Source organism: Urtica dioica, chromosome 8 (assembly GCF_054948205.1).
Source record: "Urtica dioica subsp. dioica isolate 48M chromosome 8, U.dioica_male_clone48M_v1_H2, whole genome shotgun sequence".
Lineage (NCBI taxonomy): Eukaryota > Viridiplantae > Streptophyta > Magnoliopsida > Rosales > Urticaceae > Urtica > Urtica dioica.
The window spans coordinates 35,348,596-35,420,275 of record NC_142763.1 but is presented as its reverse complement, the minus strand read 5'-3'; the positions used below and the strand labels follow the sequence as shown (position 1 = coordinate 35,420,275).

Sequence of the window (71,680 nt, the reverse complement as noted above, 5' to 3'; positions counted from 1 at the left end):
TGAAACCAAACATAAAACATATGAGAAAACCAAAACAGAAAAGCCTGGTCCAGTTTATCTAACAAAAATTACGAACCTGAGTCACACCCAGTTCCGAGAACGAAGCTCTTATAGGGCACCTATCGTAAAAAGCGTCCCCTTCAACCCAAAAGAAGTAGTCCTTCCAATTTTTCTGGCTGGTCGGAAGGCGAGTGATCACCTTAGACTGGTCATCATTGGCCCGAGCATAATAGTAACCATGTTGCCCTGGAGCCGACTTAAACGAGTAATATTGCGAGAAGTCTTGCAAAGTGACGGGGCGATCATAAACTTTCGCCCATAGCACGGCCATCCCAACGAAAATCTTATACACGTTGGGGACAAGCTGGGTAGGAGAACAACCCAGGTCAGATACTAACTGGGAAATAAGAGGGTGCATCGGTAACCCTCCGATCACGTTCAAAATAGCCTTATTGAACGCTATCTTCCCGGCAGGAGGCTGATCGGCCCTCTCATGTTCCAAAGGTGCCGAGATGATAATCCCCTCTGCGATCTCAAATTTCTCCCTCAGGTCTCGAATATATTTCTCGGTAACCCGAGAAGTCCAAACCTTGGCCGAAAACTGGCCCTCTTTTCGTTCAAAGACCAATACCTCGTCCTCTTCCTCCGGGAGATCAACCCCAAAAGTCCTCCCACTCGGACCCGGAATTTCTTGAGAACAGCCCTCCTCTCAGTCTTGCGAAAGGGAAAGGTTAGTCGTGTTGCGGGATTCCGACTCGCTCCCCGTCGAAGAAGCGGACGAAGACGATATCTCCAAAACCATGGTATCCCTACACGACAGGGAAGACGAATCAAAAACCTTTTTCTCGTTATCAACCCCCTCGGACTCCGGACTGGGATACACGCATGATTCATCAAAAGCCATTACGGGGCGGTCCCATCCGATCTCTGGGACATGATACCAAACACGACTCCTGAGGAAAGGAAACGTAGACCCATCCGACAAGGTAACACTATCAGGATCAAGCTCCGATCGTCGAACGACGCGAGACTCAAAACTCAGGTCAGGACGCGCGAGTCCTCCCATGTCCCTAAGGAAGTCGAAAACTATGATCCCTAAAGTCCGAAGGGTCCGAATACGAGAAGTAAAGGAAAATACTGATCACCGAATAAAGATTTCAAAACAAAAGAATGTATCGGATTAATGAAAAAGCTTTACCCGCGAGTTTGACGATCGAAAGATCCGAGCAAAAAACGAGAGAGCTGAGAGCACAGTCTGAACAGGCAGATCAAGCCGAGAACGCTCCGAGAGTAAAATTTAGAAGAAAAAGCATAATGAAGTCAAAAGTTGAGAAAAGGCTTTATATAAAGACCACACGAACGGCAAGGATTAAGCTTGTCCAAGAAGCCAAGCACATCTGACCGTCGAAGCAAAAAGACGCGATGATTCAGCAATGCCAAAGACAAACGACGTCGTACGATGTCCTGCAAAAAAGAAAAGAATATAGAATTCTACTCGGATCGTCCCGAGGCGAATAAGCAAAGATGAACACGGTCATCAATTAAAACGAAATAGTGTTGTCAATGGTGCCCACAAGAAGAGTAGTAGTGTCTATTTATGTACATTTGATGTCATATAGTCTTACGAAGACTCTTGCTTGTAATTGCCTATCTATTCATTAATAAAGTTGAAACGTTCATTCATTCTTTCTTTGTTTGAAGCTTTATGATAAAACCTTAGTCTTTTAGTCCATAAACAAACTTAACAACTTACGAAGAGACAAATGTAGATTTGCATGAACAAACTCTTCGTAGTTTGCTTAAAACGATATATTCGCAATCTTAGGGTCAAAGGACTATTGACCTCAGTATGATTGTTAGAAGAATCTATGATGTCTGGTTATGAGGCATTGAGAGTTGGGGACTCTATAGTTCTTCTAGGTATCTTCCGAATGTACTGAATTGACCAGTGCACTTCTAGAGACAATATAAGAACAAACCATTTAACCTCTTATGTCTCGAAGTCACTATGTATGAATTGCATCATGCTTACCTTAATCCTGAAATGAGACATGCCATTTCACACCTTAGTATTCTCATTTGAGAAAGTCAAAGTTCGGACTCACTATGTGATTCCGAACAAGGCCTATTGGTGAAGTACTAAGTTGTGAGTCTGTCATGAGTAACTTTGTGAAGTTCTCATAGATATGGAATTCATGTACAAGATTGTTGAAATGCAATGTATGTCACCTCATGCTTTGTTCCTTGGAGTGTGAATAAATGAACTGGCCAGTGTCCAAATTGAGTCCTGACTCTTTTGGATGAAACAATGTGACTTGTTAGCTCCTCGTCAATACATTGTTTCTAACTTATTCACAAGCGACAAAGGAGTTGAGGAAATAACAGCTAGAAGGGTAAAATGGTAATTTAGTAAATCCCGACTAGCTGATGACATTCATGAAGGGTAAACATAGATAATATTCAGTGGATCCGCTCAACATAATTAGGTCGAATTCTTGAGTAGAAAACAAATTCATTTGAACCGAGAGATTTTCAGTGTCAGCTCTTTAGTGGAGTCAGTTGGCATTAAGCTAAACTTGGAAAAGGTTTGTGAACTTTTGAGTCCAAGTGTTTAGCTCAAGCTTTGTTCATTTGGATCCATGAGGTCACTGTCACGAATCACATCGATAGGAATAGTTAAACTGGAAGCTAAGTCAAAACAAGAACGAGACAGTTTTACGAAAATTGTCAAAAGCGTATTTTTGTCTTTTTGGACATAGGACGAAAAGAATGTCAATAAATTTTTTTTTGACATTGTCATATGATGACAAATGAAATAAATATTACTCAGCCATATTAGTGTAATTGGGCCTTGAGGATTAATTTCATTTCATAGAATTTTACTTGAAAATTCTTAATGGGCTTTTCTTATGTTGTCATGAACAAATGAAGAAACATCTAGAAGCTCCTTCTAGAAGCTCAAATTTCGTCCAACCCAAGGAAAATAAGACTGAATTTCGTTCATGCCATAGTGGGAAAGAGAGTTTATTTTGTGCATTGATGTATGAAGATACTTGCCAAAAGAAAAAGGGGAAACAAATTTCCTTAAGAAGGAAAGTGCATTTTCGGCCAACTAAGAGGAAATCAAATGAGGAAACAAATCCTAAGCCTTCATGAGGCATGTTGGACGTGCAAGGCAATAGGAAAAGAGGAAACTACCTTTTGAAGGTAATCCTCCTCCTATAAATAGGAGCCTCATTCCTCACATTTCATTCATCCAAGTTTAAGAGATTTGAGAGACTCTCTCTCTAGAACTTGGCCGAAAATCCTCTCTCTCTCTCTCTAGTTTATTTTCGATTTTGTTTTGGCACCTAGGTCCTCATTTGATCTAGAGTTTAGCTCTGCGACTTCAAGACTCGTTCTTAAGTCGTAGCGTTTAAAAGTGCCCACTCACTGATTCCTTCTTTTCGAGTGATTTAGTGATAGAAACTTTCGTGGTTGCTCGAGGTGCCGAGGAAAGAAAGAGAGACGTGCTGCAAGGGGAGACGAGCGTTGCAAACTTTCCACAAGCTTCTTCAAAGTTCAAGCTTCAAGAAAGGTTAGTAAACTTCTAGCTCATATTAGTTTTTAATTACATGTACTTGCACTTGTCTAGGTTAGTAAAAACCGTTTTTACTTGTAAAAGAAAATTTTTAAAATTCCGCCGCTTACCGAAGCGTTAATTATTTTCTCAAACCCTAGATCGATTCCAACAAATGGTATCAGAGCTATGGTCAAAGATATGCATGTACATGTTTTTAAAATTATGAGCTTGAAAATCGTTTTCGAAAGTTTACTAATTTTGTGACAAGTTAGAATTGTAATCTTAGATTTTTTTTAATTTATTGCTCTTGCATTTAAATTAAAAAGCATGTTGATTTTCTATGAGTTTGGGATGTTTTTAAAACACATTAGAATCAGTTCTAAAATTTTTTAATTTTTTATATTGAAAAACGTGTTTTAAAGGTTTGAGAAATTTCGAGTAAAATTTTGTGACTAGTTTTGATATCTTGATAGTTTCTTATTTTTACTTGAATCGTTTTATGCATGTTGTTATTTCTTTTATTCTATGTTATTACCCTGCTAATAAAACACAAATAAAAGCTTTAAACAACATCTTAAAACGTTCCGTTACACTCGATTCTTTTTCGAACCTAAAAAGGACCAAGCTTTAATTTATTTCTTTTTCTTCGAGCTGGAGTAGACCCGCATTAAAAGTGGCATAACTCTCTGCTCCGAAATCAAAATTTAATGATTCTTGAATCAAATTAAATCTTTGTCTGTCCTCTGTCCAATGCCACCGGTTTCGGCTCAAAAGGACATCGGAGCCGCCAGATATGGTGATTTTACTCCGAGGTGCGCGGCTGTCTGAAACTCCAGTTTTTTAGAAATCCGGATTTTCAAACCCCACTACCATGAGTTATAGAACTCCAATGAGAAAATTTTCTTGAAAAAAAATGTTTTTCATATGATTATAAACATGATGTGTAAGATTAAAATGTTTTGATTTTTGAAAGTTTAATTGAAATTGATTTTTTACAAAACTAGTTTGAATTTTGAAAAACCGTTTTCACTTTCAAACTTGAAAAATATTTTGTCATCCAAATCAAATAATTTTTCAAAATGTTTTCAAAACTATATCTATATCACATATGTTCAAAATCTATATCCTCTTGAAAATTTGAGTGGGAGGTCTCCTTGTAGACAAGCCGAAAAATAAAAAGATGTGTAATCTCAAACTTTCAAGTGTTCGAGTGAGTTGAAGTTCACACTTCCCTCACGCACTTTCCCGAACTAGAAAATAGGAAAAGATCGAGTATGTACCTTGTGCCTTTATGCACTAATACTGCTCTGAATATGTCGATCTAGGATTCTCTTCTAGTTGTCCGCTCTGTCGCTCTCTAACTAGGAAATTTGTTTCCGAACTTATAAGAGTCGATGAACCAACTCCAAAAACTAAGTGGGAGGGTTATATTCGTTGTTTGTAACCCACGATCCCCAACACTAATGAAAAGTGCAAGTGTCGCCGGACTAAGAGTCACCCTCGTGGCCCTCTCTTAAATGAGAGTACTCAAGGGCGCTTTGCTCTGATCATTGCTCAATGAGCTACGTCCGAGAGTGAGACGATGATGACAAGGCCTCCCCTCGGCGGATTATTTTTCAAAGTCAATCTTTTGGACTAAGTGGTTGGTTACACACTTAGACTCAATCCCTAGTAATCCTCCCTCGAGGCCCTGCGAAAGGATGTGAGTGATCAAACCAATTTACAAGGTGGCTAGTCAAAATTGATGTATTGACATCTTGGCTATGCATTAATGATGAGTCATTTACTTATGAAAGGAGACTCGTTGCGGCCTTCCCTCGAAGGAGTAAAGTGTCATTTCGTTCATAACACCTTTGGATTTTATAAAGTCTTAAACAAACTTAAATCCTAAACCAAAGACTAATCATAAACTTGTTTCAACTTTTATAGGCAATATGTCTCCCAACTCTCTCTCTTTCATTCTTTCCTCGAACAAACTCGAAAACGAAAACTACATAGACTCGAAACGTAACCTCGACATAATACCTACCGTTAACAAGCACAAATGGGTACTCACCACCCCGTGTCCTCCTCTGACGAATGATGATTCAACTCAAGAGGACAATGACGCCTTAGCGGCCTGGCTTCGATCCGATGAGATTGTGAGGTGCTATATCTTGGCATCTATGAACAATATGCTGAAAGAGCAACATCATGACTTCGAGACTGCCGCTGACATGCTCTACAATCTCCTTGAGATGTTTGGAGGGCAAAGGCGTCAAACAAGGCAACAAGCAGTCCGACAGTTTATGAACTGTCATATGCAGGCTAGGACTCCTATTGGAGACTTTATGATATTGATCATTAGTCATCTGAGTAAAATGGAAATCCTAGGATCTGAGATTGATGGGAAGAATGTCATATATATGATCTTAGAAACTCTCCCCGCATCTCTTGATACCTTCAAGATGAACTACTCCATTAACAAGCTAGAGTACACTGTTACCAAGCTTATGGAGGAACTTTACACTGCTGTAGGTTTCACTAAGAAAAGGAGGAATCAAGGAGAGGCACATGCTGCTGAGCAAAAGCCTCCGCCTCTGGAACTGTGAAGAGACCTTACAAGGCCGATAAAAAGAACTGTCCCGCCTATCTCAAAGCAAAGGAACATAGTATTGTACTATTTACCGAAGCATGCTTAGTAGCTGATAATGTATCAACGTGGATTCTTGACTCCGCTGCTACTAACCATATTCGCTGTTCCTTGAATGGTTTCAAGAAAACCAAAAGCTTAGAGGAAGGCGAGTTCTGTTTCAAATGGGGTGATGGGAGCCTGGTGTCTGCAAAGGCTGTGGGATCCATGACGCTGTCTTTTGAAGACCGCACTTTAAACTTGAATAATGTTTATTTTGTTCCTACCTTTGGGAAGAACTTAATATCCGTTGCTCGTCTTCGTGAGCAAGATTATTGTTTAAAGTTCATTAAGAATGGAATTCGTATTTCGTTTCCTGATAATTCTTTTGTCACTGATGCATGTATGAAGAATGCTCTTTTCTACATCTATCCCACTCAACCTTCTCTTTTAGACACCGAAATAGACAATGATCTAATTAGGGAGCCAAAGAGGATCAAACTTTCTGAATCCTCCGATCTAACAAAATCAACACACATATGGCACTTAAGACTTGGTCATATCAGTCTAGAAAGGATTAAGAGACTTGTGAGGGATGGTCCACTCCAAGCCTCTGCAATAGGTTCACTACCTACTTGTGAATCCTGCATAGAAGGAAAAATGACTAAGCGACCTTTCTCTGATAAAGGTCGAAGAGCCACTGAGTTGCTGGAACTAATACATTCTGATGTATGTGGTCCGCTCAGCCAACAGGCACGTGGAGGATACGAATACTTCGTTACCTTCACTGATGATTACTCACGATATGGGTTTGTCTATTTGCTCAAACACAAATCCGAGACCTTTAACGTATTTAAGGTCTTTAGGGCTTTAGTGGAAAAGCAAACTGGCAAAGTGATCAAAACCCTTCGATCTGATCGAGGTGGTGAGTATATGTCTGGAGAGTTCGATGACTTTCTTAAAGGAGAAGGTATCGCTTCTCAGCTTACCGCACCTGGCACACCTCAACAAAACGGAGTGTCAGAGAGAAGAAACCGAACTCTTATGGAGATGGTTAGATCAATGATGAGTTACTCATCACTCCCACTTTCCTTTTGGGATATGCCCTCGAAACAGCCGCCTACATTCTGAACCAAGTTCCGTCTAAAACGGTTCCTGGTACTCCTTATGAGAGATGGACTGGCCGTAAAGTGAATCTTGGCCGCATCCGAATTTGGGGTTGCCCTGCACACGTGCTGAGGCAAAAGACTATCAAGTTGGCTAGTAGGTCAGAATTGTGCCTGTTTGTAGGATATCCAAAGGAAACCAAAGGTTTTACTTTCTATAGTCCCGAGGACGATAAGACTTTCGTTAGCACGAATGCTCGTTTCCTTGAGGAGGACTTTATGAAGGATGCGAAACCTAGAAGCAAAATTGTGTTTGAAGAAAAGTTGGGTGAGGAAGCTTCTACCTCATCTGTAAGAACTGTTCTTACCCCAACTGAAACACAACCTAACTCATCAGAATCTCGTCAAGTAGTACTTAGACGTAGTGGGAGGGCTGTTCAACAGCCTGACAGGTACATGTCTTATGGAGACTCTCTTGTAGCCGTCTCCGACATGGATGACCCTGTTTCCTATAGCCAAGCGATGGCTTGTTCTGAATCAAACCTTTGGCTTGACGCCATGAAAGTTGAAATGCACTCGATGTATGTCAACAAAGTCTGGAAACTTGTAGACCTTCCTGAAGGGATTAAACCCGTAGGGTGTAAGTGGATATACAAGAAGAAAAGGGGTCCTGATGGGAACGTTGAGACGTTCAAAGCATGACTTGTGGCGAAGGGTTATACCCAACAAGAAGGGATTGACTATGAAGAAACCTTCTCGCCAGTCGCGATGCTTAAATCCATCCGCATACTCCTATCCATAGCTGCAGCTCTCGACTATGAGATCCGGCAAATGGATGTCAAGACAGCCTTTATGAATGGCAATCTTGACGAGCGCATTTACATGGCTCAACCAGACGGTTTCGTGGATAAAGGTCAAGAGACCAAGGTTTGTGAGTTGCTTAAATCCATTTATGGACTAAAGCAAGCATCTAGGTCATGGAATAATAGATTCGATGAAACTGTAAAGAGCTTTGGCTTTGAACAGTCAATAGATGAGCCTTGTGCAAGTTAATACACGAAGGTAAAGTTGTGTTTCTGGTACTATATGTCGATGATATACTTCTCATTGGTAATAACGTGGGTAAGTTATCTGAGGTTAAGGTCTGGCTAGCAAAGCAATTCGATATGAAGGATCTAGGAGAAGCCGCGTACATTCTGGGGATCCAAATCTTTCGAGATAGGAAAAACCGGACCCTGTCGCTCTCTCAAGCATCTTATATTGATAAGGTGATGGATCGCTTCTCGATGCAAGACTGCAAGAGGGGTCAAACACCCTTTAGGCATGGAGTTTCACTCTCTGAGGACCAGTCTCCCAAGACTGCACAAGAGATTGAAGACATGAGGAAGATTCCTTACGCCTCTGCCGTAGGAAGCCTCATATATGCTATGCTTTGCACTAGACCTGACATCTGTTTCGTCGTTGGCGTAGTTAGTCGTTTCCAATCCAACCCTGGACCCGAGCACTGGATTGCTGTTAAGCATGTTCTTAAGTATCTTCGAAGAACTAGGAACTTGATGCTTACATACTCAGGTACTGACCTGACTATGACGGGATATACCGACTCCGATTTTCAAGCGGATAAGGATTCCAGGAAATCCACTTCAGGATCTGTGTTCATCCTTAATGGTGGAGCTATTATGTGGAGAAGTATTAAGGAATCTTGCATTGCTGACTCCACAATGGAAGCAGAATATGTGGCTGCTTGTGAAGCATCCAAAGAGGCTGTATGGCTTAGAAAATTCCTTAAGTATTTGGAAGTTGTTCCAAACGTCGACGAGCCCATGACCCTTTATTGTGATAATAGTGGGGCTGTCGCTAACTCAAAGGAACCTCGAAGCCATAAGCACTCTAAGCATATTGAGAGGAAATACCATTTGATTCGAGAGATCGCGCAGCGCGGAGACGTGGAGGTGAAGTAGATCTTTGGCAGATCCATTCACCAAGGCCCTAGCGAACATGGTCTTAGACCAACTTCGAGAGGGATTAGGCATGTAGGACTACTCACATCTTCTTTGAGTCAAGTGGGAGTTTGTTGTCAATGGTGCCCACAAGAAGAGTAGTAGTGTCTATTTATGTACATTTGATGTCATATAGTCTTACGAAGACTCTTGCTTGTAATTGCCTATCTATATATTAATAAAGTTGAAACGTTCATTCATTCTTTCTTTGTTTGAAGCTTTATGATAAAACCTTAGTCTTTTAGTCCATAAACAAACTTAACAACTTACGAAGAGACAAATGTAGATTTGCATGAACAAACTCTTCGTAGTTTGCTTAAAACGATATATTCGCAATCTTAGGGTCAAAGGACTATTGACCTCAGTATGATTGTTAGAAGAATCTATGATGTCTGGTTATGAGGCATTGAGAGTTGGGGACTCTATAGTTCTTCTAGGTATCTTCCGAAGGTACTGAATTGACCAGTGCACTTCTAGAGACAATATAAGAACAAACCATTTAACCTCTTATGTCTCGAAGTCACTATGTATGAATTGCATCATGCTTACCTTAATCCTGAAATGAGACATGCCATTTCACACCTTAGTATTCTCATTTGAGAAAGTCAAAGTTCGGACTCACTATGTGATTCCGAACAAGGCCTATTGGTGAAGTACTAAGTTGTGAGTCTGTCATGAGTAACTTTGTGAAGTTCTCATAGATATGGAATTCATGTACAAGATTGCTGAAATGCAATGTATGTCACCTCATGCTTTGTTCCTTGGAGTGTGAATAAATGAACTGGCCAGTGTCCAAATTGAGTCCTGACTCTTTTGGATGAAACAATGTGACTTGTTAGCTCCTCGTCAATACATTGTTTCTAACTTATTCACAAGCGACAAAGGAGTTGAGGAAATAACAGCTAGAAGGGTAAAATGGTAATTTAGTAAATCCCGACTAGCTGATGACATTCATGAAGGGTAAACATAGATAATATTCAGTGGATCCGCTCAACATAATTAGGTCGAATTCTTGAGTAGAAAACAAATTCATTTGAACCGAGAGATTTTCAGTGTCAGCTCTTTAGTGGAGTCAGTTGGCATTAAGCTAAACTTGGAAAAGGTTTGTGAACTTTTGAGTCCAAGTGTTTAGCTCAAGCTTTGTTCATTTGGGTCCATGAGGTCACTGTCACGAATCACATCGATAGGAATAGTTAAACTGGAAGCTAAGTCAAAACAAGAACGAGACAGTTTTACGAAAATTGTCAAAAGCGTATTTTTGTCTTTTTGGACATAGGACGAAAAGAATGTCAATAAATTTTTTTTTGACATTGTCATATGATGACAAATGAAATAAATATTACTCAGCCATATTAGTGTAATTGGGCCTTGAGGATTAATTTCATTTCATAGAATTTTACTTGAAAATTCTTAATGGGCTTTTCTTATGTTGTCATGAACAAATGAAGAAACATCTAGAAGCTCCTTCTAGAAGCTCAAATTTCGTCCAACCCAAGGAAAATAAGGCTGAATTTCGTTCATGCCATAGTGGGAAAGAGAGTTTATTTTGTGCATTGATGTATGAAGATACTTGCCAAAAGAAAAAGGGGAAACAAATTTCCTTAAGAAGGAAAGTGCATTTTCGGCCAACTAAGAGGAAATCAAATGAGGAAACAAATCCTAAGCCTTCATGAGGCATGTTGGACGTGCAAGGCAATAGGAAAAGAGGAAACTACCTTTTGAAGGTAATCCTCCTCCTATAAATAGGAGCCTCATTCCTCACATTTCATTCATCCAAGTTTAAGAGATTTGAGAGACTCTCTCTCTAGAACTTGGCCGAAAATCCTCTCTCTCTCTCTAGTTTATTTTCGATTTTGTTTTGGCACCTAGGTCCTCATTTGACCTAGAGTTTAGCTCTGCGACTTCAAGACTCGTTCTTAAGTCGTAGCGTTTAAAAGTGCCCACTCACTGATTCCTTTTTTTCGAGTGATTTAGTGATAGAAACTTTCGTGGTTGCTCGAGGTGCCGAGGAAAGAAAGAGAGACGTGCTGCGAGGGGAGACGAGCGTTGCAAACTTTCCACAAGCTTCTTCAAAGTTCAAGCTTCAAGAAAGGTTAGTAAACTTCTAGCTCATATTAGTTTTTAATTACATGTACTTGCACTTGTCTAGGTTAGTAAAAACCGTTTTTACTTGTAAAAGAAAATTTTTAAAATTCCGCCGCTTACCGAAGCGTTAATTATTTTCTCAAACCCTAGATCGATTCCAACAAATAGTTCCTTACCATTTTTGCTAATAATACTAAGAAACTGGAGGGCAGCTGTTACGGGATAAATTAGTCAGACACCGAGCAGGGTAGTCGAACTCCCGAGCAGCGAGAAGAATCCAGCACCGAGCTCAGGCTAAGTAAACCCAGGGCCATCCATTGAAAAGGAACGAACCGTTCATAAGTCAAGAACGAAACCCACCGATCAGAACTTCGGAGAGAAGAGAAGAACGTGGGTCAAAGACTAGTCAAAACCAAAAGAAAACATGTTTCAAACCCTAAAACGCACACCTTGACGGTTCAGGAACCAAACGAAGAGTATTAACCGTCCACCTCAGCGAGAGGTAAGAGGCAGTTACCCAAAACCGTCCAGAACGTGGGATTGATCACCCCACGTTCCCCAGAATAACCATCAGAGACACGACCACGAGGCCACACCAGACGAGTATAAATAGAGGCTGCGGCACAGAACTAAGCAGGAACTTTTTACTCACTTTCTTTCGCTTAGAACCTCTAGAAAACACTGCTCTCTTGTATTAGATTCGTCTGTATAAAGAGAAAGTCTTGCCTAAACCATCTCTGTACTCGGAGCCCTCGTACTCGGAGTCTGTGTATTTTCGTGAGATATTGTTGTATTAATTTTACAGGTCAACATGGTGTATTGTATTATCTTTCACTCTCACCCGAAGCTGACACTCATTTGCTATAATTCAATTTTAATTTTGTTCACGGATGAAGTCCGAGCTTTGAGTTATTGTTATTCAAAAATATATATTATACTACTATTACGTACGTTAGTTTCGTGAATCATCTCCCTTTTTTTTATGAGATCCTCAACTCAAATCCCACTGCCCGCCCACCCATATCATGCATTTGGCATTATTAATCACTTAAAATAAATTTGGCGTTGTTAGTGAATTTGAGTCACCAATACAGGTTATGAATTAAAAAAATAATGAGTGGGGTTTCTTATTAATAAATCAAAAATTTATATACAATATAACGTAAGATATACACTTCGTCTAGAGTACTATATATATTTAAATTAGTAAACCCACTCCACTTGAGTTGAGCAGGTTATGGGAAACTCAAACAGAGACCCCCGCCACTCTCTTTTATAAATATAGCAACGTACTTTGATTGTTCCGTTATAACTCGAAAGATAGGCATAACAAAGAGATAAAGAAAAAAGGGGAAAACAAATAAATTTTAAAAATTTAATCTTACACTTGACAAAAAAAAAAAAAAAAAAAAAAAAAAAAAAAAAAAAATTCAACCATCAACAATAATGCGAGTATATTTGATTACGTAGAAAGTTAAGTGTAACTCATAATTCACGTGTTGAAAACAAAAAAAAAAAACAAAAAATCGAGAGGTATATGTATAATATAAGAGTATATTTTATGAAACGTGTCGTTTAAATAATTTTTATAAAGCTATAAGGCAACCCTCACCTCCGAGGCAATTAATCAATACGCAACTTAATTTAGGTTGCGAATAGGGTTAGCATTATCAATGTCCCATTCCAGTATGGTGATTCAATGTTTGGTTGAAGCAAAATAGCTTTTTTTTAGTTTGGGCTGTTGTAAAATAGCCATAATTTTATAAATTTAAGAAATTTTTTTACAAAATAGCTATTTGAAACTTATTGATTAACAAAATAGCCAAAGTTTCAACTTTTCAGCAAAGTGGCCAAATTTACGTTTTCAAAATTTTTTTGACAGTCAAGATTAAAATTTTTGACGATTATTATAAGCAATTTTAATTATCACTTTATAAAAAAATTAATCTTGAGGTCAATTTTTTTTTGGAAATTGCCACAACTACTACCAAATCACTAACTTTTTCCAATTTCCCACCAAAACCATAATTTGGCAAAAAATGCCACTAACTCAAATGTACAACTACCCTTTTACCCTCCACTTAAATTTTTCTTACAACCACACCAACTCTCCCTCATATCCCATCTCACTCCTCATTTTCGCTCATTCCCGCTCATATCTCTCCCTCGTTTTCTCCTCAAAATTCTCTCTCTCCTCAAACAGTCACTCCCCTCTTCTCTTCCTAAAACCGTCCACTTCTCCTCATTTCCCGTCGTCATCCCCACTTCTCCTCTGTCGCGTTCTCTCTTCCTCTTTCTCATCCTCGCGCTCTCTCTCATTCTCGCGTTCTCCCTCTGTCGCGATTTCCCTCACTCACCCAACCCCCAAATCCTAACCCTAAACCGTCCCGGAAATGGACGACGATAACGACTTTCAATCACGCAAACAACACGGAAAAAAACAAAATGAAGTTGTTAGACGGAGTCCCCGGACAAAGACGAAAGCGTCGGAGGAGTCGCCGTCTTCACCCAAACCGTCCCGGAAAAGAAAAACAACAGCTTCACCCAAACTGGTGAAGAGTTCAGCGAAGAAACCTCGGCGTGGGAAGGGGAAGCCCATGCATGTCACGTCTGACGCCGAGGAAGAAGAGCAAGCCCCCAAGTCCGCCAATATTCAGGTTAGTTTGGGGGTTTTCGGTTGATTTGTTGTTGATTGATGGGACCTTGATCGATTTTGGGATAGACTTGATTTAATTTCGGTTTAGTTTTGGTTAACTAGTTTTGGGTTATCTCGGTTTTCATTGGGCTATCTCGGTTTTGTTATGGTTTGATTGAATATTGTTGGTGTTGAATGAATATTGTTGTTGTTGAACTAATTGTTGACATTGATGTCAACTGTTGATGGAAATTGTTGACATCTATACGTCAACAAATGGTATGAATATAGATGTCAACAATTACCATCAACAGTTGACATCAATGTTTGTTGACTTTGATGTCAACAGTTGATGGTAATTGTTGATATCTAGATGTCAACAACTGGTATCAGTTGTTGACGTATAGATGTCAACAATTGCCATCAACAGTTTACATCAATTGTTGATTTTGATTTTCTCATTCTTTCCTTCTTTTTTGTAATGGTTTTCAGGGATGGGAGAGGTTTGTCCCCGAAGGAGAAATAGTGGACCATAATTTTAGTTTTTATGGTTCACTAGATAAATTTGAAGAAGCCGCTGACATGACAGCGGAGGAGACGGCTCTTTTTCAAGAGTCTTGCTTCGGCCAGTTTCTGAAGCTTCCAAAGATCAACAGGTCGTCCAAGATAATCAACCACTTGTTGATGAGGGTCGGACAGTATGAAGGGCACGCGAGTGAGGATGCGCTCGTCATTGAGCTCGGGGGTGAACCTCGAGCTTTTACCATCCACCATTTCGCGGAGATCACGGGTCTTCGTATAGTCGACAACTACGAAGCTGTCAACTATACCGAAGTTGTTGAAGACGGATTGTTCACGAGCGTCTTCAACAACGGGACATACAAGACTCGTGGCGTCCTAACCTCCCAGCTCAAAGAGAGCAAGGGTTGGCAAAATCCGACAAAGCGGGTGAAGCTCTTGCTTCTCCATTCTCTCATCAACGTACTTCTCGCTGCCGCACCGCATACCAACATCCCAGACTGGACGTACGTGAGGTTGGTGGAAGACTTAGACCAATTTATTAACTCCCATTCGTGGGGTAACGTGGTATGGAAGTTCTTCTTGGAATGTGCCAGGAAGTACATAAAGAACGTCTCCTTGAAGTCAGGCTCTAAGGGAAATATCAACTTCCCTTCATTTCTGTATCCATTACAGATATGGGCGTTTGAAACAATGCCCGTGCTCACGTCTCTCTCGTATTGCGAGAAAGTTTCAGAGACGGCATCTCCACTGATGCGTCGGTGGAAATCGGTGACACATGTTGTTGACAACAAATTCCAACACATCGATTTCCAATCTGAGGATTTGGAATTCAAACCCCTGGGCGACGAGGAGTACATCGTGAGGAAGAACACGAAGACCAAGCCACTGCCGAAGGTACAAACATCCCATCCGTCGACAACAGCTCATTCAGGGCCGAACCAAGATTCTGAAGTATGTCAATTGAACACTGGCTCGGTTGTTATCTATAGCACTATTTGTTGATTTCCTCAAGTATGAATAACATTTCTAACATCTTTTTAACACATGCTCGGTTGAAAAATGTGGAAGACACAGTCAACCACATGAAGGGTGAATGGAGCTTATTCCGGATAGAGATGAGAGACAACGTTTCCATGAATACACCAAGAGTGTGAAGGATCAATTGTTGGAGCTGTCCAACAAGAATTCTAAAGATAATCAACCAGAGGACAACGAGGAGGAAGAAGAGCAAGAAGAAGAAGAAGAAGAAGAAGAAGAAGAAGAAGAAGAAGAAGAAGAAGAAGAAGAAGAAAAAGAAAAAGAAGGAGGAGGAAAAGAAGAAGAAGAAGAAGGACAAGAAGAAGAAGAAGAAGAAGAAGAAGAAGAAGAAGATGAAGAAAAAGAAGGAGAAAAAGAAGAAGAAGAAGAAGAAGAAGAAGAAAAAAAAGAAGGAGAAAAAGAAGAAGAAGAAAAAGAAGGAGAAGAAAAAGAAGAAGAAGAAAAAGAAAAAGAAAACGAGAAAGAAAAAGAAATAGATGGTACGTACATTATGTCAATAAATGCAATTCAGGACCGATTTGTTGTTAACTGATTCCTATTCCTATTTCTTGTTAATTCAGGACCGATCGAGATCGAAGACAGTCAGTCCCAAAATCTAACTGAATCACAAGCCAGATCGAACCTTCTACGACTGGATTGCGAGCAGTTTGAGAGAGAGATGTACAACGACAGCCAACTGATTTATATTGGCTCAGTTCCTGAGGGCAAAACCTTGGGGGATATGGATGAGGAGATCAACGCTTCAACGGACAAGGAGAATCGAGAATCATGGAAGATCGTTCCGATAAACATAGACGATTCACCGAGAAGACCTGTCCGAATCACGAGATCTCCGGAGAAATACACTCCGACTCCTATCCCAAGGCTGTACTTGAAGTTCACAAAAAACATCGATCGCCCGATGGAGAACCTTCTCACTGGTCAGTTCGATTCAACGTCTCTTGTGGACGTACTAGTAATGGAGACTTGGCTTAAGATCGGCTTGAGGAAGAAGAAGGACGATGAAGGCTTATGGTATGTGAAAATGGAAGATCATTTACCATGGAGATGGGATTTCACAGAGGTAGAAGTCAGGTCAAAGACTTTCTTTTACACCCTTTGGACCGAAGAAGAATGGTTGTGCGATCAGGTATGACTACTACTATCTACCTACTTTTCATGCAAGAAGCTTGATGTCAACTGTTGACATCTAGATGTCAACAATAGACGTCAATTGTTGACATCTAGATGTCAACAATAGACGTCAATTGTTGACATCTAGATGTCAACAGTTGACATCAATGTCAACAATAGACGTCAATTGTTGACATCTAGATGTCAACAGCTGACATCAATGTCAACAATGGACGTCAATTGTTGACATCTAGATGTCAACAACTGACGTGTATTGTCAAAAATGGACGTGTATTTTTGACATGTCAACAATTGACATCTATTGTTGACATCTAGATGTCAACAGTTGACGTGCATTGTTGACATCTAAATGTCAACAATCGACGTGTATTGTTGACATCTAAATGTCAACAATCGACGTGTATTGTTGACATCTAGATGTCAACAATAGACGTCTATTGTTGACATCTAGATGTCAACAGTTGACATCAATGTCAACAATAGACGTCAATTGTTGACATCTAGATGTCAACAATGGATGTCAATTGTTGACATCTAAATGTCAACAATTGACATCTATTGTTGATTTCTATTGTTGTATGTTTTTTTTACAATTGATCTTATATTATATTAATATCCCTCACCTTTTCATTGTTTTTGCAGCATGTAGATGTTGTGTCGTACTACCTGAGGAAGAAGAGAATGACAAGTGAGTTGAAAGAATCGTTCACAATAATGAGCAGTTTCTTTCATAGCTACTGCATCAAAGGGTACGAAGCATGGCTCAACTGTGAAGATAAAGATAGGTTTGATTGGACAAACCAGTCCCGAATCCATGACTACATTACAGCCACCAACAAGTCTTTGAAGCATTCTTCTCCCTGGGTGGACGTCGAGGTAGTTTACCTTCCCGTATGCTTCACAGATAGGTCACATTGGCTTCTTCTAGCTGTGACGATTCGGGAACGTTCTATCATGATCTACGACTCGTTGTCCGGGAACAAGCATCACCGAAAAATGGTAACGGCCCACGTACAAAAAATTGCTGAATTTCTGTCGTTAGTTCTTTGTTCTGTTGGTGCGTTTGATGGGCTGGGGATTGAAGACACAAGTTCGTCGAAGTTCAAAGTCGGAACTTACACGAACATGCCTCAACAGAATAATGGGTACGTCTTGCTATTATAGAATAATATCATATTATTGAACATTCAAGATGTCTAATTTCAAATTTATTTTTAAAAACAGTGGCGATTGTGGAATGTTTGTGATAAAGGCCATCGAGTTTTTGACTCACGGGTATGATCTATCGGAAATCTGACAAGACGACATGGCCATGTATCGACAAAAGATCACAATTGATCTATACAGACACGGGGCGGTTAAAATAGCAACAAAAGTTGGTTCAGACTTTGAAATGGATGATGATTAGGAAACTTTTTATTTTGGTTGGTTAAATTATGACATTCTCTTTAAGTACTAGTTTGTTCATATAATAGATTATGTACTCTTATGTCAAACATCTGTTGTCAATGACTAGTTTGTTCATATATAAAACATAGTGTAAATAGACATATTAAGCAGTTTCAGGCATTCAAGTCATACAACAATCCATACATAAATATCACGAAGTTTAGACCAATGATGTGGGGAATTCATCGGTAGAGTCATTTCTTGTTAATCCTCATCCTCCTATTGTAGAGGAGTTCCTCTCTCTGGATTTTCAGCATAAACACTAGTGTCCCCTTGGACACGACTTCCATAAAATCTCCTTTTTTCTTCAACTGAGTCTCCCACTCGTCTCCGAAGATTTCTTTCATAACACTTTCCAGACACATGATCGGACCCGATTCAGTCTCACTAGAAAAAGTATCCAAGTACCATATGTACTCAGCCTCGCTCATTTGAAACTCTGTGAGTTGTGCATCACCGAGTTCCGATCCGCTTGCCTTATTATTAACATCAATTGACTACAATTTTAGTAATTGTCTACAATTATAGGTATGAATGTCTACAATCATAAAAAATAATAACCAAAAATCAGCTTTGCTTGGCATCAAAATGTACCTCATTTTTAGAACATTTTCTCTTTCGGGGCTCGAAGTCGTCATAGCTTGTCACCGGAGATTCAATGGAGTGTTTTTCTGACATTTCTGCATATTTTTGACAATATTAGAGTCAACAACGTTCATCAGTTGTTGACATTAGATGTCAAAAATGGACGTCAACTGTTGACATCTAATGTCAACAACTGATGAGAGAATTGACATCTAAACTCTACAGAGTTCACCAGTTGTTGACATTAGATGTCAACAATGGACGTCCATTGTTGACATCTGATGTCAACAACTGATGAACTCTGTAGAGTTTAGATGTCAATTTCTCTCATCAGTTGTTGACATTAGATGTCAACAATGGACGTCCATTGTTGACATCTAATGTCAACAACTGATGAACTCTCTAGATTCTTAACATACCCAAACAATATCCTAAAATCTTAACCACAAAGTTCATCCAAACAATATCCTAAACAACTGATGAACTCTGAAGATTCTTAACATACCCAAACAATATCCCAAACAATATCCTAAAAAGAGAAACAAACCTTGTGCGCGACCTGATCTTGGACTAAATCTGGAGTTTTGAGTTTTGAATTTGGATCTCGCCGGCGTTTGGGTCCTCGGGTTTTAGAGAGCTGGTGCGAGAAAGAGACTAAACAGAACATTTGAATCTCTTTAAACTATCAAAATGACATAGAACTTGAACTTTTTGAACCACGAAATTTATGGGAAATGAAGAAATGCGAGACAAACCTTGTGGGCAAGCTAGTCTTGGACTACGAACTCGTGGGCGTTTGGGTCTCGTAGGCGCGGGCTGGTCTTGGACTACGAACTCGTGGGCGTTTGGGTCTCGTGGGCGTTTGGGTCTCGTAGGCGTTTGGCTCTGCGTGACTGTGGGGGTAGAGACGTCGAGGGTTTTAGAGAGAGAGAGAGAGAGAGAGAGAGAGAGAGAGAGTCAGGTAATGTAAGTCTCATGTATTAATGAGATATGAGCGGGATATGAGGGAGAGTTGGTGTGGTTGTAAGAAAAATTTAAGTGGAGGGTAAAAGGGTAGTTGCACATTTGAGTTAGTGGCATTTTTGTCCAAATTATGGTTTTGGTGGGAAATTGGAAAAAGTTAGGATTTAGTAGTAGATGTGGCAATTTCCCATTTTTTTTTAAAACCAGATTGCTGCACATTTTGGCTATTTCAATAAATTAAGACAAACTTTAGCTATTTTGCAAATCCATAACTTTAAATTGGCTATTTAGCTACGTCATCCTAAATTTAAATGAATAACCAGTAGGTCCAATTAATGAGAATGATTTGTCTAATTTACCCTTGACATTTTTCAAAACAAAAATAATTCGGATAAAAAAAAGTAAATTTTAAAAGGGAAAATATCAAGAGTATCTCTCGTTTAATCATAATGCGAGATTTATCTCTTCTATTTCTAGAAATATCAGACATATCCCTTCGATTTCATATAAATGACATATACCTCCCCTAAAAAAATGTTATATTACAAATATGAGGAAATGGCGGCAAAAGTCCCTTAAGTTTTAGGAAACAGCTAACAAAATCCATATTCTTTATTTTGAACGGTAAAAATCCTTGATGTTGAAAATTACAATTTTCGTTGGTCCCTACTGCTATGTTACGTTAAATTTTTAACGGTATCAACATTTTAACATTTCTTTTGTAAAATAAATAAAAAAATGAGTAAAACACTTAAAACAATTCAAAATAAAAACAAAACATATATACACGACGGGAAATCAAAACCCTAAATCCTAAATTCGACAGAGCCAAAAAATCCGAATTTGAAATCCAAAATCGATCAACCCTAGACCAAAATTCCATCTTCTTTTGGTTTAATAGGTGATGAACAATCGTCGTCGTCGTTCTATGGCCACTCACAGCGCATGTCGAGGCGAGCAAGCAGTCCCAGTCAAAACCCGGTAGCTCATGGTCGTATTGTGAATGGATTGTGCATGTGTGGGGTCGCGGTGGTGCAAAGGACGTCGTGGTCTGATTTAAACCCAGGTAGAAGGTTCCTTAGTTGTTTCAAGAAAAGAGTAAGTATATGTGAATTTTTTTAGGTCTGTGAACTTTGTGGTGATAGTTTAAGGTTAAGTTAGGTCTAATTGTTTGTGGTTATGGTTTTAGGATGCAGGTGGATGCTCAAGCTTTCTGTGGATTGACCGAGAAGGCGTGGATAGGTCAACACAAGAAACACTGCTGAGAAGAATTAAGCAGCTTGAGTTCGAGAATCGCCAATTAAGAGATCAAGTTTCAAGTTTGATGGAGTTTAGCAGCTCTGTTCAAGTTGTGGCTACAAAAACAGGAAATAAAATATTGTACATAAAGCTATTAGTGTTTGTGATACTCTGTGTACTGCTCAGTTGTATTTGTGCTTGATGATTTGTGTATCGTTTAGTGTATTTTGCTGAATATACCTCAATTGTAACTGAGAACTGATTCGGCCAAATTGAGGCATCAATTGTATCTGTTTTTGAGATGTGTCTCTGTTTTTGCATTGACTGAGAACTGGTTTGGCCAATTTGTGTATCTGTTTTGAGATGTTTATCTGTTTTTGTATTAACTGAGAACTAATTTGTGTACCTGTTTTGAGGCATCAAAATGACAATTACTTTGCATTAACTATGAACTAATTTGTGTATCTGTTTTTTAGGCATCAAAATGACAATTACTTTGCATTAACTATGAACTGATTTGGCCAACTTGAGGCATCAAAATGACCATTAATTTGCATCAGTACAAAACTGTACACAGAGCCAAAGATTTGGATCGGTACAAAATTGTACATCAAAATGACCATTAATTTGCATCTGTACAAAATGACCATTAATTTGCATCAAAATGACAAACTGTGTCTAACTGTTACATTGCTTCATTACAAAACTCTACACAGAGCCAAAGATTTCCTCTAACCAAAATGAGGTGCAGCTATATCAAACTTAAGACTGAGCTTTTTGCTTCTCTCTTCTTGCTCTTCTCTTGATTGTCTCTGGTAAAGGACTATTAGCAACAGGTCTGCCTTTCTTTTTTGGTATCTTAACCTGCCAAAAGTCATTGTTAATTAAATGGTGCAACAACTAAACAACCTATCAAGATAATTTTATACCTGAGTTGATGCTGGATTAGAACATGTTCTCTTGGAATGCCCTTCGTGACCACAATTGCTGCAGTGATTCTTCTGTCCTTTCCGAGAATGCTTTGTTGCAGTTGAATATTCAGGAAATGGCCCAAACCCAGGAGCTAGCTCGTCATTGCTCTTCTTCCTTTTTTTCTTAGCTAGGTCTTCCAGGCAAGGTAATTTCAGGTGGTGGCAGAATAATGTTCAAACCAGGTTCTGGCCACTTGTCAGGACTTGTCATGGGCTCAATTACCCGATTGTAACACTCATTGTGAGCCTCACGTCTATACCAGGTATCAACATAGTCATATTCCTTGTGTTTGGATGCCCAAATACATGCCAAGGCATGTGGACATGGTATGCCAAACATTTGAAAAACTCTGCAGGTACATACCTTAAGCCTCAAGTCAACTACAAATGACTGTGAGCTTTGGAAAGTTACCTAGAATTTGATTGACAACATGAGTTGATTTAATACAACAAACTGAGTTGAGGTTTGGAAAATTACCTGGAATTTGGAATTGCCAGCATGAGTTGATTGACAGAACCTTGCCACATTCTTGTACTTCCCAATTGTTGTCGCACGAAAATGAACAACTATTAAAAACCTCGGGCGGTTCGATCCAAGGCCGGACCAAGTGATCGCACCCGGGCCAAGAGTGTGAACTCGATAGTCTCGAGCTAGGTTTTCTCCGATCAACCCGCCTCTCGGGAGAGGTAGGGGGTGAGGAGGAGGAGTGACCGTGCCTTGGGTGTCGGCTGCCTACGTACCCGTGTGTGGGATCAGGTCAGAACGTAGTTCAAGCGTGTGAGACGCAGTATGAGGCGCGGAGCCTTAATGGAGAAGCGTACTCGACGAAGGAGACGGTGCGCGGAGGAGTCCTCGGCGACGTCTCAGAACTTCGGCGATCGCGAGCGCGAGAGAGAATGTGTGTTTTCTCTCTTTTGGAGACGTGGAAGACTCTAAGTCAAGAGTTCCTTGTTGTGGAGGAGATTTCGGACGCGTAGGCGATTCCTAGTTGGAAATGCCGGACGCGTAGGCGATTTCTTGTCAGAAATGGTGGACGCGTCTAGGGTGCTAGACGCGTAGGCGATTTTCAGTCGAAAACCGTTAGAGCACTCGTGGGCTCAAGATTAATCGTTCGATCAAGAGAGGCGGCACTCGGGAGTCCCCGGAAAGCGCTTCAGAATCTCTGAGAACGAGAAATCGAGGAGAATCCGCTTCAGGCCAAGGATGGCATCCAGAGAAGCAGAGAGAAGTCTCAAGTTCCTTGAGAATGAATGGGATGGCTTTCCCCTCAATGAGAGGGGGTATTTATAGGTGTTTGAGGGCCTTAGAAGGCTTCTTTTTCGTCCATGTGGGACTAGGGGCGCGCGCACCGTCAATTGGAGGCGCACGGCGCGCGCGGCGCGCGGCGCGCAGATCACCGGGCGCGGCGCGGGATGCGCGGCGCATGGATCGCGCGGCGCGCGGTGAGGGCTGCGCGGCGCGCGGCCGGCGCGCTGCTTGCTGTGCTGGTCGACCGGCGCGACGTGCTGCGCGCGCGGTTTCCCCGAGGGGTGCGCGGTGCATGGGCCGTCTTATCGGACTCTTGTGTGGTCCTTAGGGGTCTTAGATACCATGCTTGCCACGCGAAATATAAAGGTCTCTACTCGACGAGAGTGGCTCGACTCGAGGAGCGAAGCTCGACTCGAGGAGACTGACTCAAGGCTCGACTCGAGGAGCGAAGCTCGACTCGAGGAGACTGACTCAAGGCTCCACTCGAGGAGCGAAGCTCGACTCGAGGAGACTAACTCAAGGCTCGACTCGAGGAGACTGACTCAAGGCTCAACTCGAGGAGCGAAGCTCGACTCGAAGAGACTGAATGAAGTCTCAACTCGAGGAGCGAGGCTCAACTCGGGGAGCCGACTCAAGTCTCGACTCGAGGGGCTAGGCTCAACTCAAGGAGTCAAGAGTTTGGGCGAGGGCTTGAAGACTTGCCGCTCTTCAGGACCTCCGGCCTGACCATCGGCCCTTTGAGCGACGTGCCTTCTTGGCGTCTCGAGTTTTCCGAAAACGACCGACAACACCAATAATGTCCAAAATCCTAGGTCCAACAGGAGTCTTCCATTTCTGAGCTGCATCCCTCTTTGTGGGAAACCTACACATTAGCCAAAATCTGATCTTCTCTAACAAAGTGACAATTGGTTTGTCCCTGGCCATTAGGATTGCACTGTTGAAGCTCTCACATAAATTGTTCAAGAGCATGTCACTCTTAACATTCAATCGGAACTGCGACCTGCTCCACTCCTTGGGATTCACTTGCCTAAGCCATTCATATGCCTCCACCTTCTCAGCTTTGAGCTCATCCATTCTCAGCTTGAACTCCTCTTCTGTACTTGCTCTAGCACAATTCCACAGCATTTGCTTGAGCAGCAAGCCATTGTGTTGCTTCTTGAAGTTGGCATGCAAATGCTTAACACAATGTCTAACCTCTGCACCATGAAACACATCACTGACACCCCTCTCCAAACCCTTTTGCCAATCACTGATAACACAAAATCCAGTACTGTTTTGTATGTCCAAATCCTCTCTGAGAAGCTGCATGAACCATAACCAAGTCTCTGTATTCTCCTTCTCTGTCACAGCATATGCAACCGGGAAGCAAGAGTTATTTGCATCAATACCCATTGCAGCAAGTAACACACCCTTACAATACCCTTTTAGAAAACATCCATCAAATCCCAATAAGGGTCTACATCCTCTATTAAATCCCTCCTTGCAAGCACTTAGACAGATATACACTCTTTGAAATATCCTGTTCTCATTTACCATTTATGTCTTCAAAATAGCTGTTGAACCAGGATTAGTTGCAATTATTTGCTTGCAATAATCTTCCAAAACAGCATACTGATCTCTCACAGACCCTTCTAAAGCCTTTCTTGCATTTAACCTGGCTCTTTTAAACACTGGATAGGAAACATTCGTGAAATGAGCTGCAGCTGCTAGTTCTTTGAAGTTCTGATAGTCCATATTAGGGTTTAACCTAAAGTAATCAATAAACTCAGCAGACAACCACTTACTATTGACTAGTTTATTGTCAAAAACTAGTCCACAATCATGTTCATCTGTTAGAGTATTGATTCTTATGGTCCTGTTATCTGAATTCTGGACCTTAGCATACAATGTCCATTTACATCATTCTCCTCTGCACCTAGCCCTAATTCTGGTTTGATCATTGTGCACGTACTTAAAACTCCTATGCTGCTTAATGAACACTTCTCTTAACGTTGATCTCAGAATCTCAACACTTGGGAAAAGCATACCTAATTTGAACTTGAACTCGGCTAGATTCGCGGGCGGATTAAATGCCCTCCTCGATGGTTGTTCATCATCTTCATCTTAGTTGTAGAGGCTCTCAAGCTCACTCTCCGACCTAATGCCATCAGATTCTCCGTCTTCACCACCTACGCCTTCTTCACATGCTTGGTTTACCGACGCCCACCATTGTTGAGCTTGCTTTAGGTGTGAATCCTCGTCGTTGTCTTCCTGGCCAACACAGGCCTCTTCGGCGAACTCAAACTCTTCATTTCGGCGCTTGACTCCGATTTGGGGTTCCTCCATTTGCTGGGGCTCGATTTCTTCCCTCGTCGGTTCTTCCATTTGCTGCTGGGGCTCGATTTCTTCCCCCGTCGATGCTTCCATTTGCTGAAGTTTTCAAATCCTCTTGTTTGAATTTTTTAAGTGTTTTACTGATTTCTTTTTTATTTCCCATCGTGTATATATGTTTTGTTTTTATTTTGAATTGTTTTAAATGTTTTACTCATTTCTTTTTTATTTATTTTACAAAAGTAATTTTAAATTTTGATACCGAATTTTTAACATAACAGAGCAGTAGGGAACAACGGAAATTGTAATTTTCAACATTAAGGATTTTTACCGTTCAAAATAAAGAATAGGGATTTTGTTAGCTGTTTCCTAAAACTTAAGGGACTTTTGCCGTCATTTCTTCTTCAAATATCACCTTTTTCGTTTATTTTTTTACAAAAAAATAATTTGAACTCCCCAAAATACCCTTAATAGAATAAATATTTATTTAGTATTTTATATAAAAAAAATTAAAATCTCTCTTTATAAAAAAAAAATCCTTAACTTTTTATAAAGAAATTTTTTAATTTAATTTTTTTTGTATATAGAATAGAAAATAAAAATTATTTCATTAAGGGTATTTTGGGGAGTTCACTTTTTTTGTAAAAAAATAAACGAAAATGGTGATACTTGTAATATAACATATTTGTAAGGGAGAAATATGTCAATTATATTAAACTGAAAGAATATATCTGATATTTCTGGAAACTAAAGGTACAAATCGTGCATTTCGATTAAACACAAGGGATACTGATGATATTTTACCATTTTAAAATGTTGGCTATAATATCGAAATCAGTTTTTTTATTTAAAAAATCAAAATATTAATTAAACATTGAATGAGATAGTTTTGTATTAAAAGTAATTATTTGTTTGACTAATTAATGGGATACAGTAAGCAAAGGAAACCCAATAAATATATAAATGGTTAAGAAAAAAAATGGAAATCTCATTTACGCATGTATTAATTACAAAATAGGAAGTAAATGAGTTCTAAATTTGGCACTTAGAGTGTCATTCAATTACTGTTTCTTCCGTTATTTGTTTGTATAAAAACAAAGAATTTTGTGAAATAATTGTTATGATTTTTGTTCAAAATTGGTTTGTTAACTAATAAACACAAGTTTTAAATGTTGATGATTTGTGAAAAAATACTTGTACTGTTTGTTAAATAATGCTGATTTTTTTTTTTTTTTGTTTACAAATTAAAAAAAAAAACTTAATTGGTTAATTATTTGTTATTATTGTGTAAAAAAAAAAACGTAGCTTGATCTCTCTTGTGCTTTATAAAAAAGGAGGCCCGACCCTTTTGATACCATCTTAATTTATAATTTTTATTTGCTTGTGTCTTTCTTAATTTTTCTCTAATTTATTTTATTCGTTGTATATTTTATTTAAATAAGCTTTTAATCTAAAGTATAAACTTTTGAATCACTCGATTTGTAAATTCAAGTTTGATAAACGAGATTCCGTTGTTACAACTAAATTCAAGAGTGAATTATGGTCCAACAAGTTTATCGGATTAATTTAAAATATTTTAAGGTAATGAGAAATCTCAGAACGAGTAAAGGATTATCGAGTTCGTCTCGTATAATAAATTATTTCTGAGGAGACATTCCCGAAATTAATTTAATAAATAAATTCTCAAGAATGAGAATTATTTCCGAGAAACCTTAAACATATTTGAATTAATTGAAAACGAACGAGAAAATTATTCTCAGTTCAAATCGTATCATTATAATCAGTTCGGTTATGCATTTGATTAAACAATTATATGATTGAGGACTTAGTTGTAACAATTTATCATAACCCATTTGAAATAAATTTTGAAGTTGGGGACATTTTGAGGCGGTGAGAAAAAGGATGGATTTAAATGAATACATATGGAAATATGGTTTTATATAAAAACCAAAACCCTCTTTCTCTCTCCACACCTTACCTTCTTCGCTCATCTTCTTCCTCGTCCTTCCTCTGTTTCGACCACCACCTGCAAACAGAAAAAACACGAAAGGAAAAAAAAAGAGAAACGAAGAACACGTCTTCATCTTCTTCTTCATTTCATCTTCTTCATCTCCTTGCTTAGATAAATCTCCACGAGACCAGACCACCGAGCTCCTTCCATCGCGAGTGAGCCAGACCTCGCGCGTACGCTCTGACTGAAGAGAAAGAACCACTGCGTGCAAGCTGAGGACGTCGTATCGAGAAGAATCGCCGGAAAAAGAAAGAGAGAACACCGGAGAAGCTTTATCTCACGAAAACAAGCATGTTTGCAACCGAGTTGTGACGAGAAGAAAGCCGACGTCATCGAGGTATCGAGGCCGGAGATAGAGAAGAAATCAACGTTAAACCGTGAGTTACTCTCGAGATTTTCATAGATATTTTTATTGTTTCGGATGAAGAAGTATGAAATTTGGTTTAATTACGTTCGGGAATTTAGTTTTCGATAAAAGGTTATCTGGAAATCTTGTATTGTAGAATTTCTAGATTTAATTATTTAAGACCTATATTAAAATGGATAATTGGAGTTTACAAATCGTTAAGTGTTCGATTTGAGTCTATTATTAAGTAAAATACGGAAATATTGTGGGTACCATGATTGGTACAGATAACTCAGGTCTTAAATAAGAACTAAATTCCTAAGGTTCGAGGAGTTAGCGAGTTATATTTTCAAACAAAATCCGAAACTCGTTATCACCGGCAGTTAACACTAGTCTCTTTGATTCTTTGACTTGGTGATTAGCGCGATTCCGATTAGGATTCCTAATTCGCTCGATGTTCTACGAGATCTATCAATAATCTTAGGAATCGCGCAAGGTCAAGCGTCGAGATTAAGAGGCTATGAGTGTGGATTCCGGGTAATTGCGGAGACCTAAGTCGACTACCTACCAAGGGAATAACCTTGTTTACGTGAATTTATGTGATAGTAAACAGGAGTAGGTGAAAGCCTTAAAAATGAATAAACTCGATTAAGGCTTCAGTCACTCTTCTTGAAAACTTAGCCTCGGGTTTTCCCGATAGGTTCAAATGTAGATTCGTTGGAACCTAGCCTGTGCTACGTGATATAATTATCCCTTAAGTTCTGCGCTTGACCCATTAGAACGGGAGATACGGAGAGCATAGATTGAATATCGTATTCTAATCGAGGGTAGAAGTACCGAAAGTCACATCTCGAGTCTTCAACTTAAGACACTTAACGAGCATGAAAGGGAAACGATAATTCTTTCGGGGTTTATTCTAAGTTGCTCTTATGTAAGTAGCATAGTTGTGTACTCTGTGTGTTGTAGGGTACCCAAATCATAATGCACACCAAGAGACACTCACACACACACGTTAATTTCTCATAACCCACTTCATCCAAATAAATTTCTAGAAATTAGACAAGCGATTCTCATATTCACGTCCCAAAACCGATTCAAATCGAACAAGGCCACTCCTATAATTTCAACATCACAAACAGTCAAAATGAATCACATAGCCAAAACAAGTGTCACGGTCAATGAATCACAGCAAAATCACAAACTCATTTCAGCCAAGTCAAAAGAATTCCCGACAGCCTGACCCACTAGCGCTTAAGCCATCATAACTCGAGCTACAAAACTTGAAATCGATTGATTCTAGCGGCAAATGAAAGTAGACTCATGTAGCTTTCTAACGAGATATTACAAGCATATATACGACAAGAATAGCTATCTCAAAAACAGCCCGTAATTCGCTGTTACAATTCTGGAAATCTCGTTTTACTGCTGCGAAACACAAACTTTGGAAATTCATAACTCATTCAATACTCAATGGATTTACATGTTCTTGGTCATTTTAGAAAGCTCATACAGTCTACTATCCATGAAAAATATCCAAAAATAAGAACTCAGGCCATACAGGTCTGTCTACGTCGATTTACAAAGGCTGTTCAAACAGTTTTTCTTTTTCAAAAATTCGGCCAAATTCAAACCACAACCAAGAAATTCCGAGTTCAATCCTCAATTTCAAATCATCAACATCAATAATTGATCCCAATCAACACACAAAACCAACCAATTTTACTGATTTCAACCCGGAACCAAAAACCCCCAAATATGGAACCAAGAACCCTAGCTTCGAATTTCAATCCAAAGAGAGGAATTCTTACCTCAATCCACGAATTCAAGCTTCTTTGGAGGGTTCTCACTTCTTTCCCGGTGGTTTCTCTTGCTCCGGCGTCACCGTGGCTCGCGGCGGCGTTGTTCTTCCTCAGCTGGAGCGCGCGGCGATGGAGACTCGGGCGGGACAGCGCGCGACAAGAAGAAAGGAAGAAGAAGAGAGGCTAGGTCAAGTGGTGATGATGAGGCTCCGGCGTCCTCGCGACTCCCGGCGACGTCTCTTTTCCTCGGCTTGAAGCGCGCGGTGGAGGATGGGTCGCGGCGGCCACGGCGAGCTCGCGGCGGTGGCGCTCTGCTCGGCTGGGACGCGCGCGCGGTGGAGCTGCTCGGTGGTCGCTCTTGCTCCGGCGTTCTTTCTCGGCTCCCTCTCTCTCTTTCCCTTTCTCTCTTCTTTCTTCTCTTTCTCTTTCCCGAGCAGTTTCTTTTCTTTTAAATTCTTTCCCATTCTAAAACTGAATGAAAAAATGAGGGGGAGAATTGGCCCGCTTAAAATTTTAAACAATCAGGTGCGACAAAGTCGCACCTGAAAGTTTTTTTAACAATCAGGTGCGACTCAGGTGCGACAAAGTCGCACCTGATACTCAAAAAAAAAAAATTAGCGAAATTTTTTGGACTTCTGGTTGACAATCTGATGCGACTAGTCGCACCAGAAAGTCATTTAGATGCGACTTTTAGGTGCGACTAGTCGCACCTGATAGTCATGCGCATCAGAAAACTATATTTGTAGTAGTGCCTACAAGTCATTGACTTGTATCGAGGACCATGCCGGTCCAAATGGCGCTGAGTACTCAAGCTGGAGCTGCCATGAGCATCCCGTTCCGTAATGGGAGTGCGTCGCAAATCGCGAGCTCATTTTCGGGCTGGAAACTCAAGCGGAGGCTACCTCGAGCACCCCATGCTGCAATAGGTGAAGGTCGCAAATCGCGAGCTCATTGCCACAAAAGATCAGCACGCGCCTATGTCACGATGAAGATGATATCATTAGTGAATCTTGGACGAGCGATAAAACTCCTAGGCCGCTGGACAACTGCTGCTCGAAGTCTAAGGCTAGTCTCTTGTCGTTCCGAAGGTTGTAGCAGGGGATGTGTACAACCTTGCGAGGCGGCAAGTGAGTAAGCAAAGTGTGGCCACGCGTCAATCATGCTCTAGCGCTAGATTCTAACTTCATCTAGTGCTCATTCTGCATACTTATGTGCTAGTTTGCACGTCACACGCCATTTAGTTTATTTTCTTTTTTAGATAGACTTTCACTTACTGAGTCATTTGACTAATAGCTTTATGACCCTTGGTAATGTAGATAAGAGAAAAGCTTGAAAGCGGGAATCAGAGTTGAAGATTGAGACCGAGCGCGTATCGCCTGGACCTATGGACTATGGGGTCGCAAAAACTAGGGATTAGTTTTTTTTTTGCTACAGCGTTCCGGAACGTATATGTATATGAGTCGGTATAAGACTCTAAGCCTTTATTAAAAGCAAAAAATGTCCCCAGATTTCAAAAACTACTTATATTTATATTATGAGTCTTGTATGATCTGAGTTGGTCGGCCGCGGCTCGTGGGCGAGCTGACGCTCGCGGGTTGTGGAATTTAATGTGTTTGTTTTTATCATGTTGCACCACATAAAACATGAGATCTTAGCTTAAATCTCTAGAGCAGCCACATGAACAAGCAGAGGAGAGCGACTCGGGCAACGGAGAGAGTCGCCACCTAGGTGATGAACACTTTTCCTTGGCGCCACCGTAAACAGTGAGATCTTAGTGAGCAAGCTAAATATTTACTCTAGTCACTGCTCTCGAAGCGCTATGCTGAGGAGCTCGACACTCCACACCATGCACGTGATGCCCTCCATGTAAGCATACACATCGTGTACGTATATTTCAAGAGGCACTCCTCCTTGCACCGATTATTTCCCCCGGATTCCGACTACACCTCCACGTTCATCCCCCGGTAGAAAAGTGTCTGTTGGGTTGTTAAAGCTCTCCAACACACTCATCCCACATTCTTTCCTAGAGAGGACCAAATCGATTCACATCCTCGCCAAGCTTGGCACATCAGTAAGCAAACAATAACATGGCATCGCCGGAAGACCTAGAACGAGATGTTGCCAATGTCCAACCCTGCCCGTTGAAAGGATCTAGGTAGTTAGGCCTAGGCTATAGGCCACCGAACCTGACCCGGGCTGGGTTCTCAAAAAGCCCAAGCGAGCCCGGGCCCTATTTAGGCTCGTTTCTGGCCCAACTCTTTTGAAATTAAGAAATAATTTTTTTTGTTCAAAATTTATGTTCTTATGAATAAAAAGCGTTTTTGACACTTAAATCAAAATTTTATCATTAATGATATAGTTTTATTTTCCGTTAGAATTTTGGTGTTTTGATAAGTGGTTGAATTAAACAAAAAAAAAAAGTAATTATTTTAGTTTGACCTTTTAGGTAATTTTCAAGCTAAACTCGACCAAGCCCGACCCTCCAATAAAAGGGTTTAAGTCGATCCACGCTTTTCATGGGCTTGAAAAAGAGTCGAGTGCTTCTTACACCTTTATATCAAGGTATAGGATTTATTGTTGTAATCGTCTATGCAACATGCTGAGAAAGAAAAAAAAAACATTTCTAATCTAGTTACGATATTTTTATATAAACATTCACAATATTTAATTACCGCATTTAATTTACATAAATATATAAACGTATTTTATTGTACTAGTAGTCTTCCGTCTCTGATGTATTGGGTGACTTCTGTTCTCCAGTCCGTCTCTTCGATCGTAATCATATTCACATCCACCAAATGTTGGGCTCGTTAACTGCTTCTACGGTAATTACCCGTTTCAGCTCAGGATCTGAGGTTAAGGCCAAGGTTGCTAAAGCGTCGGCCGAAGAATTTTCGCTATCTAGTACCTGTGACTTGGCTATTTTGTACTCAATGTCGTACTCGCTTAGTTCTATAGCCCATTTTGTACATAAATATTGGCTTTTGTTCTCCTCGGATTTCTCAGATAAGCACATCACTGACCACTGCGTGGGATAGCGCTATGTACAGATACAATGGCTCTTCATGTTTGTGTTTTGCTAGGACCGAGCGGCATCGCGATGTATCTTTTCAGCTCGGTATATGCTTTTTTGCATTCCTTGGTCCACACTGCATCTCTATTTCTTTTGAGCATTTTGAAGAAGGTAAGACACTTGTTGGTCGATCATGAGATAAACCGATTTGATTGTGTCGAACTGATCGGGGGTGGTTTTTATTCCTCTTTGGGTAACGAGCTATCCCAGGAATCTCCTCGATGTTACTCCAAAGCTGCATTTGGTGGGATTTAATTTCATGTTTTAATCGTTTAGCATTTTGAAACATTCCCTAAGATGGGTTATGTGATCTGTGTCCTCGAGGGATTTGACTAGCATATCGTCTACGTATACCTCTACCATTTTTCTCTGTTGTTCAAAGAGCATCTTATTAACCAATCTTTGGTACGTGGCTCCCGTAATCTTCAGGCCGAAAGGCATCACCTTATAACTGAAAATTCCTCTCTATATAATGAAGGAGGACTTTTCATGGTCGTCGAGTGCATGATTATTTGATTGTAACCAAGGAAGGCCTCCATGAACGAGAGTAACTTATGTCCGGCGGTGGGTATTTGTCTTTCAGACACGCATTGTTCAAGTCTGTAAAGTCTATGCAAACTCACCATTTCTCGTTTTTCTTTTTGACGGCTACATTATTTGCTAGCCAATCGGGATACTTGACTTCGCGTATTTATTAGGCCTTTAGCAGCTTCTCGACCTCCTCGTTAATTTCTTGTGCTCTTTCAAGGTTGAGCTTTCTTCTCTTCTATTTGATAGGCTTGTAGCTCGAGTCGACATTAAGTCGGTGGGAGGTTATGTCGATGTCAATTCCTGGCATGTCCTCGATTGACCATGCAAAAGTGTACTTATTCTCCTTCAAAAAGTCAACAAGTTGTTTCCTGAATCTTCTCTGAGTTCGGACCCAATCCCGACACAATTATCTGGATTTGCATTGACTATTCGTACCCTAGTGACGAGTTCGAGGTTTGACTCAATCTCCAGCTTTTTCTTGAGCCTATTTATCTGTAATTGATATTCGCGTTTTTATTTACTTATTTATGTCTCTAGGCGGATTAGCGATTTATGAAGACCAAAGCAGAACTTTCCAGTATTGAAAAACATGGGAGCCATTGAATTTCTGTAGGTCAATTACTCTTACACAAAAATCATGTTCTGTTTCATTTCTTGTTAGTTTAATGCAACTCGGTTTTATTTGTTAGGGTCCTGAGGAACTAAAACATTTTTAGAGAGATACCTTCGTATATCTGGACCTCGAAAAGCCTGACCACAGTGTAAGAAAAGTTTCTGTGATTTATTTATTTATTTACGTCACGGGAGACAAATTTCCAAATTTTAGGTTGATTGATGTTGTGTGTGCACAATTTGCAGTTATAACAATTAGTCAGGGAAATTCCAAAGACGGCGAACTTGGAGCATTTACGACTCCTGAACTTGGAACTTGGAGCGACGACGACAAGCGCTGAAGCCTGGTTTTAACCAAAAACTCAGGTTCTCTGCATGTGGCTTGTTACACACTTTCAATCCGAATACGTTGATTGAGTGTTTGTCCTTTTCTGAGATACGTTCAATGAAGTCCAAAGTCCGTTCAACGAGTCTTCTTTTGTGTTAAATTCATCTTGACTTTTAATATGTTGTCATTTGAGGTTCGCTTGTTCGTGGTTGATATTTTTGGTAGTGTTAATGAAGTTTTGTATTCAATTTGTATCTTTAGTTGAAAGTCATGATGAGATCAGGCATTGGAGAGAGTTTGTCTTTTCACATCACCCCAAAAGGGATAGTATATTACTATTAGTGTAATTTATGTAATTATTGTGAATAATTTTAATAAGATTTTGATGTTGTGACATTGACGCTGCAAGGTGGCGTTGCTTCCAGTTTGATTGTGGTTGTGTCGCCAAGAATGGCGTTGCTTCCAGTTTGATTGTGGTTGTGTCGCCAAGAATATTTTTTTTTTTCTTTCTCCTTATTGTATATTCATGCGATCAAATTTTTACTTTTTTTTCTTGTGTAGAAGTATTTTGTTTTTAGGAGAAGTAACAAATATTTGCGTTATGTACGAATTTTTCTCCTCATTGTCTTCTATGCGGACTGACCTTAAATATTTCATTTGAGTTTGGGTGATTATTGGTTGAATGGGAATTGGATAAGTTTGTTAGAAATATTATGGAAATAATATTTATTTTGCGGGGAAAAATAGACATATTTGGTAGAAGAAATAATATAATAAAATATTAAATAATATGACTGAAAATAAAATAAATAAACAACAACAAGAAGGTAGCAGAAAGATTATGACGAAAAATAAAGACGGAGAGCACCGAGGATCGCTCTACGATTTCCTTAAAGTAATATTGCTTTCACACGGTACTGGAAACGAAGAGCAATTTACTTCCCATGATACAGCGGCAGAGCGAGAAGAGTTTAGCACCAAAAGAACTTCTCCGGCGAACTTTACTTATGGCTGAACACTAACACCGACTACAAAAAATAAAAACACAAGAACATTTTCGGGAGGCGAGGAACAAAGTGAGAGAGAGAGAGAGAGAGAGAGAGAGAGAGAGAGAGAGAGAATTCGTTGGTATGTACTAAATGAGAGCTATAAGCCTCTATATATAGCCACAAGTTCTAAGATGTTACAAAATTCAAACCACACAAAATGCCAGCCATTATGCTCCTTAAACGCATTAAAGCTCAATTAGTACGCTAATAAACACACATGCAAACAGTTCAAACCGTTCAGATATGTTTTATTTCAAGAGGCAAACCGCTGCATCAATTTCACGGTTACAACACACTTGAGATTAATTCTCAACTAACAAAAATATTATTTGCAGAATTAAAACTTTAAGAAGTGAACTTTGCAATAAAAAAAATAAGGATTACCACAAAAAATTCAAAGCCCAAGCCCGACCCGGCCCGGTCCGGCACGACCGGACGGCGGCGCGCGTGTGGTAGATTTGGGCTTCCCTAAGTCCTTACCCCTTTATAAAATTTGGTCAATCTTGGGAACCCAAAACCTTTGGCACAAATTGATAAATAAGCTTACTCATTTTTCCATTATCACTCCATATGAGACTCTTGCATTTAACTTCCTACACACAACTAACGTTTTTGCACAATTAATATGTTTCTTTAAGTATATTTTGGCAAATTTATAATCGATATTATACACATTTCCGCAAGGAAAAATAATACGCTGGAGTTACCCAATTTAATTGAGTGGACCCCAATCAAATCTTTACCTAAAATTATCGGCTCACATAATAATAAATACTATTTATTATCAATATTCTCCACTTTTTTTCAACGTTCACGATAAGAAGTTGGATTTCACAGCTGCTTGAGCGTCCAGTGAATATGCTTGTCTCTGGGCAGAATATACATCAATATGAATCAATAAACAGCTTTTACACGACTGTCTTTTTTATAATTTTATTACAATAATGACATTGGCAATTTCGTGGGCGAAAAGTTTGTGTGTTTTCTCTATTCAAAAGTGATTGTTTGGGAACGTAGAAAGGGTGCTTTGGCATATGAACTTATCATCAAACTTGAACTTAAATCCACCTCGCTAAGGAATTGTGTCGTTATGGGATGTCATCAATTTTTCAAGTGTATCTACAGGTACTCGGTTTAATTTTTAGTGTCATTTATATGGCCATGATTTCTTCGTAAAGTGTAGGACGGTTGATTGAAAGAAACTGAGTGGCAACTTCTTAAAGATATTTTTATAGTTACAAATTAGAAGATGGAAGTGTTGCCCTATAGCTAATTGCCTATCTTTCCACAAGCAATCAACCAAAGTGAAGAATTACCAGGATCAAGGAAATCGCCCATAACAATTCACAACACACAGAGAAGCTCACAAGAAGAGAAATGCAGAAGGTGTTACAAAGCTTAGGAGAGCAAATAATTAGATAAGAGGAAGCGATTCAACGAAGACTGGGTCTTTGCCCGAGAGACAACGGAAATCGCCGCCAATGGGCTCGGTGTTATTTTTAGCTCTCAAGTTGTTAAAATTTCACCCTAAATAATAAATGGGGACAATCGGGTAATCGTTCATTATGTCGACCTTCCTGTTTTGTATACCCAGATGTTCATATTCAGATAAATTGAAATTGTTCATACCCAGATTAAATGTTTGCATACCCAGATGTTCATATTCAGAGTAGTAGATCGGCAAATAAAACAGATCACAAAATGTAAATACGTGTAATTGAAATTGCAAACACAGCAAACCCTAGAAAAGTGAAATTCATTTGCTTGAATGCACGGTCATCTTTCTCCTCCTCCACTCCTCGTCGTCCTCAGCCTCAGACTCAGACTCTGACTCAGCCTCAGCCGCTTCGCCCATGGCCTTGTCCAGGTCCAGAAGCCCCTTGAAATAAGGGACCCCTGGCTGCTCATTCCAACGTCTCTCTCGATCAGTGAGATAATAAAATAAAATAACATGTTAAAATGTATTATTGTGAAATTCACGCATACCCTCTTATAGAACTCCTCAAACATTTCATCCAACTTCTTCATGCTCGCAAGATCTTCCTCCTCCTGCGTCTTCTTCCTCTCCATAACTTCTCGATCAGCCAACTGTGTAACGCATATTTTATCAACACATATAAGGAAACAAATTGACAATCGTTTCAGATCATTCACTTTTAATCCCACAAACCTACCGGTGATTCGGAGACGACAGACGATTCCATTTCGGAGGCTTTTCTTCGACGCTATCAAAATCTGGCTACTTTTCTTTTATCGGCAAATGTTGTTACTTATACCTTATACCTAGCGACCGTAAAACTAAAATTGCTATTTTTTTAGTTAAAAAGTTATTTGCAATGTTTTTGCTTTGGACGGGCATTCTTATTCCACAAATTATTGCAATATTTTCCTAGATACTAATAAATCACGTTTGCGTACATTCTCTTTTTACTTTTTTTATTCTCTTATATTAACTTTTATTTTTATATATTTTTATCAAATAATATTTTGTATTTCATCAAAATTTATAATTTATTTTTTACAATCTACAATCACTCATTTTAATATATTTTTTATACACCTAAAAATATATTATTATTAATAATTATATTTTATATAATAATAATTAATTAAAAATATTAATACATATTTTACGGAACACTAAATTTGTTTTCGCTAACAGCTACAACAATTTTACAACAGTTTACCAAACATCTATCTGCTTTTAAAATCAGCAACTTATTCTATTAGCATAATTTAAAAATAATTTTTTTAAAAGCAAAGCTACGTCAAATGGAGTCAATATAGGGCAAACAAACAGTATGCTCGGCATAACTGAATAATAACAATCCTCCTAATTAATTAAAGCCCAATATACAATGTTCTTTTAAATTTATACTTAAACTATTTAAATATTATTGTTGCAGATTTTCAAAGAGAAATTTCATATTGTAGATCTCATTAGTTAAAAAAATATCAAGAAAATACCTCTTATTTACAAAATATCCAAAAATGTACTCTTGACCCAGAAACAAGAAATTTATGTAATTATTGTGAATAATTTTAATAAGATTCTGATGTTGTGACATTGACGCTGCAAGGTGGCGTTGCTTCCAGTTTGATTGTGGTTGTGTCGCCAAGAATGGCGTTGCTTCCAGTTTGATTGTGGTTGTGTCGCCAAGAATGGCGTTGCTTCCAGTTTGATTGTGGTTGTGTCGCCAAGAATATGATTTTTTTTCCTTCTCCTTATTGTATATTAATGTGATCAAATATTTACTTTTTTTCTTGTGTAGAAGTATTTTGTTTTTAGGAGAAGTAACAAATATTTGCGTTATGTACGAATTTTTCTCCTCATTGTCTTCTATGTGGACTGACCTTAAATATTTCATTTGAGTTTGGGTGATTATTGGTTGAATGGAAATTGGATAAGTTTGTTAGAAATATTATGGAAATAATATTTATTTTGCGGGGAAAAATAGACATATTTGGTAGAAGAAATAATATAATAAAATATTAAATAATATGACTGAAAATAAAATAAATAAACAACAACAAGAAGGTAGCAGAAAGACTATGACGAAAAATAAAGACGGAGAGCACCGAGGATCGCTCTCTACGATTTTCTTAAAGTAATATTGCTTTCACACGGTGCTGGAAACGACGAGCAATGTACTTCCCATGATACAGCGGCAGAGCGAGAAGAGTTTAGCACCAAAAGAACTTCTCCGGCGAACTTTACTTATGGCTGAACACTAACACCGACTACAAAAAAAAAAAACACAAGAACAATTTCGGGAGGCGAGGAACAAAGTGAGAGAGAGAGAGAGAGAGAGAGAGAGAATTCGTTGGTATGTACTGAATGAGAGCTAAAAACCTCTATATATAGCCACAAGTTCTAAGATGTTACAAAATTCAAACCACACAAAATGTCAGCCATTATGCTCCTTAAACGCATTAAAGCTCAATTAATACGCTGATAAACACACATGCAAACAGTTCAAACCATTCAGATATGTTTTACTTCAAGAGGCAAACCGTTGCATCAATTTCACGGTTACAACACACTTGAGATTAACTCTCAACTAACAAAAATATTATTTGCAGAATTAAAACTTTAAGAAGTGAACTTTGCAATAAAAAAAAATAAGGATTACCACAAAAAAAGTCAAAGCCCAAGCCCGGCCCGGCCCGGCACGACCGGACGGCGGCGCACGTGTGGTAGATTTGGGCTTCCCTAAGTCCTTGCCCCTTTATAAAATTTGGTCAATCTTGGGAACCCAAAACCTTTGGCACAAATTGATAAATAAGCTTACTCATTTTTCCATTATCACTCCATATGAGACTCTTGCATGCATTTCACTTCCTACACACAACTAACGTTTTTGCACAATTAATATGTTTCTTTAAGTATATTTTGAACATCAATTTCTCATTCATTATAGCTCTGATTTTGGCAAATTTATAACCGATATTATACCCCTTTCCGCAAGGAAAAATAATACGCTGGAGTTACCCAATTTAATTGAGTGGACCCCAATCAAATCTTTACCTAAAATTATCGGCTCACATAATAATAAATCCTATTTATTATTAATATTCTCCACTTTTTTCAACGTTTACGATAAGAAGTTGGATTTCACAGCTGCTTGAGCGTCCAGTGAATATGCTTATCTCTGGGCAGAATACACATCAATATGAATCAATAAACAGCTTTTACACGACTGTCTTTTTTATAATTTTATTACAATAATGACATTGGCAATTTCGTGGGCGAAAAGTTTGTGTGTTTACTCTATTCAAAAGTGATTGTTTGGGAACGTAGAAAGGGTGCTTTGGCATATGAACTTATCATCAAACTTGAACTTAAATCCACCTCGCTAAAGGAATTGTGTCGTTATGGGATGTCATCAATTTTTCAAGTGTATCTACAGGTACTCGGTTTAATTTTGAGTGTCATTTATATGGCCATTATTTCTTCGTAAAGTGTAGGACGGTTGATTGAAAGAAACTGAGTGGCAACTTCTTAAAGATATTTTTATAGTTACAAATTAGAAGATGGAAGTTTTGCCCTATAGCTAATTGCCTATCTTTCCACAAGCAATCAACCAAAGTGAAGAATTACCAGGATCAAGGAAATCGCCCATAACAATTCACAACACACAGAGAAGCTCACAAGAAGAGAAATGCAGAAGGTGTTACAAAGATTAGGAGAGCAAATAATTAGATAAGAGGAATCGATTCAACGAAGACTGGGTCTTTGCCCGAGAGACAACGGAAATCGCCGCCAATGGGCTCGGTGTTATTTTTAGCTCTCAAGTTGTTAAAATTTCACCCTAAATAATAAATGGGGACAATCGGGTAATCGTTCATTATGTCGACCTTCCTGTTTTGTATACCCAGATGTTCATATTCAGATAAATTGAAATTGTTCATACCCAGATTAAATGTTTGCATACCCAGATGTTCATATTCAGAGTAGTAGATCGGCAAATAAAACACATCACAAAATGTAAATACGTGTAATTGAAATTGCAAACCCTAGAAAAGTGAAATTCATTTGCTTGAATGCGCGGTCATCTTTCTCCTCCTCCACTCCTCGTCGTCCTCAGCCTCAGACTCGGACTCTGACTCAGCCTCAGCCGCTTCGCCCATGGCCTTGTCCAGGTCCAGAAGCCCCTTGAAATAAGGGACCCCTGGCTGCTCATTCCAACGTCTCTCTCGATCAGTGAGATAATAAAATAAAATAACATGTTAAAATGTATTATTGTGAAATTCACGCATACCCTCTTATACAACTCCTCAAACATTTCATCCAACTTCTTCATCCTCGCAAGATCTTCCTCCTCCTGCGTCTTCTTCCTCTCCATAACTTCTCGATCAGCCAACTGTGTAACGCATATTTTATCAACACATATAAGGAAACAAATTGACAATCGTATCAGATATTCAGATCATTCACTTTTAATCCCACAAACCTACCGCTGCCGGTGATTCGGAGACGACAGACGATTCCATTTCACGAAATGCTTGAAGAAGAGAAATTCGAGGCTATCAAAGTCGTTGGCTACTTTTCTTCTATCGGCAAATGTGGTTACTTACTTATACCCGCTTATACCTAGGGTTTGTAAAATTGCTTTTTTTAGTTAAAAAAGTGATTTGCAATTATTTTTGTACCATCTCTACTCACCCTTTTATTATCTTACATTTACTTTTAATTCAAATTATTTTTATCAAATAACTTTTTGATGTCATCAAAATTTATAATTTATTTTTTACAATTTATAGACACTCATTTTAATATATTTTTGATATACTTAAGAATATATTATTATTAATTATATTTTATATAAATAATTATTAATTAAAAATATTAATACATATTTTACCGATACTAAATCTACTTTTACTAACAGCTATAATAATTTACAACAGTGTTCCAAATATCTATCTGCTTTAAAAAACAGCAACTCATTCTAATAGCAAAATTAAAAGGCAATTTTTAAAAGCAGTGCATCTGATCAATCGGCTTCCCTCAGTGGTGTTAAATCTCAAGTCTCCATATCAACGTTGTAAGGGCCATTTTAGGTAATTTTCAAGCTAAGCTCGACCCTCCAATAAAAAGATTTAAGTCGATCCACGCCTGTCATGGGCTTGAAAAATGGTTGGGTACTTCTTACACCTTTATATCAAGGTATAGGATTTATTGTTGTAATTGTCTATGCAACACGCTGAGAAATAAAAATATTTTTGTTCTAGTGACGCTTACAATATTTTTATTTGATATTTTGGTTCTTTATCAACATTCACAATATTTAAATACCGCATATAACTTACATATATATAAACGTTGTTATTGTATTGGTAGTCTTCCTTCTCTTATGTATTGGGTGACTTATGTTCTCTAGCCCGTCTCTTTGATCGTAATCATATTCACATCCACCAAATGTTGGGCTCGTTTATTGCTTCTACGGTAATTACCCTTTTTGGCTCAAGATCTGAGATTGAGGCCAAGGCTGCTAAAGCGTCGGCCGAAGAATTTCCGCTTCTAGGGATGTGCTCGAGCTCGAAGCTTTAGAACTGTTTTGAGAGGTCGCGCACCATCTTTAGGTATACTACCATTTGTTCGTTCTACGTGCTGAACTCTCCAATGTATTGGTTTACGACGAGCTGCGAGTCACAACGTTGCTATCCGGTGTGCTCCTATTTCATTGGCCAATCGAAGGCCAGCGATGAGGTCTTTGTACTCCGATTCATTATTCGATGCATTGATATTTAGACGAAAGGATTGTTCCGTTATTTCCCCGGTGGGTGATTTTAGATGTATTCCTATCCCGGATCCGTGGGAGGAGGATGCTCCATCAACCTTCAGTGTCCATTTACCTTTGGTTTCTTGTTCACTAGAGTTGGCGAAGATTTCGATAATGAAATCAGCTAGGACTTGTGACTTGGCATAGGTCCTTATTTTGTACTCAATGTCGTACTCGCTTTGTTCTATGGCCCATGTCTTCTCGACTGATTAAGGCTATGGAGTATTATTCGCAATGGTTGACTGGTCATTACTACAATTGTGTGGGATTGAAAATAAGGTCTTAGTTCCCGAGCTGATGTTAGGACGGCTAAGGCCAGCTTCTCGGCAACGAGATAATTGGTTTCCCCTGCTTCGAGCATCTTGCTGATGTAAAATATTGGCTTTTGTTCTCCTCTGTCTTCTCGGATAAGCACACCACTGACCGTTGTGTGGGATAGCACTATGTACAGATACAATGGCTCTTTGTGTTCGTGTTTTGCTAGGACGGGGAGCATCACGAGGTATCTTTTCAGCTCGGTAAATGTTTTTTTGCATTCCTTGGTCCACACTGCATCTCTATTTCCTTTGAGCATTTTGAAGAAGGGAAGACACTTGTTGGTCGATCGTCAGATAAACCGATTTAAAGTCATTATTCTTCTAGTAAGCCTCTGCACTTCCCTTTTTGATCCGTGGCGACGGCATTTGTTAGATTGTGTCGGTCTGATTGGGGTTGATTTTTATTCCTCTTTGGGTAACGAGGTATCCCAAGAATTTCCCCGATGTCACTCCAAAGCTGCATTTGGTGGGATTTAATTTCATTTTGTATTCGTTTATAATTTTGAAACATTCCCTAAGATGGGTTACGTGATCTGTGTCCTCGGGTGATTTGACTAGCATATCGTCTATGTATACGTTTACCGTTTTTCTCAGTTGTTCCAAGAGAATCTTGTTAACTAATCTTTGGTATGTGGCTCCCGCATTCTTCACGCCGAAAGGCATCACCTTATAATAGAAAACTCATCTCTCTGTAATGAAGGAGGTCTTTTCATGGTCGTTGGGTGCATGAGTATTTAATTGTAGCCAGAGAAGGAGTCCATGAACGAGAGGCAATAGGTATCTATCTTTCGGACAAGCATTCTTCAAGTCCGTAAAGTCTACGCAAACTCTCCATTTCTTGTTTTTCTTTTTCACGACTTGCTAGCGGGATACTTGACTTCGCGTATTGATTCGGCCTTCAGCAGCTTCTCGACCTCCTTGTTAATTGCTTGTGCTCTTTCAAGGTTGAGCTTTCTTCTCTTCTATTTGACAGGCTTGTAGCTCGAGTCGATGTTAAGTCGGTGAAAGGTTATTGTCGATGTCAATTCATGGCATGTCCTCGATTGACCATGCAAAAGTGTTCTTATTCTCTTTCAAGAAGTCGACAAGTTGTTTCCTGATGCCTTCTCAGGATCGGACCCGATCCCGAAACAACGATCTGGATTTGCGTCGTCTATTCGTACCTGAGTGACGAGTTCGAGGTTCGACTCAATCTCCAAATTTTCCTCGAGCCCATTTATCCGTAATAGTTATTCGCGTTTTATTTACCTATTTATGTCTCTAGGTGGATTAGCGATTTACGAATACCAGAACAAAACTTTCCAGTATTGAAAAACATGGAAGCCATTGAATTTCTATATGTCAATCACTCTTATACAAAAATCATGTTCTCTTTCACACTACTACAAATTCACATTTCTGGTGCGGAAGGGTATTAGGTGCGACATGTCGCACCTAAATGTCGCACCTAAGCCCATATTCGGTGCGACATATCGCACCGGATACTCATCCGGATGACTAAAAATTTCGCTAATGTTTAGTGTTATTCGGTGCGACATTGTCGCACCTAATATGAAATTGTCGCACCTAATACCTTTAGGTGCGACAAATGTCGCACCTAATACCGTTAGGTGCGACAAATGTCGCACCCAATGGGTTTTAAATTTAAAGTTGTCCGCCAAATCCCTCCGAAATTTTTTGGATCTGGGATTTCATATTGGGTGCGACAATGTCGCACCTAATATGATTATTAGGTGCGACAATGTCGCACCCAATAGTCTTAGGGTTTTTAAACCCGAGCCTCTTCTTCTCTTTCACTCATTCACTCTTCTCTCAACTCGAGCTTCTCTGCAACTCGACCTCGACTCGTCTCTCTCAACCCCACGCCTCATCTCTCGCGATCCGACTCTCTCTCTGGTACGTCCCCCTCTCTCTCTCTCTGTCTCACCGTCTCTCAATCTCACTCTGTCGCTCTCTCTATCTCAGCCAGCCCCCCGCCCCGCCGGCCATGACCAGCCTGCCCCGTCCCGCCGCCTGGACCAGCCCCCCGCTCGCTCCGGTACGTCCCCTCTCTCTCTCTGTCTCACCGTCTCTCAATCTCACTCTGTCTCTCTCTCTCTCTCTCTCTCTCTCTCTCTCTCTCTCTCTCTCTCTCTCTCTCTCTCTCTCTCTCTCTCTCTCTCTCTCTCTCTCAGCCAGCCCCGCGCCCCGCCGACCGTGACCAGCCTCCCCCGCCCCGCCGCCTGCACCAGCCCCCCGCCCCAACCGGCGCATACCCGACCCGAGCCGCACGCCTCAGCTGAGCCCGACCCCCGCGACGAGGTATGGGTTCCCCTCGTTGATGTTTTGGTCTCGGAATTTGTTTTGTTGGCCATGTGGTTTAGGAATTGATTTTGGATTTGATTTTTTTTTTTGAAACGTGAGGTTCTTAATGCTTGGGTAAGGATTAAAAATCATGTTTTGATTAGATTGGTTAGAGATTTTGGATTGGTGAGATTTTGGATTGGTGAGGTTAATTCGTTAAGTTTATGTGAAGTTGAATTGGAATGTTTAATTTAGTTTAGTTTTATATTATCGTAATTATTTGAATTGAAATATTTATGTGATTGTTACTTAGTAATTACGTTAGTTAAGTTGAATTGAAATGTTTAATTTAGTTTAGTTTTAGATTATCGTAATTATTTGAATTGAAATTGAAATTGAAATGTTTATGTGATTTAATTAGTTAACTTAATTGAAATTGAAATTTTTTAAATTGCACATCGAACACGCTTTGACATTTTGGAACGATTTGAGAAACGGTCCAAGCACGCGCGACTTTGAGGGGGCGCACCGGTTGACTCGAGCATTCGTTTTGCTATTGGCGCCATTCGTTTCGAAGCTACGGACGTTATCTACATGGAACGCTTTTCGAGTCTGTCGGCAACAATTTTTCGGCTCCTTAAAATGTCATTTACTGCACTTAATTCGCGTTTAATGTTTTGTGTTAATTATGTGTTTAATTTCGGTTGTTGTCTTTTGGTTTTCCCCAACTGTTGGGTTTCTTTTGTTGTGTATTTAAGGCTGCGTTTCAGACTTTGTAAGGCAGACTTGATTAAGAAATATTTCCAGAAATCCAATCTTCGTTATCCCTGTTTGGAATCGGATTTGTATTTTTAATAAAGAATTTTATTTTCATTTCTAATTTACACATGTTGTTAATTAATTTTTATTTAATTATAGATGAATTTTGATTTTATTTTCTAATTTATAATTTTGTGAATTTTTTTTAATTAAAAGAACCTATTCGGTGCGACATGTCGCACCGAATATAATGGCGGGAAGGGTATTAGGTGCGACATTGTCGCACCTGATATGAATATACCCGCCAATTTTAATAAATTTGGCAGGAAAATAGCTTAGGCATTAGGTGCGACATTGTCGCACCTGAAAGTGTTGCACCTAAAGATGTACTTATTAGGTGCGACATGTCGCACTCAATGCCTTTTGCTACGGGTTATCCGGTGCGACGCCGTCGCACCTAATGTCGCACCTAATAAACTTTTAGGTGCGACATATGAAGTATTCGGTGCGACAATCGTCGCACCGGATGACGATTTTTGTCCTAGTGTCATTTCTTGTTAATGTTAATGCAACTCGGTTTTATTTGTTAGGGTCCTAAAGAACTGAAACATTTCTGGAGAGATACCTTCGTATATCTGGACCTCGAAAAGTCCGACCACAGTGTAAGAAAAGTTTCTACTATTTATTTATTTATTTACGTCAAGGGAGACAAATTGCCAAATTTTAAGTTGATTGATGTTGTGTGTGCACAATTTGCAGTTATAACAATTAGTCAAGGAAATTCCAAAGACGGTGAACTTGGAGCGTTTACGACTCCTGAACTTGGAACTTGGAGTGACGACGACGAGCGCTAAAGCTGGTTTTAATCATAAATTCAGATTCTCTGCCTGTTACATACTCACCTTTTTTTTCTTTAATTTCAATCCGAATACCTTGATTGGGTGTTTGTTCTTTTCCGAGGTATGTTCAATGAAGTCCCAAGTCCGTTCAACGAATCTGCTTTTGTGTTAAATTCATCTTGACTTTTAACATGTTTTCATTTGAGGTTGTCTTGTTCGTGGTTGATGTTTTTGGCAATGTTAATGAAGTTTTGTATTCAATTTGTATCTTTATTAGCTGAAAGCTATAATGAGATCAGGCATTGGAGAGAGTTTTCTTTTCACATCACCCCCAAAAGGGTAGTATATTACTATTAGTATAATTTATGTAATTATTGTGAATAATTTTAATAAGATTTTGATGTTGTGACATTGACGCTGCAATGTGGCGTTGCTTCCAGTTTGATTGTGGTTGTGTCGCCAAGAATATGATTTTTTTTCCTTCTCTTTATTGTATATTCATATGATCAAATGTTTGCTTTTTTTTCTTATGTGTAGAAGTATTAAATAATATGGCTGAAAATGAATTAAATAAACAACAACAAGAAGGTAACAAAAAGACTATGAAGAAAATAAAGACTAAGAACACTGAGGACCGTTGACAGTTTCCTTTAAGTAATATTGCTCTCCCATGGTGTTGGAAACGACAAGCAATTTACGTCCCATGATACAACAGCGGAGCAAGAAGAGTTTAGCACCTATAGAACTTCTCCGGCGAACTTTGCTTATGGCAAAACACTAAGACTACAAAAAAAAAAAAAAACCACGAGTAATTTCGGGAGGAGAGGAACAAAGTAAGAGAGAGAGAGAGAGAGAGAGAGAGAGAGAGAGAGATAGAATTCGTTGGTATGTACTGAATGAGAGCTAAAGGCCTCTATGTATAGCCACAAGGTCTGAGAGGTCACGAAATTCAAACCACACAAAACGTCACTCATTATGGTCCTTAAACGCATTAAAACTCATGTAATATGCTGATAAACACACTTGCAAACTGTTCAAAACGTTCGTATACATTTTAATTTAAGAGACAAACCGCTGCATCAATTTCACGGTTACAACACACTTTAGATTAATTATCAAACTAACAAAAATGTTATTTGCGGAATTAAAACTTTAAGAAGTGAATTTTGCAATAAAAAAATAAGGATTACCACAAGCAAGCTCAAGCCCAAGCCCAAGCCCGGCCAGGCTCGGTACGACCGGACGGCGGTGCGTGTGTGGTAGAGTTGGGCTTCCCAAAGTCATTGCTCATTTACAAAATCGGGTCAACCTTGGGAACCCAAAACCTTTGGCACAAATTACATATATAAACTTACTCATTTTTCCATTCTCACTCTACGTGAGACTTTTACATTTCACTTCCTACACACAACTAATATTTTTGCACAATTAATGTGTTTCTTTAAGCATACTTTGAGCATCAATTTCTCATTCATTATAGCTCGATTTTGGAAAACTTATAACCGATATTATACCTCTTTTTGCAAAGAATAATTATACGCTGGAATTACCAAATTTCTATTGAGTGAACCCCAATCAAATCTTTGCCTAAAATAACCGGTTCACATGATAATAAATAATGTTTAATATCAATATTCTTCACTTTATTCCAACAAAGTTTACGATAAGAAGTTGGATTTCACAGCTGTGTGAGTGTCCAGTGAATATGCTTTGTCTCTATGCAGAATACACATCAATATGAATCGATAAACAGCTTTTAGACGACTTTCTTTTTTATAATTTAATACAATAATGACATTGGCAATTTCGTGGGCGAAAAGTTGGTGTGTTTTCTCTATTCAAAAGTGATTGTTTGGGAACGTAGAAAGGGTGCTTTGGCATATGAACTTGTCATCAAACTTGAACTTAAATCCACCTCGCTAAAGGAATTGTGCCGTTATGGGATGTCATCAATTTTTCAAGTGATCTACAGGTACCCGGTTTAATTTTTAGTGTCATTTATATGGCCATGATTTCTTCGTAAAGTGTAGGACGGTTGATTGAATGAAACTGAGGGGCAACTTCTTAAAGATATTTTTTTCATAGTTACAAATTAGAAGATGGAAGTTTTGCCCTAAAGCTAATTGCCTGTCTATCTTTTACACAAGCAATCAACCAAAGTGAAGAATTACCAGGATCAAGATGATCGCCCATAACAATTCACAATCACAACACACAGAGAAGCTCACAAGAAGAGAAATGCAGAAGGTGTTACAAAGCTTAGCAGAGCAAATAAGTAGATAAGAGGAAGCGATTCACGAAGACTGGGTCTTTGCCCGAGAGACAACGGAAATCGCCGCCAATGGGCTCGGTGTTATTTTTAGCTCTCAATTTGTTAAAATTTCACCCTAGATAATAAATGGGGACCATCGGATAATCACTCATTATATGTCGCCCTTCCTGTTTTGTTACAAGTCGATTCAACTTTCTATCAAAATCATACATACCAAAGATGTTCATATTCAGTAGTACAGCAGCAAATAAAACAGATCACAAAATGTAAATACTTGTAATTGTAATTGCAAACACAGCAAACCCTAGAAAAGTGAAATTCATTTGCTTGAATGCACGGTCATCTTTCTCCTCCTCCACTCCTCGTCGTCCTCAGCCTCAGACTCAGACTCTGACTCAGCCTCAGCCGCTTCGCCCATGGCCTTGTCCAGGTCCAGAAGCCCCTTGAAATAAGGGACCCCTGGCTGCTCATTCCAACGTCTCTCTCGATCAGTGAGATAATAAATAAAATAACATGTTAAAATGTATTATTGTGAAATTCACGCATACCCTCTTATACAACTCCTCAAACATTTCATCCAACTTCTTCATCCTCGCAAGATCTTCCTCCTCCTGCGTCTTCTTCCTCGCCATAACTTCTCGATCGCCAACTGTGTAACGCATATTTTATCAACACATATAAGGAAACAAATTGACAATCGTTTCAGATCATTCACTTTTAATCCCACAAACCTACCGGTGATTCGGAGACGACAGACGATTCCATTTCGGAGGCTTTTCTTCGACGCTATCAAAATCTGGCTACTTTTCTTTTATCGGCAAATGTTGTTACTTATACCTTATACCTAGCGACCGTAAAACTAAAATTGCTATTTTTTAGTTAAAAAGTTATTTGCAATGTTTTTGCTTTGGACGGGCATTCTTATTCCACAAATTATTGCAATATTTTCCTAGATACTAATAAATCACGTTTGCGTACATTCTCTTTTTACTTTTTTTATTCTCTTATATTAACTTTTATTTTTATATATTTTTATCAAATAATATTTTTTATTTCATCAAAATTTATAATTTATTTTTTACAATCTACAATCACTCATTTTAATATACTAAAAATATATTATTATTAATAATTATATTTTATATAATAATTATTAATTAAAAATATTAATACATATTTTACGGAACACTAAATTTGTTTTCGCTAACAGCTACAACAATTTTACAACAGTTTACCAAACATCTATCTGCTTTTAAAATCAGCAACTTATTCTATTAGCATAATTTAAAAATAATTTTTTTAAAAGCAAAGCTACGTCAAATGGAGTCAATATAGGGCAAACAAACAGTATGCTCGGCATAACCGAATAATAACAGTCCTCCTAATTAATTAAAGCCCAATATACAATAATCTTTTAAATTTATACTTAAACTATTTAAATATTATTGTTGCAGATTTTCAAAGAGAAATTTCATATTGTAGATCTCATTAGTTAAAAAAATATCAAGAAAATACCTCTTATTTACAAAATATCCAAAAATGGACTCTTGACCCAGAAACAAGAAAACAAAATATTATTTCAAGACATTTAAACTTAATTTAAAATAATAAAAAATTATTTTAAGCTCAAATTTTAAATTTCATCATATTTTATCTTAATTTATCATAACTAATAAAAGTTAAGGTAAATAGACCAAACAACTACTATATTTAGCAACATCGACTACAAAAAGAATCTCTATTGCTTTTTATTCAATTAAATTCTCAAAAATACAATAAAATACAATGAGTTACGATAAATTACGATGACCTTTATATATCATCGTAGTATATTCTCTGGGAAAGGCGAAATTGACTTCTCATGGCTTGGATCTACTCCTCCCTCCCCGAAAACGTGATGTCTCAGATCGTTGGACTCAAGACCTCGTACGAGATCTGGATTGCCTTTGAGAAAAGCTTCTCATCATCTTCAAAGGCAAAGATTCTTCAACTCCATCTTCAATTACAAACTACAAAGAAAAGAGGTACATCAATGTCAGACTATATTCTCAAGATAAAGTCGATCGCTGATAACCTAATTGATATCGGAGAAAAGATCTCTGCGCAAGATCAAGTACTGTATGTTCTTGGAGGATTAGGTGCAAAATACACTTGTCATGTCGATTACAACAAGGAGCGATTTTCCTTCGATCGATGAGTTGTACAGTCAACTGATGACGTTCGAGAACAGACTGGATCAACAAAAGTATGTTGATGATACATCAGTGATTCAAGCAAATTTCTCGAATTCGATACCTAATTTCAATGGAAATGGAAGAGGCAATCGAGGTCGTGGAATGTCTAACAATCAAGGACGTGGAGGCAGAGGCAATGATTGAGGAATTCTACCTTCACTTACAAGCAACAGTCAAAACTTCAACAACCGGCTTCAGCAACAATTAAGGTTCCAAAAACAGTCAAGGCTTCAACAATAACAACAACAACAACAATGCATCGTGAGGACGTGGCTACAACTACAACAATGGCCAGAATAAGCCACAATGTCAAGTATGTGGAAAATTTGGCCACACGGCACTCAAATGCTATCACAGATTCGATCAAAACTACTTAGAGAACAGCCTAGCTCTCTACTTCAGCTACTCAGGACCAAGCAACTTCTCCGATGGTGCCTAGTACATGGATTCTGGAGCCAATCAACACCTCACCAACGATGGCTCTAACATTCAAGATGCTTCTCCATTCACACGCTCCAACAAAGTGATGGTTGGCAATGGTAATTACTTACCTATATCATGTGACGCCCGCCTCCTAGGAGCTTCTCACTTACTCACTTCACTAAGGGATGTGCGTCAGCTTCTCTTTCTATAGTTTGCGGAAAAAAATTGTAAAAATTTGACGTGCAATCACGATAGTATGACGATTAGTCCTTTTTTTCTTTTGCGCCAACGACACCCCTCCTATTTTTCCAAGCAACAAAGGGGGTGTTATCGCGATATGTAGAGTTCTCAAGCTATACTAGGAGCTTCGGCTCAAACAATAACTTCCGAAAAAATGCGATGAGATTCAATCTGAACGTGGAGCCAATGCGGGGAGACCATTTGCATCTCGGGTATGAACTCCCACAGTGACTACTTTAGTCTCCCACATCAGATTGGCCGCAAGAAAAACAAGTTTTTTGTTTGATTTGTGACCGCATATGGTCTAAAAGCATTCACAATAGAAAGACCATTTTTTCTCTCAAGCGGGACAAATGACTTTGATCAAGGCTGTTGCTTTGGCCCTCCCTTTGCGAAGATATAGAACACCATGGCCTGGTTTAGGTGGACCGGGTCTACAACCAAGCGAAAAAATCATTAGAAAACATGGGAACACGTACTATGCGAACCCAAGTAACAAAACTGGCTCAATTTTTAAGGACTTGTTTTTCACCCAAGCTACCCCTACATTAAAAAAAAAAAAAAAAAAAAAAAAAAAAAAGAAAGAAAGAAAGATAGCGGTTTATCTTGAGAGTTGACTCACTTGTGGTGAAGCTTCTCAAATTAAAGTACTTAAATTCAAGGATCGCCGTACCGTTACCGTTACCGTACCGAGACCCCAATTTTGGGGGGATATCGCTTACCGAAGAGGAAACCGAGGGGGATTTAGGAAAAAAAAAGGAAACCGGTACCGGTAGGAACCCGTTTACCGGAGATGAACCCAACAAAAAATGTAGGAACCGAGGGGGATTCAGACAAATATTTTACAATAATAAAAATAGTTTTCATAGTTCATACTTCAAACAAAGGTTAATATTAAACATAAACTGAGTTCTTAAACAAAATACAATATCATCACAATAATCATCAATTCATATGACAAAAATCAACATAACCATCACAATAATCATCAAATTAATTGTAATCAACATTTTAATTCAACTTTATCACGACAATAATCAACTAATCTCGAAATTAATTAAAATTCAACAATATCATCACAATAATCATCAATTCATAAGAAAAAAATTGAAAAAAATCCTAAAAAATGAAAAACTCGGATGATACCTCTTGGGTTCCCCAGGATCTAAACAAAAATGGCTTCCACTGAGCGGGATCCGGCGAGACGCACACCAGAAACACCGAGATTCGCGGGATCTGGCTGGGATTCGACCGGGTTCAGGTCACGGGACCGGTTTCTGCAAGTCCCGTCCCAGTCCCCTCCGGTTCAAGGGATCCCGACCGGAACCCCCGGGATGTCGAACCTTGCTTAAATTGGAGACTTCTCACCGCCAAAGGCTTCTTTTTGTAGTGTTTCATAATTTATGTACCATTAAATTGGCAGTCACGATGTATTTTTTTTAGAGTGCTGCTATTTATCACGGGTCCGATTTCTCACGATCCACACAATTTGTGACACGTGGATGAATTTTTTTGATGTTTATTGTTTTTGTGGGTAATCCGTAAGTCAGTCGTGTTAAAAATCATTTCCCTTTTTTTTTAACATTTGACAATGTCGTAATAAATAAAGTAGAGGTAAGATGGAAACAAAAATTATACATTCTAAAGAAAATAAATTAAAAAATTTAGACTCAGAGTTTTGTAGGGCTTTACCCAATTAAGGGAGCCCTTCCAGAAATTCTCGAGGGCCAAGGTCAAGCCAAGGCCCAAGAGGGGGTTTGGAAATAGTTTTCAACCAGCAATTGACGCGCCTCGGTTAGTACCTCACTAGCTGCGTCATTGCCCCAAGCGCAAAGATAGCTTTACCACATGCCATGTGTCACACATTTGTACTCCACGCTCGACCCATTTCTTTCTTTCTCTAAACGATGTGGGACATTTCTCTCTTTCCACTTACATTAGTGGGAGAACCGTTTTTGTTTTTTTCACTTTTTATGCTAGAAGTTTGTTTGAGTGTATTTATTGGACATTCAAGGATTAATTTATCTTCTTTTTTTACTTTTCTTTTTATTGGTCCCGAGTCTCCCGGACTACGAAGCAACTTTGTCTAATATCATATTCAGTAATCCTCTACCTACACTAAAAAGACTAAAGGATTGGGTCACATATGTACTGCAAAATAGAAAAAAATTACCAACTATTTCTATTTTGACCATTGACCACTTCCCGTTTTTACTTTGTGACTCAAAAGTAAAAACGAAAAATTGGTCTATGGCGCGAGTATTCATCGTATTCATCACTAATTTAATTTTATATTACTTCTGTTATATCTCAAGCCTTCTAGCTCGATTGAATGGAGATGATAGTTTCCCATTCTGCATTTGTAAAATCATATATGTCTTTTTTATGGGTTCAAAATGGTTCAATTAAAGACTTTCAGAAATGACGGGAAAAAAAATGGAAGAATACAAAATTGGTTTATAAAAATCTACGAAAATAGGATTGATCATCCATGAAATAAAGCTTTCATAGACCGTTTTGTACAAGAGACTTTAACTTGTTCACTTCCATCAAGAGAGAAGAATTTCTTTCGCTAGCTTCTATTAATACCTCGAGCTTTTTCTCTACATTGCTGCCTAATGGAGAAGAAGATCTTGCTTGCTCGTCGTATTGAAGAAGATTCAACATCATAACCTGCAATTACAAAAAGATTTTAAGACGTTAGAGTTGAACAAAGTGCTTGTATAAGCCAAAAATACCCTCAAATGTTATATTCAATACGTGCACTTTTATTATTCCAAGATTCGCATACCTCATGGTGTTGCTTCAGTGAGAAGTCTCTAAGCAGTAATCTTGCAAGCTTATTTCGAAGCAAAAGCTTTTCATCATCGTTATCAACGGAGTGAAAGATAAAATTTGAAAGGTGGTGAAGAACCAACGTGTATGCAATGGAACCTCGGTTTGCAGCCTTGTCAAGCGCACCAGAAGTCCAGGATTTGACATATGCCTCCAAAATCTCAGCCTTATCCTGCAGCATTAAAATACATAATTTAGTAATTTATAAAACAAAAATAATTAAACAAACCTGCCCTGGTTCTTTTTAGTCAAGACGACAGAATAAACTTGCCTAAAATAAGTCTACAAAAGATCGTATTCATAGAAGTAAATATATAAATTTGATTCATTTTCTGCAGGGAAAGGCTTCACAAAATGAAATTATCCGTTTGCTGATGATTTGAACAAATAGAATCTGGCATTTTGTCAGTAATAAATACGCTCTCTTATTAACTACTCTTTATCCATTAGTCCTACCAACTCCTTTCTACTTGATATACATATATGCACACTAATAAAATTTCCTATTCTATTTTTGTTTATCACCGTGGTATCCGGGTTGAACCCAACTAGAATCCACTAGGCCCTGGCATTAACAACCGGAAGAGTACCCCAATGGGGATCGAATCTGGGACTGATCAGTCTTACCACTAGACCAATCCCTTGGAGTTGATCAGTCTTATCTTTAGCCAAATAGAAAGTGATTCGTGAGAATAAAAGGATACCAAAGCTATATTAATTGCTTAACTATAGGGTTTTATCAGCCATTACCTCTATAGGTTGAAGATAACCCTCCGCTTCTCCAACGCAAGACCCCAAGTTCGGGAGAAGCTCAAGAACGCAAGCATTACTCAGCGCATTCCAAGCAGCAAGCCTAACAGGAGCTTCGACACATCGATGCAAATACAGTGCAACTTGGCGGCCATAAATCAAATCACCATAAGATATCGCAGAAAATTGCTCGACAAGAGTCTCGATAAATGTGGAGTAACTATCATGAACGTCCGATTCAAACCTTAACAGCTCCAAATCACTTTTATTTCCAGGTTCACAGCTTGTTTCAGCATTTCTATGCCTTGCCTTGTCAAGAACTTCTCCGTATAGATTTTGCAAGGCTTTGTAGATATTCCTACTCTTATTCTCCTCAATCACGATCATTCCGACGAGCAATATCACAGACAAAGAATGCAACTTCCAAACCAACGGAACACTGTGAACAGTAGAAGGGATTTCAGCTGGAAGAAAGTTCGAGATCGATTCGATACCCAAGAGAAAGAAAAGTCCTGCGCTGGCAATTTCAAGCCAATCACTGGGGTCTTGCATGAGGTTCTCCAAATTGGAACATTTTTGAAGGCCAGCTTGCTCGCTGTGACAAAGGGTTGAGATCGGACTTAGAAACCAAGTAACAGGTAGTGGAAGTCTCTGGTGAGCCCACTCCACAGTTGATGATGTAACTTGCAAACCACTTGATGTGTCTGAGTCCTCGTATATGGTGCTCAAAGATCCTTTACTTTTCTTGATTGTATCATCTGCACTTTCGGCCTTTCTCTTCTTCACTGAGAGCCATCTACCGTTGAAATGAGAAGTTAGAATCTTGCTAAAGAGCTGGAAGTCTTTCTCTTCATATTCCCACTCAAAATGCCCCACTATTTTATTAAGCAGGATGAATTTCCTAGTAGAGAGATCGAGATACTTCAAAACAGAGACATTGGCCAAAAATTTAAATGCCTTGTCTACGATATTTCCTTCTCTTGGCCCGGAGATCAAAGATGCTGCTAGAGAAGCATTGATGATTTTCGCAGCAGAAGGTATTTCCTCGTCATTGGGCACATCGAGCATAGAGAGTGTCTGAAAAGTCTCGAACAGGTCAACGGTCAACCTTGCATCTGCTTCAGCCAACAGAACAGTTGCAGACCAATAGCCCCCACCAGAAGCACCCCAGCCAATTCCTACCCCTGGAGCGGGCCCGCCTCTTCCAAAGACCTCAATAGACTGCACCAATTTCCACTCTGAAGCTGCCAACTTCATAAAAGTACTTTGCACATTTCTCAACTCAACCAACGAGCCCTTTAGTACCCCGTTACTTAGTATTTTCTCTTCGTGCGAGGGGCTATATTCTTGAGAACTCTGTATCCCCTTCTTGGCTGATTGGATTAATTTATCGATGCTCACAACAGACTGGGTGAGTCTTTGAAGGCAATATATAGAAGCCAACGATGCTTCACATTCATTTTGAAGCCTGAAATAACATAGATTCTCGACAAAAGAGCCATTTGCGTTGAGATCTGCTGCAAACTTTGTACCGACATCATCAGAAAAATTAAGGAACCTGTTTCTTATCATGGCAAGACCGATTTTTGGAACAAACTCCGGAAGCCAAGGGACAAGACTGCCACCTTCAGTGGGAGTGATGGTATCATCTGGGATCACTCTTCTTAGAACCTCACCAAGCATCCCCATTACTGATGAATACACCCACAACAAGGAGGCTCTTGATTGGTCTTGCACAGCATTACCACTCCTAATCCCACCTCGCCAGAATTTACGAGCATTTAAATCACTCATCAAGTCTATCCACTTCACAGCCAAATCAACCATTGGACTGACCTGGCTCCAAGACCAAGCCTCCATGTCCTCAATTTGATTGTTTGGATGCATCTGTGAGAAGAAATTTGGAAGGGTTCTGGCCAAAGCCTCGAGAACAAGGTACGACTCAGCTGATATGGTTGAATATTCACCAAGAAAACTGCTGTCATTAAGCTTCTCAAGTGAAGGTGGATTCAGCCACAGGCACATGGAAGGAAAAATATCAGAAAAGTACGACACACAGTATCCATGCAGAATGCAGATCTTCCAAAGACGTAATTGTTCAATTGTTAAAGCGGAGTTAAGTTTGCAGTTCTCCTTTCCAGATTTGACCCACTGGTCAAGAGAGATAGGATGTTTAAACAAATTCCTGGTCATGATCAAGAAAGTCCCGTTCTTCAGAAATTCAAGGCAATTCTTCCTATCAGATTGAGCCAACACCTTAAATACAAGACCAGAAATAGTTGTATTAGCTGTATGAAGAATAATTATAACAAACATAGTAGTGGCTGACAAAAAGACAGAGAGAGGCTTTACCTTTATAAGACTCACAGCTTTGATCATAGAAGTATTAATTTGTGTTTCTTTTGACGCAAATCTCTTGACAACTGTCTCAGTAAGCATTTGACAGTTTATAACAGCATTTGCACAAGTTGGGGAATGCCTTGTTATAGCAATGAGTATCGAAACCACGCATTCTTCCAAAGCTCCTGAAGGGTCTGACTGAAACCGTAAAAAAACATGTTAGCAAACTACATGACCGGAAGAAACTTGCCATGATTTTGGTCACAACGTTGTTGAGCTCGTATCAAGCAAAACACTTAATTCTTTTCAAGGGATATATGTGTACCGTTACTGTTTCTAACGCATAGAATAAAACAAAATAAAAGCCAACAGAACAAAACTAACCTCGAGAAGATAGCGAAGCCTTGGAATGATTCCCATCCTTACCAACCCTGCAGCAAAATCCTGCCCCGCCACCACAATATCATCCTGAATTGTATGTTTGTCATCGGCTTCGTCGTCATTGTCCTCGTCCAGATTAAGAATATTCGATGATTTAGCATTATACTTCCAGAATCCACCACGTAAGAAAGCAACATCAACCTCAGGTCTACTACGAAATATAGGGGCACTACAGATATCCTTCAAAGTTGCTTTCTGGAACGAAAAATGTTGAACTTGTCATAAGAGATATTGACAATAAGACTACATACATACATATATATATATATATATATATATATATATATATATATATATATGTGTGTGTGTGCGTGTGTGGTGAGTAAAGCACCTCTGAAACATTGAAGAAGTTCTCATTCACATCACACGTCAAAACGCACTGAATAACTTTCGCACAAGCAAGGACAACTGAATTATGGGCATCATCAAGACACATCCTACAAATTGTTACAAGTTTCATTAGATTGCGATGCATAATGTTAAAAATTAATGACACTTCCCAGGGTAAAAAATAAACAAATACAGCATAACATATCGAAATCACCTTAGTGACAAAACAAGCTCAGGTTCTGGGCCAAGTGCATAAGCCCAAATAGCTTCCCAATCTGTGAATTTGCTGACGTTATCCTCTTTTCTCATAGTACAACCAACTTGGCCTCGGCATATATTCTGCACTGCATTTTCAAGGGCAGAGCAAAGGATGTGCAAAGCAAGAGCCCTTTGTCCAGGAATCTGTAACCAAGAACAGACAATTAACAATGAGTAATAGAGCAGCTATATAATTTCAAGAGTTGCAATGTAATACAGAGGCATACTGATGCCATGCATTACTTGTCATTGGACATGTAAGATTGTAAAAAAATCAAGATTGTTTGAGTGGAAAGTATAGACTGACCACACTGCGTGTGAGAGCCACAGCTTCTTTGATCGTGTAACCTGCTGCACCGGGATCCCCTTCAGTCCGTAGGAAGTCACGTTCCGCAACGCAATCTGTTAAAAGGGAAAAAAAAAACACATTTATAAACAATAAAAAATCTCTCCATAGAAACAGAATTAGACACGCTGTTTTGGGTGAAAACAAGAGTTTTATTACGTAGCAATTCTGGGCTACCAAAGCGTTAGAGTTGTCTTGGACATTCCACATATATAATGTCGACGAATCTAAAGTGCAATCACATAAGAAACCAGTTGTGAAACCCTCACATTAGAATTAAACAAGGCAAAATCCAGCAATGAAAATCCACGCCAGAAAACAAAATATGTACGAAGCTCTTTGTAATTCTAAGACACCCGGGCGATCAAATGAACGGATCAATTCAAAAGTAAATAATGTCAACTTACTGGCGTCAAGTATGTGGTCAGAAAAACCTTCCACAATGGTTCCATCCAATGAAAATCTGAGTCCTCTAGCACCCTCAACTCTTTCGCTCCATGTACTCCATAAACTGCCACCGCTCGGTTTTGGATTTCGCCCTTCGCCATTGTCAAGTCCGCTTTGTGTATCTTTAGAGGTTGTTGAGGTCTCTGCAACGGCCGTAGAAATCTCAGAGGCAGACAAAGTTGGAGCCTCATCTATGTCCTCGCTCTTTTGTATCGGTTTAACGTCATTGGAAATATCCATGCCTGACGACTTTAGCTTCATTCTTTCTTCGCCCTTCTTTTTCAGTAGTTTCAGCAACGAAGGGTTTAACCTCTCCATTATCTCAGCTTGCGCCTCCGCAATTTCTTCAGGCGACATTCCCTGCAACCGCGCTCGGTTTTCGGCGTCTATCTGACTCTCAAGTGACGTATCTTCCCATTCATCATTTTTATCGATTCCCGAAGAAACTATGCCTGAATTCGAATAATGTATCTCTCTCCTCTTCAACTCATTTACATAATCCACTGTATCTATGTTTTTTGAGTAATCTAACTCCTTGACATCTACTGAAACAGACTTCCCTTCATTTTTGCGAGCACTTTCAATTGATTCTCCTACGTTTTTCCGATTCTCAGCTATCCCCGGTCTTGCACTGCTTCGTTCCAATTTCTCGGCCATAAATGAATCATTGTCACCTGAGAGAAGCTCTTTCCAGCGACTCAGTTCCATGCCCTTCCTGTTATTCCTTTCCACTGGATTCGCTAAATGCGCTATTGAATCATACTCCGTGAAACCTTTGTCATCTTCACTTAGCCCATTGTCTCCACTATCAACAGCGTCATCTTTACTACCGGCTGGAGCCCAATTCTGTGGAAATCAAAATCCAGAAACACATCTAAATCATTCAGCTCAGAAATGTCTGACCTTTTCTGTCACTGTTTTCTCGGCAAACAAACAAACAGGCTATATCATGTTATAGTTAAGCAATGGTCCGAGGACTGACTTACCAATCCGTGAGAGCGGTGGCGAGCGACAGGAAAAGGAAGAACAGTTGGTTTCGGCGGAGGAACCGGATTGGCTGGAGGCTCGTCGGAAATTCCCTTCTCAACGATAGAGCCAATCAAGCGCGAAGCACCGTCATCGCTAATTTGAAGGCCACTAGTCGTGAAGCTCGTCTTTGAAGATGTTGAAGAGGTTTTAGGGTTTTGACTATTCTTCTTCTTCAACTTCGTCTCCATTAGAAATGAGTTTTTCTTTTACTTTTTCCTAAGTTCGGAGACTAAAAGAAGACTGTCTGAAGAAATATAGAGAAATAATTTGCATGATGAACAAGACATTCGCTCGGAAATTCAGTCATAGAAAAACGACAATGAAATAAAATGAGACGACAATAATTAAGAAAATGATATATGACGGAGATTCTTTAAAGGGAAAATATACGTGTTTAATCGAAATTACATTTATCTCTTTCGTTTTAAAAAATATAAGATATTTTCTCTCAATAATATAAATGACATATTATTAAGTCCGAGCTACGAAGAACGATAATGGCGAAACTAGGTTTAGGAATTGAGAGGAAGAGAAAAGGAGAGAAGACAAAAGAAAAGACTGAAAAGAAAAATTCTCATTCACACAAAAACTGATTACTGATTTGACTCGTATATAAGCGAAATCAAATAGTAATAACCAAAACTAACTCAGCGTCTAATCAGGAAAAGACACATACACAAATTAAAAAGACTTAAAAAGCGACAACAAAGAAATAAAACGAACAAAGAAATAAAACAACAAGTCACATAGGAGAAGTTATCCCAATACTCCCCCTAAAGCGAACAAGTTCTTTAGGCTGAGCTTGGGTAGAACATTCTTCAAAGCTGGGGCTGGTAATGGCTTAGTGAAAATATCTGCAAGCTGATGTCGAGTTCGAACCGGTAAAAGCTTGAACGTCCCTCCATTAACATGATCCCGAACAAAATGCAAATCAATCTCCAAATGCTTTGTCCGTTCATGAAAAGAAGGATTAGAAGCAATGTGAATTGCTGCTTGGTTATCACAGTGTAAAACTGAAGTTGATGAAGGAAAAACTTTGAAATCTTTCAACAACTGATCTAACCAAATGATCTCACTTGCCGCTGATCCCATTGCCCTATACTCTGCTTCCACTGAAGACTTTGACACTGTTGACTGCTTCTTCGACTTCCAAGAGATCAGAGAATCTCCAATGAACATACAAAAACTAGTTACAGACCGTCTTGTATCCTCACAATTACCCCAATCTGCATCCACAAATCCTCTAATCTGTGTAGAGGAATTCTCGGGAAAGAACAATCCAAGACCCGGACTTGACTTTATTTATCTGAGAAGATGATGAGCTGCCTTGAGATGGACATCAGTGGGAGAATGAAGAAACTGACTCAAGGCATGCACTGCAAAGGAGATGTCAGGCCTTGTAATAGTCAGATACAAAAACCTTCCTACCAAACTCATATAATGCTTTGCATCAGCTAGAGCTACTCCACTACTTGTTGTTAGCACTTGCTTGGGAACCATTGGAGTGTGAACAGGCTTTGACTCTAGAAAACCATAATCCTCTAATAACTGCAGAGCATACTGTCTTTGATTCAACACTACTCCAGCTGAAGCTCTAGCAATCTCCAACCCCAGAAAAAATCTGAGTTGTCCCAAATCCTTCAGCTTGAAAGTAAAAGCAAGAAACTCTTTAACCTCTTCTATTGCCTCCATAGAAGGCCCTGCTAGGATTATGTCATCCACATAGAGCAGTAAAGCAACAAACTTCTGCCCAACTCCTCTTGTGAACAAAGAGTAGTCTGATCTTTACTGTGTGAAACCAGCTGAGACAATTGAATATGTAAACTTCAAGTTCCACTGTCTTGAAGCTTGCTTCAACCCATAAATTTAATTATGTAGTTTACACACCAGCCTTTTTCCTGTGAAAGTTTCTTCAACAAACTCCCCCTGAGGATGATATCCTAAAGGTAGGTCCATATAAACTTCTTCATGCAAATCTCCATTGAGAAAGGCATTATTGATATCCAATTGGGTAAGATGCCATTTCTGAGAGGCTGCCAAGGCTATCAACAATTTCACTGTGACCAATTTAGCCACTGGTGAGAAAGTTTTGATGAAGTCCACACACTCCTTGTGATTGTATCCCTTGGCCACCAATCTTGTCTTGTGTCTGGCAAGAGATCCATCGGAGTTGAATTTGTTGGTATACACCCAACGACATCCAATTGGCTTCTTATCAGCAGGTAGCTCTACCATGCTCCATGTCGTGTTCTCTTTCATTGCCTTCAATTCTTCATCCATAGTTGCCCTTCAATGCTCATGAGGAGCTGCTTGATTATAATATTTTGGCTCTGGATGATTTGAAATTGAGAGGCAAAAAGCAAAATATGAAGGAGATAGATGGTCATATGTAAATACCTGAGATAGATGATGTTTAGATGTAGGAAAACAACCTGGTTGGTTCACTATTAAGCCACAATGATAGTCTTTCAAGTAACTAGGAGATGTTCTAATTCTTTGTGGTCTTATAGTGGACTAGTGTTGGAGAGGTTAATTCTCATAATCAGACAGTGTTTGACCTGATTGCATCCTTGTCACACTATTATCACCTCTATTTGATTGTTCTACAATTATATCATCATCATCATCACAGGTACTAGGAATTCCATCATCATCATCATTGTCTCTATGGTCTTGGGCAACAATCTCATGATCAACTTCATGAGTATTATCTGCAGAAAAACTTTCAAGGGTTGTACTTGTAGGCAAAACAAGATCTGGAAAAGGATCTATATGATTCAAGTTATCAGAGATTCTACGAAAAGCTAAAACATTTTCATGGAAGATAACATCCCTAGATATAATAACATCTCTGGTTTTAACATCAAGCAACCTATATCCTTTGTAATCAAAAGGATAACCTAGAAAAACACATTCCTTAGCTCTAGGGGCAAACTTAGTTCTATGGTTTTCCAAGGTTGATGCAAAAGCTAAACAGCCAAAAACTCTCATAGACTCATAATCAACCTTTTTTATATAACAACTCAAAAGGATTCTTGTTATTAAGAAGAGGTGTCGGAGTCCTATTTATCAGAAAAACAGAAGTAAGAACACAATCAGACCAGTAGATAATAGGCAGTTGAGATTGAATGAATAAAGCACGAGAACCATTCAGGATATGTTGGTGTTTTCTTTCCACCACGAGTTCTGCTGAGGTTCTTCAAAACATGAGAATTAGTGAAAAATTCCATTTTTAGAAAAGTAATCTGCAAAGACTAATTCTCTGGCATTATCTGACCTGAAAAGTTTTATCTTAGCATAGAAAAGATTATCAATTAAGGCACAAAAACGAGGCAAAATATGATGAACATCTGCTTTGCTTCTCATTAGGTAAATCCAACAGAACCTTGTACAATCATCTACAAGAGTTAGAAAGAAACGATGACCAGTTCTAGGATTTACATAATAAGGGCCCCATATATCACAATGCACCAAATCAAAAGCAGTGTCACAATGTTTACTTTGAGAAAAGAAGCGAAGCCTTTTTTGCTTGGCTTGAGGACAAACATAACAAGGAATATCTCTATTACTAATAGTAAAACCAAGATCAGATTTCAAACTATCAAGACACTTATAAGAAGGGTGATCTATACGTCTATGCCACACATGATCAGTCACTTTGTTGATGTGCGCAATGGATTTCATCTTGATCAGTGAGGACATAGAGGTCTTGGTGGTTTTCACCCTTGTCAATCATCTTCCTGTGAATTGTATCATGTATGGTGAAGCCATGATCAGTAAAAGAAATAATCAAACTTGTCTTGCGTGTTAAGGCACTAATAGAAATAAGATTGAACTTGAAACTAGGGACGAGAATGACACCTCGCAGAGTAAGATGGATGTTGACTCTAATATCACCAAAGAAATGCACTGGGATAGAAGTGTGATTAGGCAAAGTAACTTTTGAGTTCTGTAGAGGTTTGAGACTCAAGAATAAAGAATGATCAGAACAAATGTGTTTAGTTGCACCAGTATCAAGAATCCACATTCTCTTATATCTATTTGATGAAAAATTAGAACAACTATAACATAAGGAACCACTCTTTTCGTTTATTTTTAAAAAAAATAAAGTTTAAACTCTCCAACATACCTTTAATGAAATAACTATTTATTTTCTATTTTGTATATAAAAAATTAAATTAAAACTTTCTTTATAAAATGTCAAGAATTTTATTATAAAGAGAGATTTTACTTTTTTAAATAAAATGGTAAATAAATATTAATTTTATTAAAGGCATTTTGGAGAGTTCAATTTTTTTTGTGTAAAAAATAAACGAAAAGGCATTTTTTTGTGCAACACATTTTTGTAACTTTGATTGCCAAGCCACAGCTCATTCAACACACTACTTTTAGCAAAGTCCATCAAAATAATACCATGCAGAGCGGAGTTAGACAATGACGTCCTAAATGTCTCCCACGAGTTCAGAAAAGTACCAAAAAATCACAAACCTTGAATTTCATGATCAAAGGTAAGATTCATCACCAACTGATTTAGAATTCTTTGAAAATTATTCAAGTGATCGGTCATTGGTGAACATTCACTATATCTTGAGGACATCATTTGCTTGATTAGGAACAATTTGTTGTTTCTAGTCTTTCTTGCATATAGCTCCTCAAGTTTGGTCCAAAGAGAACGAGCATGAGTCGCCAAGCTTACATGATTCAAAACATTATCATCTACCCATTGACGAATGTAACCACAATCTTGCCTATGCAACAAAGCCCATTCTTATAATTGAAACCATTCAAACTCAGCATCCTAGATGTGTTCGTCTCCATCGTCGCACAAAATAAACCGCGGCTTTGATACCACTTGTTGGGACATAACCACAACGCAACGAAATTCAAAAAACACAAAAAAAAAACCCCCCTCTCAAATAGATGCTGCAACTTAGAGAGAAAAATGACGAAAACACTTCAAAGAACACACATAAATTTTTAGCGTGGGAAAACCTCCTAAAATGAGGAGTAAAAAACTATGGGATCCGTAGGCCGCTTAATAATTTAATATATCCACTATAATCAACAATGGGCACAATCAAGGTTCTCTCTAGCAATATTTTGAGGCATACATCAACATCATCAAGATTAAGAATCAATCTCGTAATACAACAAGAATCAAGAGACACTTTCAATTGAAAACCTTAGATTCACAGTTTCGTTCTTCACTCAATAAACAGATGTACAAGGCTCATAGCCAGATCCCCACCGTTCAGAACGTACCTCTATATGTCACGGATGTTGTATCCAAAATCCGTGACGATCCAACGTTGGACAACTGTGCTAACTAAGATTTGCCGACGATGGTCAAAGCTGTTGCAAAAATAAGATTTGGGAATTTTCACTTTAATATTTTCTCTCTAGTTTTTCAACATTAATTCAAATTTCTCTCTTTGCTGAAGTAACGCAAAAAAAAAAAAAAAAATAAAATAAAATAAAAATAAAAAAATACACAAGTGAACCATATTTCACATAATGTTGAGCTTCTCTAACTAGGAGGTCTAGTCCACCAGTCTTTATAGTGGTGGTATTACTCCCTCTTTCTCATGGTACTAGTTGAATAAACGCGCGATGCGCGAGTCAGCAAAATTATTATTGTTTTCTTTTAAAAAATGGGAAATAAAAATAAAGAAAATAAAATAAGTTTAAGACTTTTAACTTTATTAAATTAAATCTAGGAAAATCGTTGTCAATGATGTTTAAAAAATTAAAAAAAAAAAAAAAAAAAGTAGAAAAAACTCTTTTATGATTCAAAAGTTTTTAAAATACTGCATGTTTTCCTATCCGTCAGATTTCTTAGAAGCATTATGGGAAAAAAAAATTTAGGTAAGTAAAAGTTGAAGTTAAATTTTGATAAAAGAAATTAAAATATATATATATAAAGAAATAGAAAGAAAAAAAAATTATATTTATATTAATAATAAATATTGTTATGTTAAATTGCAAAAGTGTATTATACATCAAACAATAAAATATAAAATCTACGTGTAATATTAATACCACATAGTTTTTCCAAGAATATATAATAATAATAATAATAATAACATATATTAAAAAATATACTCAAAATAACGTATGTTATAGGTATAATATAATATAGTATTAGTAATTATGATTATTGTTACCGGTCCATCTCGGTCCGGTAGAGCAGCGACGGCCGCGATAGCGACCACCCCGGGACTCCCCCGACGCATGGCCGACCTCCGGCCTCATGAGCTCGGCCTCCAGCTCCATGGCCGCCCTCCAACCTGACGAGCTCGACCTTGGCCTGACCAGCTCGACCTGACGAGCTCGACCTCGGCCTTAGCTCGACCTCGGCCTCAGCTCGACCTCGGCCTGATGAGCTCGACCTCGGCCTCAGCTCGACCTCAGCTCGACCTCGGCCTGACGAGCTCGACCTCGGCCTCAGCTCGACCTCGACCTGACGAGCTCGACCTCGGCCTTAGCTCGGCCTCCTTAGCTCGGCCTCAGCTCAGCCTCAGCTCGACCTCGGCCTGATAAGCTCGACCTCGGCCTAATGAGCTCGGCCTTAGCTCGGCCTCAGCTCGGCTTCCTTAGCTCGGCCTCAGCTCGGCCTCCTTAGCTCGGCCTCAGCTCGGCCTCCTTAGCTCGGCCTCAGCTCGGTCTCCTTAGCTCGGCCTCAGCTCGACCTCGGCCTGATGAGCTCGGCCTTAGCTCGGCCTCAGCTCGGCTTCCTTAGCTCGGCCTCAGCTCGGCCTCCTTATCTCGACCTCAGCTCGGCCTCCTTAGCCCGGCCTCGTCTTCAAGCCCGCCTCAGAGCCGGCCTCCAAGCTCCATGGACGACCCAGAGCCGGCCTCCGAGCTCCATGGACGACCCAGGGTCGGCCTCTGGCTCCATGGACGACCCAGAGCCGGCCTTCCTCCATGGCCGACTCAGACCCGGCCTTCCTCCATGGCCGACTCAGACCCGACCTTCCTCCATGGCCGACTCAGACCTGGCCTTCCTCCATGGCCGACTCAGACCCCGCCTTCCTCCACGGCCGACTCAGAGCCGGCCTTCCTCCACGGCCGACTCAGACCCGGCCTTCCTCCACGGCCGACTCAGACCCGGCCTTCCTCCACGGCCGACTCAGACCCGGCCTTCCTCCATGGCCAACTCAGAGCCGGCCTTCGGCCAAGGGGATGCCCAAAATGCCTCTTGGTCGCCCGTAAATACCAAGGCCCCTCCCTTGGTCCAGGTAATCCATTTTTGAGTCCCGAAACGCTGCCGAACTCATACTTCACTCGTTTCGCTCATCTTTGGCCTCTCACCACCTCTAAAACCTCTATACTCCACCTCAATCCCACTAATGTTGAGCGTCGGAGAGGTAAACAGAGGCACCCCCTCTGTTTCCCCTTTGTAGTTCACCTGTTCTTTACTGCTTTTCAGGTACTCTGACGAACTCAAGGGACATTCACAGCTAAGGGACGACTTGGGATACCAAGTCCGACACGCTCGAGTCAAGGCGAGACCACTTGGTCCGGCCTTGGGTCTAACCGCCTTTGACTCCTAAATCATTGTCCGAAAAACAGCGACAACATTTTGGCGCTAGAAGGAGGGGATCTCTCGACATTGGCGACACATTCCCTCTACCACTCTTCTTCATCCTACAGCGACAACATTTTGGCGCTAGATGAGTCAATTGCCCGTCACCTCCGCGGGTACTCGAGCGACGAGCTCGAGGTACGGTCTCCGACGCCTCGCGCACCGTCTTGAAGGGCAACCTCGCGATAGCGACAGCCAGCCCCAAGACCCGGTGAATGACCCCGAGGCCGAGCTCCGACAGGACACTGCCCGGCGGCTTGCGGAGCTCCTTGACCGCCATGGCGTCGACGGCTCGCTCATCGCCGATCTCCTCGGCTACGACGTCGAGGATCGATCCGCCCGAGACGACTCTGACCCCGACTACGTGGGGGAGTCAAGGACCGATGAGGCAACTCCTAGCCTCGCCCATTCACGGCCCGAGAGGTCCAATGGTGCTTTGGCCGATCATTCGCACCCGGCGCGACGGCAAGCACGGTCGCATTCCCGGGGACTCGCCCCCTCGGTTTCAAGAGGCGGCCGGACACGGCCCCTCACCGGGGAGAGAGCGACTCCGGTGGATGATGGGGCCGATAGCCGAAGCGCTCGCCGAACGATCCGACCGAGGGCGACCTCGCCCCGCCACGCGCCGAGTGCGGACCTTAGAGAGCGCTTGACGGCGCAGAGAAACTCCCGAGGGGAGGATCTCCGCCGGAGGCTCAACTCTCGGAGGGACGCGCTCTCCGCCACAACTCTCGGCCGACCTCAGGCCAACGTCGGAGACCAAGCGTCCAACGAGCGCCAACAGGCGACTTACGCGGTCCCGGCGGTCAGCCCCACGAACGGGCTCGACATGTTGACAATGATTCAAAGCCTCCAGAATCAAATAATCGATATGAGGGAGTCGGGGAGGCAGAGGCCTCATGGAGGGATCGAGGAGTCATACTCTCCCTTCGCCGCTCATATCCTCGCGCAGCCTTGCGTGGGGAACTTCAAATTGCCATCCATTCCCCCTTACGACGGGCGGACGGACCCGAACTTCCACATCCAACACTACGAGACATGGATGACGATGCAGGGACAGTCAGACGCCACCCTGTGTCAAGCCTTCAGCCTGACTCTCACAGGGTCGGGATTTGAATGGTTCCGGAGTCTGAGACCAGGGAGCATCTCGTCCTTCCAGGTTTTGCGAGGAGCTTTCCTTGCTCGTTTTGCCACTCTCGTGGCACAGAAGAAGTCGAAGACCTACCTCTTGTCTATCCGACAAGGGGAGACGAGACCTTGAGACAATACCTCGCTCGCTTTACCGAGGAGTCTCACAAAGTCGAAGGGTTCGACGATAAGGACGCCATCACGGCGATCACTGAGGGAGCTCGCACGGGCGACTTCCTCAAGTCTATTGTTGGAAAGGTCCCGCGGGACATGGCAGAGCTTATGTCAAGAGCCCGCGCCTAAATGGGAATCGAGGACTACCTCGACGGCCGAGATGGCCGGGGGACGGAGGGGCAGAACAGTCGCCGCCGTGACAGTCAAGACGAAGATCGTCCCGACCCTCGAAAGAAGAGGAGCAAGGGAGGCCAGGCCCCTGGCGATCGCTCCCGCCCGGGTCCTAGACCCCCGCACGTCGATAGCTTCCGAACGTTCTCGGCATTCACCCCTCTGAACACTTCGCGAGAGCGAATCCTAGCTTTGCACCGCGACGAACTAGGAAGCCCCGCTCCACTAACGAAGGATCCTGCGAAGCGGGACCGAAGCAAGTTCTGTGAGTACCACCAAGACCATGGGCACCCGACGTCCGAGTGTTACCAGCTCAAGTGCCAGATCGAAGCCCTCATTCAGGATGTGAAGCTGAAAGAGTACGTCCTTAGAACAATCGGGACGGCCGCGGCACACGGAGGGCGCCCGCGGCAAGGAAAAAAAGGTCTGACGACGGTGACCGTCACGGACCGAGCGGCAATTGAAGAACCGGAGAGCTCGCAACTGCACATTGTGGGCTCGATCATGGGCGGTCCGGAGTACGGAGACTCGGCCACGCAAAGGAAGAAGTACGTGCGTGAAGTTTCCCAAGGGAAAATAGCACACTACATCAACCACACATACGAGGCTCCTCCTCCGACCCCATTCTAGTCCATGTTCTTCACCGGCCAAGAGGCGGTGCAGGTCCTCCACCCGCACAACGACGCGATAGTCGTCTCGGCCCCGGTCGCCAACAACCTCGTCCGGAGAATCCTCATCGACAACGGGAGCTCCGTCGATATAATTTTTAAGTCGGCACCGGACAGGATGAAGCTATCCGGAATGAGACCGACCCCGATCTCGACCCCGCTCTTCGGCTTCTCAGGGGAGAGGGTCATGACAGAGGGAACCATCGACCTCCCGGTCACCTTCGGAACGCCGGAGGGGCTCGAGGTCACTCGCATCGTATCCTTCCTAGTTGTGGACCAGCCCTCGGCGTACAACATCATCATCGGCCGCCCGACTCTCAACCGGTTGAAGGCCATAACGTCCACCTATCACCTGATGATGAAGTTCCCGACTGAGAAGGGGATTGCCATCATGTTGGGAGACCAGTCGATGGCGAGGATGTGCTACATCCAAGGCGTGGACGGGAAGGGGAAGGCAAAGATGGTGAGCACCATCCTCTAGCTCGGTCAAGCTGCGGAAGCTGGTACTACGGTAGAAGCCTGCTCCCGTTCTCGTCGTATCATTTTATTTTCGGTTTAAAGACAATTTCAAATTTCAATAAGGCCAATGGCCTGGGAATGTAATTTTTGACTATTTCGACATGGTAATTAGATTACATTTCGCCTCGAAGCCTTTATCTTGTTGCATTATAATTTCTAGTCTCCTCTACGAGTACACAAGAAACTCGGGGGGCTAATGGGAAACAATGCTCAACGAAACTAAAACTCACTCCTAAAACTCACTCGCTCAAAAAAGAAAAAAAAAACAAAAACAAAAGTGTAGCAAAGTCTCAAGGGGCCGATGGTCAGGCCGGAGGTCCCAAAGAGAAACACACCCTCTACATGTCTCCTCGAGATGAGTTCATTCCTCGAGTCGAGTTCGAGCCCACGAGTCGACTGATACTCTTCATGCCGACTCTTCACGTAACTTCTCGTGCAGGCTCTACATGAGTCCTCGAGTTGAGTCCCGAGTCCACAAGTCGACTGATACTCCTCGTACAGGCTCTACATGAGTCCTCGAGTTGAGTCCCGAGTCTGCGCTCGCCGCCCAGCTCGTGAGCCGAAAGGCAGCGAGTTTCAAATGGGTTTCAAAGGCTTGCGTCCACTGGACGTATCTGGTCTAGCCAGCGTCCACGGGAACCTCGCCACGCAAATGTGGCTCCGCGCTCGCCGCCCAGCTTGTGAGCCGAAAGGCAGCGAGTTTCAAATGGGTTTCAAAGGCTTACGTCCGCCGGACGTATTTGGTCTAGCCAGCGTCAACGGGAAACTTCGCCACGCAAATGTGGCTCCGCGCTCGCC

At 40.1% G+C, this 71,680-nt stretch overlaps 3 protein-coding genes, 3 long non-coding RNA genes and 1 other non-coding gene across 9 annotated transcripts; 2 read left to right on the top strand and 5 right to left on the bottom strand.

The window, feature by feature from the left end:
- Nucleotides 1-17,407: 17,407 nt before the first annotated feature.
- Nucleotides 17,408-17,990, top strand: LOC149389515 (ubiquitin-like-specific protease ESD4). The gene is made up of 2 exons (XM_089622646.1): nt 17,408-17,838; nt 17,918-17,990. Exons 1-2 carry the CDS (start codon nt 17,408-17,410, stop codon nt 17,988-17,990), a joined length of 504 nt encoding a protein of 167 aa, XP_089478772.1.
- Nucleotides 17,991-21,691: 3,701 nt separating this feature from the next.
- LOC149389514 (uncharacterized) lies at nt 21,692-24,685 on the bottom strand. The gene is made up of 4 exons (XM_089622645.1): nt 23,936-24,685; nt 22,265-22,312; nt 21,859-21,948; nt 21,692-21,793 (listed from the first exon to the last, which is right to left on the bottom strand). Exons 1-4 carry the CDS (start codon nt 24,683-24,685, stop codon nt 21,692-21,694), a joined length of 990 nt encoding a protein of 329 aa, XP_089478771.1.
- A 2,751-nt stretch (nt 24,686-27,436) lies between these two features.
- Nucleotides 27,437-34,704, top strand: LOC149389513 (uncharacterized). Its single transcript, XR_016300804.1, has 5 exons — nt 27,437-27,847; nt 33,466-33,672; nt 33,757-33,828; nt 33,909-33,980; nt 34,078-34,704. It is a non-coding gene; the product is annotated as an uncharacterized LOC149389513 (long non-coding RNA).
- A 2,107-nt stretch (nt 34,705-36,811) lies between these two features.
- Nucleotides 36,812-41,296, bottom strand: LOC149389512 (uncharacterized). 3 transcript variants are annotated; one of them, XR_016300940.1, is made up of 3 exons: nt 41,173-41,262; nt 37,195-37,296; nt 36,812-37,108 (listed from the first exon to the last, which is right to left on the bottom strand). It is a non-coding gene; the product is annotated as an uncharacterized LOC149389512 (long non-coding RNA). The 3 variants fall into 3 exon arrangements; XR_016300939.1 differs by lacking the exon at nt 41,173-41,262 and adding an exon at nt 37,383-37,539; XR_016300941.1 differs by lacking the exons at nt 36,812-37,108; nt 37,195-37,296 and adding exons at nt 40,503-40,884; nt 40,971-41,072 and having other exon boundaries at nt 41,173-41,296.
- Nucleotides 41,297-49,175: 7,879 nt separating this feature from the next.
- On the bottom strand, nt 49,176-49,603 carry LOC149389511 (uncharacterized). The gene is made up of 2 exons (XR_016301057.1): nt 49,513-49,603; nt 49,176-49,427 (listed from the first exon to the last, which is right to left on the bottom strand). It is a non-coding gene; the product is annotated as an uncharacterized LOC149389511 (long non-coding RNA).
- Nucleotides 49,604-53,545: 3,942 nt separating this feature from the next.
- On the bottom strand, nt 53,546-53,698 carry LOC149389510 (U4 spliceosomal RNA). The gene has a single exon (XR_016301104.1). It is a non-coding gene; the product is annotated as a U4 spliceosomal RNA (small nuclear RNA).
- Nucleotides 53,699-54,145: 447 nt separating this feature from the next.
- Nucleotides 54,146-60,862, bottom strand: IYO (RPAP1-like, carboxy-terminal protein). The gene is made up of 10 exons (XM_089623210.1): nt 60,595-60,862; nt 59,569-60,454; nt 59,123-59,217; nt 58,772-58,959; nt 58,559-58,664; nt 58,171-58,422; nt 57,799-57,984; nt 55,447-57,702; nt 54,653-54,868; nt 54,146-54,534 (listed from the first exon to the last, which is right to left on the bottom strand). The coding sequence occupies exons 1-10, from the start codon at nt 60,823-60,825 to the stop codon at nt 54,367-54,369; spliced, it is 4,584 nt and encodes a 1,527-aa protein (XP_089479336.1). The 5' UTR covers nt 60,826-60,862; the 3' UTR covers nt 54,146-54,366.
- Between the last annotated feature and the right edge of the window lie 10,818 nt (nt 60,863-71,680).

Coding starts and splice junctions, on each gene's coding strand:
- LOC149389515 (XM_089622646.1), top strand. CDS start 17,408: ATGAGCAGTTTCTTTCATAGCTACTGCATCAAAGGGTACGAAGCATGG. Junction 17,839..17,917: donor ATGCCTCAACAGAATAATGG/GTACGTCTTGCT, acceptor TTTTAAAAACAG/TGGCGATTGTGGAATGTTTG.
- LOC149389514 (XM_089622645.1), bottom strand. CDS start 24,685: ATGGTAAATGAGAACAGGATATTTCAAAGAGTGTATATCTGTCTAAGT. Junction 22,313..23,935: donor TTTTGGACATTATTGGTGTT/GTCGGTCGTTTT, acceptor ATCAAATTCTAG/GTAACTTTCCAAAGCTCACA. Junction 21,949..22,264: donor TAGTTGACTTGAGGCTTAAG/GTATGTACCTGC, acceptor ACTGCAACAAAG/CATTCTCGGAAAGGACAGAA.
- IYO (XM_089623210.1), bottom strand. CDS start 60,825: ATGGAGACGAAGTTGAAGAAGAAGAATAGTCAAAACCCTAAAACCTCT. Junction 58,960..59,122: donor TGGCTCTCACACGCAGTGTG/GTCAGTCTATAC, acceptor TCTTGGTTACAG/ATTCCTGGACAAAGGGCTCT. Junction 57,985..58,170: donor GGCTTCGCTATCTTCTCGAG/GTTAGTTTTGTT, acceptor TTACGGTTTCAG/TCAGACCCTTCAGGAGCTTT.